Source organism: Somniosus microcephalus, chromosome 1 (genome assembly GCF_052327205.1).
Source record: "Somniosus microcephalus isolate GS21.2 chromosome 1, FLI_Smic_1.0, whole genome shotgun sequence".
NCBI classification, from domain to species: domain Eukaryota; kingdom Metazoa; phylum Chordata; class Chondrichthyes; order Squaliformes; family Somniosidae; genus Somniosus; species Somniosus microcephalus.
The window spans coordinates 412,690,425-412,762,513 of NC_140987.1; the positions used below are offsets into that span (position 1 = coordinate 412,690,425).

At 46.7% G+C, this 72,089-nt stretch overlaps 1 pseudogene; it reads left to right on the top strand.

Annotated features, from left to right (window-relative positions):
* The first annotated feature begins 15,383 nt into the window (after window positions 1-15,383).
* LOC147125206 (uncharacterized) lies at window positions 15,384-46,425 on the top strand (annotated as a pseudogene).
* Window positions 46,426-72,089: the final 25,664 nt, after the last annotated feature.

Below are 72,089 nucleotides of genomic sequence, written 5' to 3' on the forward strand. Positions count from 1 at the left end.
GCAGATCGTGCAGCGCCCGGGCGCTAGCCGCCTAGCGCTCGACATCTACTCCTCCTAAGGCGCTAACGGCTGGTGCAACCAACTGAATTTCTAGCCCAATGTTTCTAATCGCTGTGGACGCCCATTCGAAATGGCCAGAGGTCATTAAAATGTCCTCCACCACCACGGAGAAAACTATTGCAGTCCTAAGGACCATCTTCGCCAGGAATGGGTTGCCAGAACAGATCTGTTCCGACAATGGCCCACAGTTTGTGTCTGAGGATTTCCGGAGGTTCCTGAAGAATAATGGGGTGAAACATTACACATCTGCCCCATATCATCCAGCCACAAATGGATTGGCTGAGAGGTTTGTTCAGACCTTTAAAAAGGCCATAAAGGCAATATATAATGACAACATACCACTGCAACACAAGATGGATAACTTCCTGTTTGCTTACCGGAATGCGACACATGCAGTAACCAACCAAACTCCAGCCGTACTGTTTTTCAACCGGAGACTAAGATGTCGCTTGGATTTGCTCAAACCAAACATAAGACGAGATGTTGAGGATAAGCAGTTCCAGCACATAAATGAGAAGCCAACCAGGAGCTTCAAGATAGGGCAACCAGTCTTGGCCCACGACTACCGAACAGAAAAATGGCAGCCAGGCACGATATGCACACAGCAGGGACCACTAATGTACACAGTGGACGTTGGAGAGAGCATCGTGAGATGCCACGCTGACCAGATTCTAGAGTCACAGGAACAAGCGAAACCTGTACCACAAGCATGTGCACCTGGTAATGAGCCCGAAGTACAGATTGCGTCTACCTCAGAAGCAGGGGTATTGGAAGCTGACGAACCAACCAATGACAATGAGCCAGAATTGACTCCACCGCCAGAACAGGATACTCGAGAAAGGCGCTATCCAGTCCGGATCAGGAAGCCTCTTCAAAGACTGAACTTATAAATGACTAATTCAGTTGATGTATATATTACTGAGAAAATTGTAATTGTAATTAGTTATTATTTAGCTGTTAAATGGATGTTATGTACTGTTTATCTAAAAGGGGAGGAATTGTTGTGTATGTACCTTTAAGGGAATAACTGGTCTTAGGCTGCAGTACCGGCAGTGACCACCCCTGTATAAAAGGCCCTAGCAGACTTCTGTAGTTTCAGTTTCAAGCTGCCTCTTGTTCAGTAAAGTACCTGTTAAACTGTTCTCCCGAAGTCCGTGTATTATTGAGGCGCGGACTTTACAATTGAAGGACACCACATTAAGATACACGGATCTAACATTGACGACGATGCAGATTCGAACCTACCTGCAACTCTGCATCACCTCCCAGGGATTCGCTCCTGGAGAACAGTGGAAGGAGGTCGAGTCCAGAAGCACGGGCGTCGACCACGGGCAACCGCCCAGTCATCCAGCGGAGATTTGAGCATCGCAGGGGAGGCTGTCGAGAGCCAGGCTTGGCTTTCCAGTCACGGTGGTCCAGCGAAACAGGCTGGCAACAGGTACTGCGCAGACCCTTCCCGGACAGCGGCGGCTAGAGCCCGACCGAGCGGCACAGAAAAAGGCCGAGCAGCGTCGACGGGGGAGAGAGAGAGGGCAGAGCGCACAGGGCGCAGCCGATGTTCAGGACCAAGTGGTGTCAACGGGGAGAGAGATGAGAGAGAGCAGAGCGCAGCCGGTGTTCAAGGGCCGAGCAGCGTCAACGGGGGGGAGAGGCGAGAGAGAGCAGAGCGCAGCCGGTGTTCAAGGGCCGAGCAGCGTCAACGGGGGAGAAAGGCGCGCAGGAAAACGCGAGGCGCTGCCATTGCCACGAGAACCGCAGAGAGCGGCATTGGCAGCAGCGCAGGAGCAGCGCACGAAACCCACAGGGCATCGCCATTTCCCACGAGGACCGCCGAGAGCGGCGTTGGCAGCAGCGCGGGAGACGCCATTTTAAGCCGCAGCGGGGAAGAAAGGAAAGCGCGGGAGACGCCTTTTTAAGCCGCAGCGGGGAAGAAAGGAAAGCGCAGAGATGTCATTTTAAGCCAGTCTAACCACACCCAAAAATGCCGAAGAGTCGCAGTATCACAGCGTTCGACAATGAAGTTGAAGATTGGACGACATATGTCGAACGCATAGAAGTATACTGCAAGGCGAATGAAGTGCCAGATGACAAGAAAGCGCTGGTATTGTTGAATTCAATGGGTGCAAAAACGTATGGCTTACTACGAAACCTAGTAACCTCAGAGAAGCCAGTGGAAAAGGATTTTGAAAACATAGTGTCAATCCTACAGGACCACTTAAACACCACACCGCTGCTGATAGCAGAAAGATTTAAGTTTCACAAAAGGAACCAGCATAAAGATGAAAGTAATGCTGAGTATTTAATGGAACTGCGCAAGCTATCAAAACACTGCCAGTTTGGAACGGGACTAGCAGATACTTTAAGGGACAAGTTTGTGTGTGGGCTTCAAAGTGAAGGAACCCAGAAATGGCTTCTATCAGAAAAGGATCTTACGCTGGACAAGGCTTTCAGCATTGCAGTATCACACGAAGCAGCCGCACGGGGCACTGCAGAGATACAACGGAGACCGCAAGAATATGGCACAAATGAAATGTCATACGGAACAGTGAAGTGCTATCGCTGCGGCAGAACAACACACGACCATAATGATTGCTGGTTCAAGGACAAAGTGTGCAGACAGTGTGGAAAAGTAGGACACACAGCAAGAGTCTGCAGGTCGGGAAAGAAAACCAGCAGCAAGAAATCTCCACAGGAGAAGTACAAGAAGGTACATAAGGTGACGGAGAGTGGTTCAGATGAACAGAAAAGTGATACAGACTCCGGAAGCAAGGAGCTGGGTTGTCTGAAACTACATAATGTGATCAAAACGGAGGATCACCAAACTATCTGGGTCACGCTCAAGATAGCAGGAGTCCAAGTGAAAATGGAATTGGACACAGGATCAGCCCTAACAGTCATAAACCGAAGGGACTACAAGCGGCTATTCTCACATATACCCTTGAGAGATACAAAGATTGTCTTGAAGACGTACACGGGGCAAAAAGTCTACCCCAAAGGAAAAATAAGGGTGAATGTTATATATAATGGCAAGGAAACACCAAAAATGGACCTATATGTATTGCCAGATGGAGGACCACCACTACTGGGACGTGAATGTATCCGGAAGATACAGCTAGATTGGCATTCCATACAAGCACTGACTGTAGATGCCAAAAAGGATGACGACGTCACTGATATGTCTGACATTTGGTGATAGGTACTCGATTGCCTTGGCCTGAGCACATGCAGTTTGATAGTGCTGTGATCATTGTATTGTGTATAGGTATTCGATTGCTTGTGCCTGGAAGTGTGTGTGTGGGAGCCATGATTAAAGCAGCATGAACTGAACTCACTGACGGTCTCTGGATTATCTTTGCAAACACAATATTTGGCGACAAGGATAGCTGAAATCTCTCTTCCACCACCTCCTCCCTTCCTTGCACTACCAGGTGAGCCCCCGATCCCATGGGTTCGCTGGTTACAGTCCTTTGAAACCTATCTCATTGCTCTTGGACTAGAAACTGTGAGTACGGCTCAGAAAAAGGCACTGTTATCCCATTGCTTGGGAGCGGAGGGCCAGCGTGTTCTTGGGACATTATGCACAGCAGACTCAATCCAAACATATGATGAGGCTGTGGCTCTGTTAAGCACACACTTCTCTGCCCCACAAAGTGCCCTCCTGCGGCGATTCATTTTTAGACAGCGTCACCAACTCGTCGGCGAGTCAGTGCATCAATACGTGGCTAATTTGAGGGGGTTAGCTAGCTCATGCAAGTTCAGTGCATTACAAGATGAGATGGTGCGTGATCAACTAATAGAGCACACAAACAACGTGAGAGTGCATGAAAGACTGTTACTCGAGTCCGACGATCTGTCGTTGTCACAGGCAGTCAACATTGCCTTTCAAGTGGAGTCTGCAGCCGAATGTGCAGCGAAACTAGCACACACACCCAGTGACAGCGCCCTCGGCCCTGACAGCTCTGACACGGTAATGCTCGGGCGACGGCAGCAACGTGCGCTACCGCAGCAACAGTGTGGAAACTGCGGATCTCGTTCACATGCTACCAGAGCGCAGAATTGCCCCGCGCGCGGCCAATCCTGTCACAATTGTGGAAAACAAAATCACTTTGCCAATGTCTGCCGCTCTGCCCCGGTTGCTACAAATGAACACTCTCAGTCCTCAAACACTATAGTTCACAACGTGAGCGCTGGGCCAGTAGTGGCACAATTAACCTGAATGATGTGTGCATCCCGCTGTTGTTGGATACCGGTGCCAGCGTCTCACTGCTGAATGTGGACACGTTCAAACGCTTTTTCAGCTCCCTGCCACTCTCTGCGCCCTCCACTACCCTTTGCGGGTATGGTAATTCGAAAATTGGACTAGTAGGCTCAGTCAACCTCACTGTACGCTATGGAATAAAAGTTTTGCCAGATTTTTGTTTTCATGTTGCACGCCAAGGAGCTAACCTGATGGGACTGGATCTTTTCACTGACCTGGGTTTTTCTCTCTTGGACACCGGCGGGTCTGCGATTCTGCACGTCACCTCACCGTGGCGCCAAACATGGCCAGCACTCTTCGAGGGTCTGGGCTGCCTGACTGCCTTCACCCACCAGTCCATGGTTGACTCCACCGTTACCCCTGTCATTCAGCCACTGCGCCGCATCCCGCTTCCTCTCCGTGACGGGGTCACAGCTGAACTAAAGCAGCTACTGGAAGCCGGCATCATCGAACCAGTTGATGCCTCCCCATGGGTCTCCAACCTGGTGGTCGCAACGAAAAAGTCAGGTGGTCTATGCGTCTGTGTCGATCTTCGAGCAGTGAATAAGGCCGTAATCCCTGACAAGTATCCACTGCCCACGTCAGAGGAACTCACAGCGCAGTTCTATGGTTCCATCCTGTTCTCGAAACTGGACCTTCGACAGGGCTATCTACAGGTTCCCCTCCACCCCAGCAGCAGGGACCTCACTGCTTTTGTGACACATGCTGGCGTCTTTCGGTACACCAGGATGCCATTTGGACTTAGCTCTGCACCCAGCTGCTTCCAAAAGGTGATGGCCTCTGTGCTCGCGGGCATCCCTGGGGTGGCCATCTACCTGGATGACATCGTCGTGCATGGGCCCTCGACCTCCACTCATGACGAACGCCTTCACAGAGTTTTCACAGCTCTAGCAAAACACAAGCTCACATTGAATGGCGAAAAGTGTGTCTTTGCTGTCTCAGAGATCGAATTTGTGGGGTTTCGGTTGTCGGCTGACGGTATATCCCCACTCCAGTCAAACGTGGATGCCATTCACAGCATCCCAGAACCCAGCTCTGCAGCACAGGTTGCCTCCTTCCTTGGCATGACTGGGTACTACCTGAAGTTTTTGCGCCAGTACTCAGCCACTACAGCCCCACTGCGCCAGCTCCTGCGAAAGGATGAGCCCTGGGTGTGGTCACAAGCCTGTACGGAAGCTGTTCGCCTCCTCAAATTGCAGCTCACGTCGCCTCCAATGTTGGCTCACTTTGACGTCGCCAGCCCCACCCTCGTCACCTGCGACGCGTCCGCTGCAGCTGTGGGGGCAGTGTTATCGCAGATACAGAATGGAGTGGAGAAACCAATCGCCTTTGCCTCCCGAGCCCTTAGCCCCACCGAACAGAAGTACTCAGTAGGCGAGCGTGAGGTGCTGGCATGCATCTGGGCATGTGAGCGGTGGCACCTGTACACGTATGGCCGTGCCTTCACCCTGCGAACCGATCACCAGGCTCTCACTGCCCTGCTGTCGACATCCGGCACGGGCCACAGACCACTGCGTCTACACCGCTGGTCTGACCGCCTCCGCCAATACAATTTCAGTCTCCAGTTCACACCAGGACGTGACAATGTTGTTGCAGATCTGCTTTCCCGCACTGTCTCTGCCCCAGCCCCACTCGTCGGGTCTGAACAAGTGGAACAGGATATCGTCCAGATGCTGCACATGCCTCTCCAAACCACAGTCTCTCTCCAGGAGCTCAAAGAGGCCTCTGAACGGGATCCGGCCCTCTCCCAGCTGTGCACCTTCATCAGAGATGGCTGGCCTCGCAAGGTGCCTGAGGAACTGTCTGCCTACTCCAGAGTTAAAGAGGAGCTCTCCTGCTGGAATGACTCCTGTGTTGCACGTGGGCTCTGCACTGTGGTCCCAAGTGCCCTTCGTGCGCGTGTTTTATCCATGGCGCATGAGGGCCACTTGGGCATAGTGAAGCTCAAACAACGATACCGAGACCTAGTGTGGTGGCCGGGTATCGACAGGGAATTCGAGGCCCTGGTCAAGGACTGTGCAGCCTGCCTTGTAAGTGGCAAGACTGGCCACCAAGCTCCCCCACCCCTGCAACCCCTTGCCTGGCCCTCTCAGCCCTAGGAGCACCTGCAGCTGGACGTCTGCGGGGAGATCCATGGTGTACCCCACCATCAACGGTTCCTAGTGGTGACATATGACCTGCACTCAAAATGGCCAGAGGTCACTGCCGTGGGCTCCGTCACCTCTCGGGTCATCATTGATATCCTTGAGTCCCTCTTCTCCCGCTGGGGGCATCCAAAGGCCATCACCACAGACAATGGCCCCCAAATGGTCTCTTCGGAACTCTCCTCTTACCTTGAGAGCAAGGGCATCCGTCACATTCGCACAGCGTACTACCACCCCGAGTCAAATGGGGGGGTGGAGCGTTTTAACCAGACACTGAAAAATGGCCTCAGAGCACACCTATCCCAGGGGTGTGCGTTTGACAAGGCCCTCCTCCAGACACTGCTGCACTACAGAGCCTCCCAGCATCCCTCATGCTAGGCCGTGAGCTCATGCTGCCGCTTGGCAGGCTCCGCCCCTCGCTAGCTCAGAGCCCTGCTCCACCGACTCAAGCCACAGTCGCTAGACAGCAGGAGAAGATGAAACTCCGCTTCGACCAGTCGAAGAGGGCCAAGGCGCCCAACATCTCAGTCTCCGATTGGGTCAGAGTCCGCAGGCCTCACCGCAACAATAAGATGGCGTCATTCTGGTCCTCCCCTCTCCAAATCAGCCGCCAACTTGGACCAGCCACTTTCTGCCTTACTGACGGCTCTCGGTGGCATGCCAGCCACCTTCGGAAGGTGCCAGCACCCCCTGATGCGGGATTATACGGACCTAACCCCCAAGCCTTACCCCCAGAGTGGCGGGATGCACATGTGGCTCAGCCAGCCAACCCTCAAGCAGATGTTGCGCCTCAGCCTGCTCCTCACCAGTCCCCACTTCGGCCTGCTCTTCACCAGTCCACACCTCAGCCTGTTCGTACACGTTCTCGCCCTGGCCACCTACAGGACTTTGTCACTACATTTCATGTTTGAAATTCTGTGAGGGGGGAGGAAATGTTATGTCTGACATTTGGTGATAGGTACTCGATTGCCTTGGCCTGAGCACATGCAGTTTGATCGTGCTGTGATCATTGTATTGTGTATAGGTATTCGATTGCTTGTGCCTGGAAGTGTGTGTGTGGGAGCCATGATTAAAGCAGCATGAACTGAACTCACTGACGGTCTCTGGATTATCTTTGCAAACACAATAGTCACACCTGGACGACTGTCAAAAATGCTAACTGACGCACAAGAAGTGTTCCAGCAGGGACTCAGAACACTAAAAGGCATAACAGCGACAATCAAAATAGAGGAAAATGCAAGCCCAAAGTTTTTTAAGGCCAGACCGGTACCTTATGCGATCCGCCCAGCCGTCGAAGCAGAGCTGGAAGGTTTGGAACGTTCAGGAGTACTGTCCAAAGTGGACTGGAGCGAGTGGGCTACACCCATCATTCCTGTAATGAAGAGGTCGTTGAGTAATACGCCTGGGGAACCAAAGAAGGTTCGCATCTGTGGGGACTTTAAGGTGACAGTGAACCCAGTCCTTCACACTGTACAATATCCGCTTCCGCGGATTGAAGATATTTTTGCTTCGCTATCTGGAGGGAAACGCTTCACTAAGATTGATCTGGCCCAGGCGTACCTGCAAATGGAGGTAGAAGAAGCCTCGAAACAGTACCTCACGATCAACACTCATAAAGGTCTCTACCAATACAACCGGCTGGTGCTCGGGGTAGCATCAGCTCCGGCTATTTAGCAAAGGGCAATGGAACAAGTCCTGCAAGGGATTCCAGGGGTCCAGTGTTATTTGGACGACATCCTGGTCACGGGCGAAAATGACAGTGATCACCTCGCCAACCTGGAGCAGGTGCTCACTAGATTGAAGGAATATGGGCTCCGAGCTAATCGCCACAAATGCGAGTTTTTCCAGAAGCAGATCTCGTATTGTGGCCACGTTATTGATAAAGAGGGGTTACATAAGTCCCCTGAAAAGATTGAGGCAGTAGTCAAGGCTTCAGCACCGGAAAATGTGTCACAACTGAGGTCGTTCCTCGGGCTGGTGAACTACTACCATAAGTTCTTGCCGAATTTGTTTACCGTACTACACCCACTGAACACCCTACTGCAAACGGGGGTACCATGGAAGTGGAGTGACGAATGTAAACGAGCTTTCCAGAAGAGCAAAGCATTGATCACATGAAAAGAGGTGTTGGCTCATTTCAACCCAGCACTACCAATTCGGTTGGCGTGTGATGCATCACCCTATGGCATTGGAGCGGTGCTGTCGCACAAATTCCCGGACGGCTCGGAGAGGCCAGTAGCCTTTGCGTCTCAGTCACTAACCTCAGCCGAGCGTAACTACGCCCAGATTGACAGGGAGGCCCTCAGCCTAGTGTGGGGAGTGAAAAAGTTCAATCATTATCTGCACGGGCAGAAGTTCACCTTGCTGACTGACCACCAACCACTTGTCTCCATCTTTAATCCAAAGAAGGGCGTTCCGGTGATGACTGCGCAACGGCTACAAAGATGGTCCCCTTTTCTAGGGGCGCACCAATATGAAATCGAGTATAAGGGCACGAAACAGCATGGAAACGCTGATGGGCTATCACGCCTGCCACTGCCTACTGCGGAGGAAGCACCAGCAGTGGATCCTGTCAAAATATTTCATTCGACTATAATTGAATGCTTGCCGGTAACTAACGCTGGTATAGAGAAGGAGACCCGAAATGACCCGACGCTGTCTCGGGTATATGATTTGACGGTGAAGGGATGGCCAGCACATGGCGACTCACTGTTGCCAGCATTCTCATCCAGAAGAGAACAGCTGTCAGTATGCCAGGGGACCTTGATGTGTGGATCCCGAGTGGTAATTCCACCCAAGTTAAGGGAGAGAGTGCTCAATGAGCTTCACGAATGTCATCTGGGAGGGCTGAAAATGAAAAGCCTTGCTAGGGCTTATGTGTGGTGGCCGGGGATCGATCAGCAAATCGAGGACCTGACAAAGAGCTGCTCAGGATGCCAGAAGGTCCAAAATGCACCACCACATGCCCCTCTACACCCATGGGAATGGCCCTCATCTCCATGGCAACGGGTGCATATTGATTTTGCTGGTCCATTCATGGACTCAATGTTTTTAATAGCCGTGGATGCGCACTCGAAATGGCCTGAGGTGATCAAAATGTCCTCCATCACCACGGAGAAAACTATTGCAGTCCTACGGACCATTTTTGGCAGGAACGGCTTGCCAGAGCAGATTTGCTCTGATAACGGACCACAGTTTGTGTCTGAAGAGTTTTGAAGATTTATGAAAAGGAATGGTGTAAGGCATTACACATCCGCCCCGTTTCATCCAGCCACAAATGGATTGGCTCAGAGGTTCGTACAAACCTTTAAAAAAGCAGTAAAGGCCATGTGCGATGATGACATTCCACTGCAGCATAAGGTGGACAATTTCCTGTTAGCCTACAGAAATGCGACACATGCAGTCACCAACCAGGCCCCGGCCATGATGTTCTTTAACCGAAGGTTGAGATCTCGTCTGGATTTGCTCAGACCAAATGTACGAAGAGGTGTTGAGAGTAAGCAATTCCAGCACATCAATGAGAAGCCGCCAAGGAGCTTCAATGTAGAGCAACCAGTCTTGGCCCGCGACTACCGAACAGAGAAATGGCAACCAGGAATGATATGCACACGGCAGGGGCCACTAATGTACACAGTGGATGTTGGGGAGAACATTGTGAGACGCCATGCTGACCAGATCCTAGAGTCACAGGAACGAGTCAACCCCATGTCTCGGCCATACGTACCTGGTGAGGAACTCGACGTACAGGTCGCATCTACCTCAGAAACAGTAGCATCGGAAGCTGATGAACCAACCGATGACAGGGGGCCAGAATCACCTCCGCACCAAGAGCAAGACACTCGGGAAAGGCACTATCCAGAAAGGATCAGGAAGCCTCCCCAAAGACTGAATTTATAAATAGACTATTTTCAGCTAATGTTGCATGTTAAAAGTGTTAATTGTAATTAGTTTGATATTTAATTGTTAAATGAGTGTTATGGTACTGTTAATCTAAAAGGGGAGGAATTGTAATGTATGTACCTTTAAGGGGAGAACTACTTTTTACAGCTCCTGTATACTGTAGTACCGGCAGTGACCACACCGGTATATAAACCCTGAGTAGTGATCTGTATCGTTAGTTCTAGAGTAACCCTCATTCAGTAAACACCTGTTGATCGTTCCCTGCAGTCTTTTGTCTGATTATTGAAGGACACATTAAGATACACGGATCTAACAATTACCACCTACTGCCTTCCCTCAGTTGAGGAATCAGTACTCCTCCATGTTGAACACCACTTGGAAGAAACACTGAGAGTAGCAAAGGCAGAGAATGTACTCTGGGTGGGTGACTTCAATGTTCATCACCAAGAGTGGCTCGGTAGCACCACGACTGACCGAGCTGGCCGAGCCTTGAAGGACATAGCTGCCAGTCTGGGCCTGCAGCAGATGGTGAGAGAACCAACATGAGGGAAAAACCTACTTGACCTCGTCCTCGCCAATCTACCTGTCACAGATGCATCTGTCCATGACAGTATTGGTAGCAGCGATCACCGCACAGTCATTGTGGAGATGACATCTTGTCTTCACACTGAGGACACACTCCAATTATCTCTGTAACTTGACCTTCGGTGTACGAGTATCTGAGCTGGTGCAAGGAATGCATGAGTCCTGTGATGGTGTACCCTCAGAAGTTCTCTCCCTCTCCCTTGTGTTCTGTGCTCTCTTCTCCTGCAACGGGTGAAAGAACAGACCTATGAGTGATTGTAATGGCATGTGTTCACCTGATGGATGCAATGCATTTACTGAGAAACAAAGAAACATAGAAGGTAGGCGCAGGAGTAGGCCATTCAGCCACTCGAGCCTGCTCCGCCATTCAATGAGATCATGGCTGATCATCCAAACTCAGTACCCTGCCCTGCCTTCTCCCCATATCCCTTGATCCCTTTAGCCTTAAGAAATATATCTAACTCCTTCTTGAATATATTTAATGAATTGGCCTCAACTGCCTTCTATGGTAGAGAATTCCACATGTTCACCACTCTCTGGGTGAAGAAATACCTCCTCATTTCTGTCCTAAATGGCTTACCCCTTATCGTTAGACTGTGGCCCCTGGTTCTGGACTCCCCCGCCATTGGGAACATCCTTCTTGCATCTAGTCTGTCTAGTCCTGTTAGAATTTTATAAGTTTGAATGAGATCCCCTCTCATTCTTCTAAACTCCAGTGAGTTTAAGCCCAATCGACCCAATCTCTCCTCATACGTCATTCCTGCCATCCCATGTATCAGTCTGGTGAATCTTCGCTGCACTCCCTCTATGGCAAGAACATCCTTCCTCAGATAAGGCGACCAAAACTGCACACAATACTCAAGGTGTGGTCTCACCAAGGCTCTGTACAACTGCAGCAAGACATCCTTGTTCCTATACTCGAATTATCTCGCTACAAAGGCCAACATACCATTTGCCTTCTTAACCACCTGCATACTTACCTTCAGCGACTGGTGCACAAGGACACCCAGGTCTCGTTGTACTTCCCCTTCTCCCAATCTATTGCCATTCAGATAATAATCTGCCTTCCTTTTTTTGCTACCAAAGCGGATAACCTCGCATTTATCTACATTATACTGCATCTGCCATACATCTGCCCAATCACCCAACCTGTCCAAATCATACTGGAATTTCTCGGCATCCTCCTCACAGCACACACGCCCACCCAGCTTTGTGTCGTCTGCAAACTTGGAGATATTACATCTAGTTCCCTCGTCTAGATCATTAATATATATTGTGAATAGCTGGGGTCCTAGCACCGATCCCTGCGGTACCCCACTAGTCACTGCCTGCCACTCAAAAAAAGACCCGATTATTCCAACTCTTTGCTTCCTGTCTGCCAACCAGTTCTCTATCCAAGTCAATACCTTGCCCCCAATCCCATGTGCTTTAGGTTTACACGCTAATCTCTTATGCGGGACCTTATCGAAAGCCTTCTGAAAGTCCAAATACACCACATCCACTGGTTCTCCCTTATCTATTTTACCAGTTACATCCTCAAAAAATTCCAGTAGATTAGTCAAGCACGATTTACCTTTTGTAAATCCATGTTGACTTTGTCTGATCCTGTCGCTGTTTTCCAAGTGCTCTGCTATTACATCTTTTATAATGGACTCTAGCATTTTCCCCACTACCAATTTCAGGCTTACCGGTCTATAATTCCCCGTTTTCTCTCTACCACCTTTTTTGAACAGTGGGGTAACATTAGCTACCCTCCAATCCATAGGAACTGAGGGTGACTATCAGGGAGAGGCATCAAATTGCATAACAATTAGGGTGAGCGGCAGTGGTGGATGGATAGATGGCGATGTGAGGAAGTTCTTAGAAAGAGAAGGAATGGTGCTCTTGCAAGGTAAGTGGGTTTGAGGAATTATATGATGGAGTAGGCTTGACAAGGTAGAGTGTGGGGGTTGGTGGTGATGTGCACAAAAGGATGTAAGTGAATGTGCACCTGTGCTCACCTTTCCCGACCTGGTTAGTTCATTAAAGTGCTGCTTGCTCTGAATCCAGGAGCATGCCACAATGCTCCTGCTGCTGACCTCCTCGACCATCTTCAGCCATGTCTTCTTTGTGGCAGCAGCAGGTTTCTTCTATAAGATCCCAGAGGGACCCTGGTTCCAAATGATTTGAGGTTGACCTTATTGGGCACAGTGATTTAACTTTATTCAGCACAAGCAAAACTTAATACATTACAGTATCAGAGCAGCAGCTTACAGAGAATAATTGAAACTTATATTACCCTGTTATCCTCTGGGTAGAAGCCGCAACTGTGAGTAGGCTGCACCCTGTGTCTCCTGCGTCTCTCTCTCTCTCTCTCTGTCTCCCAGGTGTCTCTTTGATTTGTCCTGAAATCTCTTAATCTCTTACTCCTGAGATCTTCCAGTCCTGAAATCTTCTACACTTTGTGGCTGTTAAGACCCCCCTTCTTATACCCTTTACTCTCATTCAAAACCTACGGAGTCCTCCTTAACCAATCACTGGCTGACACCCAAACTCAAAATCCAATCGTAAAGATGTCGGCCTAGAAATTCATTAAGGCGCTGCCAGCTTTGCGCCCAGTTAACGCCTAAAGAGTGATTTTGCACCAGAAATGAGTTTGCGCAGATATTCAGCGCAGCGGTATTGGCGGCGGTAGCCGTTAGCGCTGCGCTGGCACCGATGACGTCATCGGTGTGCGCAGTGCCCCTGTTCCGCCCCGAAACTGGCCCGATCCCCATATTTAGTTGCGGCCGCCTCCTCCAAAGCGGCCGCAAACAGCGACCAGAAAACGGGGCCGTCCTGCTGCCTTAGTGGGGCGCTTTAAAGCGGAAGGTGCGGCCAGCCGCTTTTTCGGCGGCTGCCTGCCCGCACCTCCTTCCCCGGCCTCCTCCACCACCCCCCCCCCCGCGGCATTGCCGGCTGCTTTCCGCGAGCCCGGCACTTCTCCGTGGTGCCGGGCTCATTTGCCGGCACTATCCAGCGGCGATCTCCCCGTTGCAGGCAGCTCCCCCTTAAGAGAAGGAGGAGGCCTGCAGTACCGCAGCCTGCCGCTCCGCAGCGGCTGGCGCAGCGGCGCCAAGAGCGCTGATATTCAGTGTCAGCGCCCCAAGCGGAGGCGGGCACACCCTGGTATAGCGCCCGGTTCCGAATTGGGGCGCTAACAATGAATATCTGACGATCGCTATAGGCTTCCCGCCCAGCGCTAACTTTTGGGCGCTAGCCAGCTGGCGGGGCCATAGTGAATTTCTAGGCCCTCATGTTCATAACTCTTGTTTTATGCGGGTTTTTGGTCTGATAGCACTCATACATCATCTGTTTTTGACCATCGAGTCTCATATCTGGGGTAGATGCAAAAGGAATATGTCTCCATAGGTTGAGATACGGTCCCTGCTGTTGCCCTTTGTTTTTATAATTCACTGCGGATGTTATGATATTCCAGCACAATTCTAACTGCACCTGACCTTGGTTCCCAGGCAAACTGCAGTCTATTCAACCATGGCAATCTCTTCCTCACCCCAGGTTGTCTGGTTACAGCTTACTCACAGACTTTTAATCATAAGAAAAAGAGTTACATGTTATATATAATTCAGGTTATACTTGCATGCAGTTGATAATTGCAAACTTCTACATTTAATCCTTACACAATCAGGATCTATTACTGAGGATTTTAAGATATTAATGGTTATAAGATATTAAAATAAGTATTCAAAAAAATAACTAACATGTAGCTCATAATAATCTTATCTCTTATCTCAGTCTCTGGAATTCCATTAATTCTCTCAGTTTTTCTCACAGACTGACTGTCGCTCTGCTAGGAGGCCTTGTTGGAGTCTGCATTTTTTATATTTGTTCAAGTAGACCCAATGCCTCTTTCTTCCATTCTAAAATCTAACCAGATCTACCCAAGGCATATTACACTAGTTTAAAAGCATGATTATTCAAGAATCGGCGTGCATTGACTAACAGTTACATAATACAAATTTAATCCTACAACTAACAATGCTTATTTCATTTCATCCATATTAGCCAGTGGGAATCTGAAATGGAGATTTCTTAGGATTCTTACACTTCCTCCCGTTGCTGGGGAACGGTATTTCTGTCTGTTTCCTCACTGCATCTAGCAATGCACCGTTAAATCGAGGCGCAGCCCTTGACCATCCTGAATTCATGCGGAGACTTCACATTCTCTCAGTTCAAACTCCTAACTCCGCCAAATTCCATCATTGAATTTGCCCTTTAAATTTCTCGAGTTGAGATCGCGCCCGCTGTCGGGCATTCGATGCCAAACCCAGAAGTTATATTATAATTAGGTGGCTGCGTTAAAATGCCACAGGCAGACGCACTGAAAATGTTTCCGGGTTTTGCACACCCAATATTGCACCTGCTCAGCCGCCCCCAGCCACCCCCACCGCCGCCAAATGCGCCTCCGAGTTATTATCGGAGCCTATAAGCCCAGTAAACCTATGATGAGATTCAATAGTTCTCAGCCGGGCTGGTAAGTTTTGGCATTCTACCTCTGGGAGAATACAGACAAATTGGATTAGACATAGACTGGTTTATTCATAGTAATTTTTTTCCTATCCCAAATGCACTGTGGGAAAATAAAAAAATTATATTTCATTGTGAAGACAAAAAATCCAATAATACAACTGTTTTTCTCCATAACAAAATAACAGATTGTTCACGAGAGATTATAACTATCCGGGATGTCTGAACAGTCTGGGGCTCTTTTCTTTAGAAAATAGAAATCCGAGAGGTGTTCTAATAGAGGCCATTAAATTATCAAGGGGTTTGCTAGGGTATAAGTAGGGAAAATGTTTCTGCTTGTGGGGAATCCAAAACTAGGGATCATAAATGTAAGATAGTCACTAATAAATCCAGTAAGGAATTCAGGAGAAACTTCTTTGTCCAGAGAACCATTAGAATGTGGAGCTTGCTACCACATGGAGTAGTTGAGGTGAATAGCATAGATGCATTTAAGGTGAAGCTAGCTAAGTACATGAGGGGAAAAGGAATAGAAGGATATGTTAATAGGGTTCGATGAAATAGGATGGGAGGAGACTCATGTGGAGCATAAACACTGACCTGTTTCTGTGTTGTAAAGTCTATGGCCGGAATTTTGAAGGCACTGAGAGGACGGGATCGAAGCCAGGTCAGCTGTGAAATTTGAAATGATTGACATCGGGTCGGGAACCCACCATCAACCCGCCTCCACGCTAGTCTCGCAGGTGTCGGGTCTGTCAGCACTGAACAGACCCAACACCAAGCGGCGGGGAGGCAATTTAGAAACTTAGCTGGATTGTTAAGAGGCAATTAAGTATTATTTTAAGCTTATCTTTAGATTTTTAGTGGTCGCCAACAGCTTCCCCGCTGCTCGGGGATCACGTCAGGTAAGGAGGTCGGGTGTTGTGTCAACATGGGATGATTTATTAACTTGACAGCTGCAAATGGTCTATAAAGCTCCCATTTCATAGGTCTTCACTTTCCAAGGTTAGAAGCTGTTGCTTACTGCATTTGGAAGACAGATTGAGCTTCATGCAGCTAGCAAGTGTTTGGAGCAAACTCTCTATCCAGTGTCTCTTCATTGGATCAACCTCTCTCACAATTGACAGATTGCTTCTGTCATCTCAACCTCACCTGCCATCTATTCCATCTGCATCAGTGCCCTTGAAAAAATCTCTCCTTGGTTCTCAGAATCCCACCATGATCAGCCCTAACACCAGCAGCACCAGGCACACCAGCAGCACCAACATCCACACCAACCTTCTCCGCAATCACCTGATGCTACACAGGACACAGGGCACCAGCACCCGACCACATTGTTGCCCCGGACGCCATGGCCAGATTTACTTCACTTCACGCTGCACACCCTGGCTGCCACATGATGTGCCAGGTTGGCACCACCCTACACCAACACCATAAAGCATCCCTACAATGCCCAAGCCATTCCGTTCACACTCATCACCATTGCGGGGAGTACCGTTATATCTCACCATTCATTGCAACTCACTAAGCCACTTCCAAAGGTGCACATAAATCTGTCCAAGAATGCAAAGTGTTGAAAATAAAGGTTTCAATGTTTGACAGCACATTAACAGGAACTTCATGTGAACATTGGCTGAAACACCCAAGTGCCTACCCTTGTGTGTTGTTAGTTTGTATGCTTGCACTAGGATGAGGGTGAGTGTGAGGGGTGGCTCGTGAGATGGGGAAGTGGGTGGAGGTGCAAGGTAAGTTGGTGTGAGTAAGGATGTGCAGGAGTAGGGTAGGGAAGGCAGAGTGATGGGGATGTGATGAGTGGCACAGGAGGATGAGGTGGAGTGTGGCTTTGCAGTAACGTTTCATGATCTACTGAGATCATTGAAAGGTTTGCGCCACTGCAGCCTGTTCCTCCTGACGACATCCCTGCTTTTGCCCTCCTGTGCAATGTGCAACCAGGTTGCATTGGTCTCCTGGGGAGATCTCTCCCACCCTTGGAAGGGAAGAGAACCTCCCTGCATGCTGTGACTCCCTCCATAAACATATGGAGGGAGTCATGGGAGAGCTTGGATGCAGCTGTGCACCTTTGTGCAGTGCTTGTCAGTGTTTGCAGCACCTCAATGCTGTAGAACATTGACAGCACAACTGTCAAAATCAATTTAGACATGGTCCCTTTAAGGAAACCGGCTGATGACGCGTCTTCAAATGACGTCATCAGACCCGCTTCTTTTTAATTGGCCGGGAACCTTGCTGGGCGGGCTTAACAAGCTCAATCATCGTAAAGTCACTTCAATAGAGCAGGATGGAGCAGGCAGCAGGATCGGCCCCCGCTACCGACCCCAGCCGCCTAGGACCCACCTCGGTAGGCGAAATCTTAGCCTATGTAATTCTATGTAACATTTCTTTTTGTGAATGAAACCATTGAAAGTGATTGCACCTATTTGTTACCAATTTTCCCCCTTTTTTCCACTACTCCCCTGAAGGAGTTGATTCATTGCTGGGCTATAATTCTATGGCTGCTCTGGTACGACAACCAAGTGAGTATTTTTAATTTGTGAATGTAGATATTGAGTGTTGGTAGCTTCTCTATCCCCTGGGAAAAAAAGAGGGGGCTTTTAGAGCTGAGCCTGATGCTGTTGTCAACCTACACCCCCACACATTTATGCAAGATTACTTCCTAGGCTAACAAACTCCCAAGAATTTACCTTTGGCAGATCTATCCTTTCAGCTATCCTGAAACCCCATTACAGAGGTGCCCCACCTCCTAGCTGGTACTACTTTGATATGCTGTCTCCATAGCTCAACCCACCTATTGGCCTTATCACTATATCCCTCAATCCCTTCTTTCTGTAGAAATGCAGCGTACTGGTGCTGATCTCCCCTCCCCATCGCCCCAACATCAGTCAATTGCTGCACTTTTTCCAATCATCCAAGATAACCTCCCCTGAAGTCGGCTGTTTCTTCAGGCTTAGCTATTGGCCTGGGTGAGTGCCAGATATGGCTTCTGCCTCGGTTTGATTCTTGGTCCAAATAGCGGTTGGAAGTTGTGCAATGCTGCAGTGTGCAGTAGTGTAAAGTGCAAGCCCACTTTTGTACCGGTGGCTGCTATTACAAACAGCAGCAGAATTCCTCCCATCCACAGAATGCGGCCTTGAAAGATGCTACCTGCTCCTTCCAATCATTATGTACTGCCTAGCAATGCCCAACACCAAATTTGCATGGGTGTGATTCATTCCAACAAAATCCACAGAAAATGAGATGGGAAGCATTATTACGTTAGTCTGGTGCAACTTTCCACAGGAATGAGATGCTCCCACCAGGCAGGAACTTCCTTCATCTCCACTTGTCTGTTTGACCACAGGTAATGCAAGGCTTCTACAAATGGGGCACAAACCTGAAGACATAAGTCTCCACTGCTATTTCCTGTCATTAACATACCAGGAATTGGCACCCACAGGTGTTAGGGACAGGAAAATTGGCCCCATTGCCTTTTGACTGCCATTTATATTGTCTGCTTCGATGACCTTCCCTGGTAACTTATTCCATACTAATCTTTGGATGAAAGACATCTGTCTGATTTCCCCCTTTTAATCCCGACTTCCTAATTTTTAACTTACTTCTGCTGGCTATTTGAACCCTTCACCATAGTAAAATTGAACATTATACTAATTAAACTCTTCATAAATAAGGCGGTTGAACAGTTCACGTTTGACTCACTTGCCAGGAATCTCCTTGGAACTTGTCCCACTCCGCCACCATAACTTTGGTTGATGTTCAGCCGAAACCCCGTACGCGCTCATAAACAGGGATTCCGCCGAACTTCCGTTGAAGCTGTGGCAGTGGAGTGGGAGAAGTCCCAAGGAAATTCCTTCTGATTATTTTCTGCCATTTTTGATAATTAGAAGTGACTCTTTACCTCTCACTCTACCAGCAGTTGTGACTGCTTTTAATGATTTTCCTGGATTGCTATGTTGCTGCAGGGAGCTTCACAGGGCTTCACTCTGGCAGTATGGGACATCTGAAACAATCTTATAATCTAAGGGTTGGTACATTCTGAGAGGTCACAGAAGTCACCAGTCATAATGACAATATCCAGAAGGGCACTGATGTACAGCAGTAGCAAAGGTGGAAGTGGTTTATGGATTTTCAGGTTTTCTTTAAAACTTCCTCAGTTGGCTGTTGGAACAGAACAGAGTCTCAATTGTAGATCTGAGCAAATGTTTGTTGGACAAACACATGGCTTTATATTTGTCTTTATTAAGGTGCTGTCTTTATGATGAATGTGCAGTACCTTGTCTGGATCTCCCAGCTGACAATAAATCATTTTAGCATTGATTTTCTGAGTGTTTCTTTCTCGCCGTGTCCTCCTGTCAGGAGTAAAATTCCTTGACTCTGGAGGTGAATTTTATTCTCTATATTGCTGCATTCTGTTTGTTTGATTATAAATGTAACTTGTGCATTCTGTGGAATATAAACTTGTTTTCCACCTTCTGTTTCCAGCAATCCTAAGATGCCAAAAAGCAATGACTTGGGTGTATTACCTATGGTTTGGTGTTTATGCTTTAACTCAGTACCATTTAATGAGACTTACAAACAACAACAAATAATGATTCAGGTGGAACCTAACTGACAGAGTATCATTCCAATATCAGTTGGGAGATGTTAGTGGTAAAGACATTGATGTACATGCCTAAGCATCTAAAACAGAAGGTGCATGGTGTTAGTCCCTCAGGGTGTGTCAAGACCTTCAGCCTCCTAGTTGAGTTTTACTTTATCTTTTGCTTATTAAAGATGGGGAAGACAGGCTGGAAAATTAAACATATATTTCTACTTGACAGTCAGTCACAGCACTATAAGTGCCTAGGTTAGGTTAAGGGGGTTAAGTATAATTTTAGGAACATAGGAACATACAAGACTGGAAGGAACCATAGTGGTCATTGTGGCCAATCGAAAAATTGAAAAATACCACACACTATTCTAGCTCTCATATCCTTCATCTGCTTTTACTGCCAAATATCAATCAAGCTCCTTCTTGAATTTGCCAACACTATGCCCTGATTTCCTCCTCATGTAGTTCTATATATTCACCATCTTCTGTTAGTCCATTACAGTCTAATTCAAATCTTGCAGTACCAATGGCTACTTCCAAATCTTCAGATTTATATTCATAGTCCTAAAAGATGGAGCTTTCAATGCTGAGTCTTGCCTTAACTGTCTGACAGCAACATTTTTTTTGTATACAAACCCAAAGTGAATGGATATAAACGTTGGCAAGAATAAATAGCATAAATTAATACTAGCTTTCTAGCTTCTAGTACAAAACATTCAGAATTTTACATCAGACAGGTAACCTTACTGTGAAGCCTTCTCTTTTGTTTTAGACTTTAACAATAAACATTAGATTATTCCGTTGACAATGATGAAAATACCTACAGAAAAAAATACAGTTTATGTTTCTCAGAAGAATTTTACACCCTACAGCAATTATTTTTCATGTCAAAATTAATAAGCATAATTATGCAAATTGTACAGTATTTACATATTACACATTTTTGATTCTATTTCTTACAAATTAATTTACACTGTAGTATTAATTGACTGACTGACATATATAAAGAAAGTGTACAGAAGTCTTTTGGAGATAAAATTGAACATGAATTACAAGAACGGAATAACTCTCAAAAGCAGACCGAGGAAGAATTTCCCAATCCGAACAGAACTATTAATATGTGAAACAGTAATTAATTGCTGATAAAGCCAATTTAAATTTGTAATCACCACATAGATGGGGCAAACCATAAGTCTACGTGATAAAAACACTTATTTTAATTCAAAGTCCAGCAGAGAAATAATAAAAGATACCACTAATGTGTACCAACTTGTTAAACAGTGATTCAGAGATTTAGGGAGAAGAGGCAACGTACAGTCAATGACTTTCTAACATGGGCTAGTATGCATCGTTAAGATTGTGATAGCACACTGACATTGTAGAGGTGCAGTAAGTGCATTGCTGCTCTATCACAATGTGCTCTGGTGTGGTAGAATGCAGATTCAAATTTGCAGTTCCTCGTAGACAGGGGCCTTGATCTTGGCTGGGCCCTTAGGGAAGTTGCTGAGAGTAGGAGAGGCCCTATTTGCTGTGCTGACAGAGAGAAGCGTTAAAAAGGATGTAGGAAGCAAGGTATTGGAACTGAAAATAGCAGGTTTGTGGAAAATGGATTAAACATGCCATGATGGGAAAGAGTACATTCTGTGAACAGAATTTCTGTGTCCAAGTCACTGGTCTGATGTTTAATGTTAAGCTGACATAAAAAAAAGTGTGGAGCAGGTACAGTAGCTGTAGACATTAATAAACTCATTGTATTGGGAAGATTAGCTTGGAGAGATGAGCACAACTTCTGGTATGTACCATATTGAAAGGAAGAACTTGCATTTATATAGCACCTTATCATCCTCAGGATGTCCCAAAGCACTTTACAATGAATGGCTTATTTTTGAAGTATAGTTACTATTGTTTTGTAGATAAACATAGCAGCCAATTTGTGCACAGCAGTGCCCCACATAAAACAAATGTTATGAATGACCAGATAATCTAATTTGGTGGTGATAGATGAGAGAAGCATGTTGGCGAGGACATCGGGAATAGTCCCTGCTTTTCTTTCAAGGGGCAGGTGTGTGCAATTGCATGAATTATGTCGTATGATATAATTCCTGCATTTGTGTCCTTAACAATGCGAGGTGCAAGAGATGGCTTTATATCCCTGATATCCAGCTTGCTAAGGGCATTGGTGGCATTTTAAAAGTAAAAGGCCATGGTTTCTCTACTGCAATTGATTACAGAGTGATCAAACTCAGCAGAGAAACTGATCTATTAAACAAACTAGACAATTTTGTTTTCAGGCCGCCACTTTTGTGCTGCAGCAAGGTGCCGCAGTAAGTTTGCTCTGGCCCACCTGAGGTGGGTGCATCAATTGTGTCATAAATGGGGCAGGTGCCTTCGATCAGTATGCAGATTCCCCCGAGAGCTGTCAAACACTGACATTTCTTCTTTCAAGAAGTCTTGACAGATGGCACATCAGATGTTGATGAGCTCTGTCAGTGACTTCCCCCTAATTGGCCTGCTGAGCCCGCAGGGCGAACTTAACAAGGTCAATCGGGAAAATCCCGCTGGTTGCCTAGAACATGATGGAGGCGGGACTTAGACCCGACAAGCAGCAGTCCCTCCTCCAGCACGTCTCCATTCACAAAATCCAGCTCATAGAGTCATAGGACGCGATCTTGCCAGTCCTGGGGAGGCAGGTACGGAGGCGGGACTTCCGGGAAAATGGCAGAATTTGGGGACAGGTGCCGAACCCGCCCCCAACCCACCTCTGTGCCATCTTGCCAGGAGTTGGGTAGCCAACCCACGCCGGGTCCCGTCTCCTTGGAGGTGGGAAGAGATTACAGCCACTTAACTGCCTGTTAATAGATAGTTAACAGGCAGATAAGAAGATTATCCCCATTTTGCCCACACAAGTGCGGGCTTCCTGAAGGCTCCAAACCCCACCAGGGTCACCGAGGCGAGTAGTGGGTTTGCGGGGGTCGGAGGAGTCCTAAAGTGTGCTTTGGAGGTGAGTGATGGGTGCAAGTGTGGAGAGGTGAGTATCTGAGATAAGTACAAAGTGTTTTTAAAAGAGTACTTACCTTTGTTTCTTCCTGCAGGCTTCAATCGGTGGGTATGCGGAGAGTCTCGCACCTCTGCGGTAGAGATGACAGATGACCGTTGCATTCTCCAATGCAACAACCATCTAATTTCTACAAAAGAAAGAGGTTTGATGAGGTCTTGAATTCAAGAACTCATCAAACTACAGAAAATGTTAGTGTTTGACAGCTTCACAGAGCTGTCAAACGATGACAATTCATCTGTGAAAACTTTTTGACAGATGAAACATCATACATTGACATTCTCTGTAACCAGCTTTCCCTTAACTGGCCTGCTAAGCCCGCTGGGTGGGTTTAACAAGGTCAATCAAGGGAAAATAGCATGGAGTCGGGACTGAAACCCGACAAGTGGGAGTCCCGTCTCCAAAAGCTCCCCATTGGCAAAATCCAGCCCATAGAGTCACGACGGCACAGAAGGAGGCCATTCAGCCCATCGAGTCCATGCCGGCTCTCCGTAGAGCAATCCAGTCAGTCCCATTCCTCTGCTCTATCCCTGTAGCCCTGCAGGTTTATTTCCCTCAAATGTCTATCCAGTTTCCCCTTGAAAACATGAGTGTCTCCACTTCCATCACTTCCATCGGCAGCGAGTTCCAGGTCCTCACCACTCGCTGCATAAAAAAGTTTTTCTTCACATCCCCCCGTATCTCTTGCCCAAAACCTTAAATCCATGTCCCCTAATTCTTGTACCATCAACTAGTGGGAGCAGCCTTTCCCCGTCTAGCCTATCTTGTACAGTCATAATCTTGTACACCTCTATCAAATCACCCCTCAACCTCCTTTGCTCTAATGAAAACAAATTCAGTTTCTCCAACCTGTCCTTGCAGCCACGATCCCCCATAAGAACATAAGAAATAGGAGCAGGAGTAGGCCAATCGGCCCCTCGAGCCTGCTCCACCATTCAATAAGATCATGGCTGATCTGATCCTAACCTCAAATCTACTTCCACTCTCCATCCCACCCGAACCCATGTGATCTCCCGGGAGAGGCGAAAAACCAGATAAAAAACCCAATGGTCAATTTGGGAGAAAAAATCTGGGAAATTCCTCTCCGACCTATCTAGGCGATCGAAACTCATCCAGGAGGTCACTCTGTCCCTGTATTCCCTACAGTACTTACCTTCTGTAAAAGGTGATCACCCCAGCCAGGAACAGGCCCAATTTACTCTTGAAGGACTCCTAGCTGGCAGCCTGTTCCCGAGGTCTCCACTAATCCCTGTGAATAGAACCATCTCCTGAAATCTAACACAGAATTAGAACACAAGAAGTAGGAGCAGGACCAGGCTACACGGCCCCTGGGCCCGCTCTGCCACCCACAGGGCCATGACCGATCCGAACCTAGACTCATGTCCAATTTCCTGCCCGCTCCCCGTAACCCCTAATTCCCTTTACTTCTAGGAAACTGTCTATTTCTGTTTTAAATTTATTTAATGATGTAGCTTCCACAGCTTTCTGGGGCAGCAAATTCCACAGACCTACTACCCTCTGAGTGAAGAAGTTTCTCCTCATCTCAGTTTTGAAAGAGCAGCCCCTTATTCTAGATCATGCCCCCTAGTTCTAGTTTCACCCATCATTGGGAACATCCTCACCGCATCCACCCGATCAAACCCCTTCACAATCTTATATGTTTCAATAAGATTGTCTCTCATTCTTCTGAACTCCAATGAGTAGAGTCCCAATCTACTCAACCTCTCCTCATATGTCCACCCCCTCATCCCCGGGATTAACCGAATGAACCTTCTTTGTACTGCCTCGAGAGCAAGTATGTCTTTTCTTAAGTATGGACACCAAAACTGTATGCAGTATTCCAGGTGCGGTCTCACCAATACCTTGTATAACCGCAGCAATACCTCCCTGTTTTTATATTCTATCCCCCTAGCAATAAAAGCCAACATTCCATTGGCCTTCCTGATCACCTGCTGCACCTGCATACTAACTTTTTGAGTTTCGTGCACCAGGACCCCCAGATCCCTTTGTACTGCAGTACTTTCCAGTTTCTTGCCATTAAGATAATAACTTGCTCTATGATTTTTCCTGCCAAAGTGCATAACCTCACACTTTCCAGTATTGTATTCCATCTGCCAAATCTCTGCCCACTTACTTAGCCTGTCTATGTCCCTTTGCAGGTTTTTTATGTCCTCCTCACTCACTACTTTCCCTCCCATCTTAGTATCATCTGCAAACTTTGATATATTACACTCGGTCCCCATCTCCAAATTGTTAATATAGATTGTAAAGAGTTGGGGACCCCTGCGGAACACCGCTAGTTACTGATTGCCAGTCTGAGAATGAACCATTTATCCCAACTCTCTGCTTTCTGTTAGATAACCAATCCTCCACCCATGCCAGAATATTACCCTCAATCCCGTGATTTTTTATCTTGAGCAATAATCTTTTGTGTGGCACCTTGTCAAATGCCTTTTGGAAGTCTAAATACACTACGTCCACTGGTTCCCCTTTATCCACTCTGCATGTTACGTCCTCAAAGAACTCAAGCAAATTTGTCAAACATGACTTCCCCTTCATAAAACCATGCTGGCTTTGTCCTATTAAATTATGTTTATCCAAATGTCCTGTTACTGTCTCTTTAATAATGGACTCCAAAATTTTACCAACCACAGATGTAAGGCTAACTGGTCTATAATTTCCAGCCTTCTGCCTACTCCCCTTTTTAAATAAGGGTGTTACATTAGCAGTTTTCCAATCTACCGGGACCTTTGCTGAGTCCAGGGAGTTTTGGAAACTTATTAACAATGCATCCACAATCCCTACCGTCACTTCCCTCAAGACCCTAGGATGTAAGCCATCAGGTCCAGGTGATTTATCCGCCTTGAGTCCCATTATTTTACCATCCCTGAAACCATTCTCTTAAATCTCCTCTGCACCCTCTCAAGTGCCTTTACATCCTTCCTAAAGTGTGGTGACCAGAACTGGACACAATACGGGGGTAATATACGAGCATGGATTGAGAATTGGTTAACAGACAGAAAACAAAGAGTAGAGATAAACGGACCTTTTTCAAGATGGCAGGCTGTGACTAGTGGGGAACCGCAAGGATCGGTGCTTGGGCCCCAGCTATTCGCAATCTATATCAATGATTTGTATGAGGGATCTAAAAGTAACATTTCCAAATTTGCTGATGATACAAAGCTAGGTGGCAGTGTCAGTTGTGAAGAGGATGTGAAGAGGCTTCAGGTGGATCTCGACAGGCCCAGTGAGTGGGCAAGAACATGGCAGATGGAATATAATGTGGATAAATGTGAAGTTATCCACTTTGGTAGAAAAAACAGAAAGGCAGAGTATTTCCTAAATGGTGAAAGATTGGTGAATGTTGATAGTGGGGGATTCGGCGATCTTAATGACATTGAATGTCAAGGGGAGGTGGTTAGACTCTCGCTTGTTGGAGATAGTCATTTCCTTGCACTTCTGTGGCGCGAATGTTACTTGCCCCTTATCAGCCCAAGCTTGAAAGTCGTCCAGGTCTTGTTGCATGCGGGCATGGACTGTTTCATTATCTGAGGAGTTGTGAATGGTGCTGAACACTGTGCAGTCATCAGCGAAATCCCCATTTCTGACCTGGTTCCATTTTACCCTGGCTAGATCCTTTTGCAACCCATTGAAGTTAGCCCTATTCCAGTTTAGAAGTTCCACTCTAGATTGTTCCTTGCTCCTCTCCATTGCAAATCTAAACCTTATGATACGATGATCACTCATACCCAAATGTTCTCCCACAGACACTTGGTCGACCTGGCCTACCTCATTCCCCAGCGCCAGATCCAGCAATGCCTCCTTTCTAGTTGGGCAAAGAACATACTGGTCAAGGAAATTCTCCTGAACACATTTCAGAAATTACGTCCCCCTCCTTTCCCTTTACCCTAGCATTATCCCAATCGGTATTTGGTTAATTAAAGTCCCCCAATATCACCACTCTATAGCTCTTGCATATCTCTGCAATTTCCCTGCAGATTTGCTCCTCTACCTCCCTCTAACTATTTGGAGGCCTGTAGAATACCCCCAATAGTGTGATCATACCCTTTTTTGCTCCTCAACTCTAACCAAATGTATTCTGTCCTTGTCCCCTCAAGAACATCCTCCCTTTCCAAAACTACAATGTCTTCCTTAATCAGCACTGCCACCCCACTTCCCTTTTTCCCTTCCCTATCTTTTCTGAACACATTGTACCCTTGAATATTAAGTGCCCAGTCCTCACCGTTTTTAAGCCACATTTCCGTTATTGCCACAACACCATATTGCCACATGGCTAATTGTGCTTGTAGCTCACCAACCTTATTCACCACACTTTGTGCGTTTACGTACATGCATTCTAAACTCATTGTTGAATTTTTCATAGTCTCTCTTAGCCTGCTCCTATCTAAAATGGACTACTTCCGCCTTTAGTGCTACTTTCTTCTCTAGTACTAGCCAACACAATCACTCTTTTATGCATCTTATTCCTCTTTTATACTCCTATATGCTGGTGCCCATCCCCCTGCCAAGCTAGTTTAAACCCTCCCCAACAGCACTAACAAACCTCCCCACGAGAATATTGGTCCTGGCTCTGTTGAGGTGTAACCCGTCTGGCGTATTACATTTTGGCGATGAGGATGGGATTCCAAAGCTATTTTTGGGGATCATGGAAGGACACAGTGTTCAACCTTCGAGAGGAAAAGTTTAAGGTGAATTTGTGACACTTAAACTGAATTTTTTGCGATTTTTTACTGTTAATGCTGATGCAGAATCATCTGTGCTTTGCTTTCGCGTGTATGTATACACAGCAACAGCGGCGTTGATTCTCACAGGTACACAGGTAGCATGCTGAGTCACTGTTCAACGGGATCGGGACAATCATGGCCGCACCTACGAGATTCATCGGAAACCTCGGCATGTATGACTGAGCTCGCGAACCATTCAGTTCTTACATTGAGCGGATGGAGATGTTTTTTAAGGCCAATAACATTATTGAGATTGAAGGTGCAGATGAGAATGTTAAAGCTCAAAGTAAAATCATGTGTGAACATAAAAATAGCAATTTTTCTAATGGAGATCGGGCCAGATGTCTATGGAACGTTGACAAACCTACTTGTGCCAGGGAAAGCAAAGGGTGCGTCGTTTGAAGACATTGTTGAGAAATTTGATGATCATTTCGACCCAAGGCCGTTAGAAATAGCAGAGAGCTGTAAGTTTGGCACCAGAAACCAAAAACAAAGTGAAACCATCAGAGCATGTAGCTCTTAAAAAGCTGTCTTTGTATTGTAACTTCGGCACATTTTTGGGTCGTGCGTTGCGAGATAAGTTGGTATGTGGATTGGTGGATGAGCGCACATAGTCCAAATTACTGAACACTCCGAACCTAACATTTGACATAGCATGCAAAATTGCCCTATCTATGGATATGGCATCTAAGAAAGTTAGGGAGCTCCATCCAACTCAAGTGACTAGTGCAGCTGAGGTCTACAGTCACAAAGCCACCACCAAACCTAAAGCTGTGAGACCAAGTCAAAAGCATGTCAGTGAGAGCAGTTCAGTGAATTGTTATCGCTGCAATGGAAATCATTCACCACAGACCTGCCAATACAGAAATGCGAAGTGTTTTCACTGCCAGAAGCAAGGCCATATTTCAATAGCTTGCGGAGCTAGATCAAAAACAGGAAGTAAAAACCATTCTAGTGGCAATGCAAAGCAGCGACAACCAAAGGGAACAATTCACAATATTGAAGTGAACATACCTGATGTTGAAGACCTAGGCATCTACAGTATCTATGCCACTAGCGCAATGCAAGCAGTTGTGAGAAAGACTTCCGTACAAAACTTTTGATCAGTGACCAATAAGTGTATCGACTTACAAAGAGTACCGTAGAGTTAAAAACCTACTCCGGAGAAATCCTAGAGACATGTGGACAAATGAAATGTACAGTTCAACACAATGACCAGTCTGTAAAGCTGCCTATTATTGTAGCGAGCTACAACAACAGGCCAACCCTCATGGGCAAATACTGGTTGAGAAAGTTGAAACTAGACTAGAAAAACATCTTCAGTGTAGATGCTTCGAAGAAGGGACACGACACAATTCTGAACAAGTATAAAAGCATGTTCACAGACAGTTATGAGGGCATCACTGGGTATGACGTGCATATCCTCATCAAGTCCACTGCGAAGCCTGTCTATTGTAAGGCAAGGCTGGTCCCCTATGCATTGAAAAGTCAGCTGGAGGAAGAGCTAGAGAAAATGGGCGAGAACGGAGTGCTAGTAAAAACTGACAAAAGTGAATGGGTTACCCCGATTGTGGTAGCGCCCAAAGTAGACAAAACTGTACGCTTGTGCAGTAACTACATAATTACTATCAACCAAGCAGTTGACGATGAGCAGTACCTGTTATCTACATCACAAGATTTGTATGCAGCACTCTCTGGGTCAAAAGTTTTCTCCAAGATTGACCTGTCGCACACTTATGCTCAGCTGAATGTTGACAAAGAGAGTCAGCAGTATCTCACTATCAACACACATAAGGGACTGTACTCGTACACCAAGCTGCCGTATGGTGCAAAGTGTTTCCCCAAAATCTTCCAGGCTACGATGGATAAGATTTTGCAAGGAATTCCCAATTGCTTTTGCAATCAAGATGATGTGCTGATCACAACAAGCAGTGAGGAAGAAAATCTAGATGTGTTAGACTTAGTGCTTCAAAGGTTGAATGCCCACAATGCCAAATTGAAAAGGAGCAAATGTGCTTTTGTGCAGCCCGAGGTTGTGTACCTTGGTCTGAAAGTTGATGCAAATGGCTTGCAACCAGTTAAGGAAAAGGTTGATGCTGTCATCAATGCTCCAAAGCCACAGAACGTGTCTGAGCTAAGATTTTTCCTTCTATTGGTCCAGTACTACGCATGTTTCTTACCTGAGTTAGCGACCATGTTAGCTCCATTGCACGAGCTCCTCAAGAAGGCTGTCCAGTGGAAGTGGACAAAAGCGCAACAGGAAGCTTCCGACTCTCATAAGAGAAGTCTCTCTAGCGATGCTCGATATAGTAATCTGGGATGTTATGATTAAGGTTATCCACCAGGTGGTGCTGTAGCCAATGCTGCTGCTAAGGTCAGAGGTTTGCTTCCTGTTAAGGTCAGAGGTTTGCTTCCTGTCAAGGTCAGCAAAGGTGGAATGCCAGGATGCAGGCATGATGTTTTTTACTCTGTTTGTTTAATAAAATACTCGTACTAGTTCCAAAATATCGCCTCTTCGAGTTCTTGTTCCACTACATGGATTTATCACATTTGGTGATGAGGTAAAAAGGACCCTGGATAAAGAAGAGAAGTCTGCCAGGACTTTTAAACAACAAAATCACGAGCTGAAGTTAGCTACCAGTTGGAAGAGAGCATGGCTGCCACGGTAGGAACGGTTTCCGCTTTTGATAGTCAAGCACAAACCTGGGAGGAATACTGTGAAGTGTTGGGTTATTTTTTCGAAGCAAATGAAATAAATGATGCCGGAAAAAGGAAAGCCATTCTGCTTAGTTCAGTGGGAAGCCAGACCTACAGTTTGATGAGGAATCTGCTCAGTCCTGAAAAGCCTGGAGACAAATCATTTGTTGAATTAGTGGCTTTGCTAAAAGAACATTTCAACCCTAAGCCTAGTGAGATTGTACAGCGGTTCAAGTTTAATTCAAGGAACAGGAAAGAGGAAGAGAGCGTAATGGACTATGTAGCAGTGTTGCGTAAATTAGCACAAGATTGCAATTATGGGAACAACCTGAAGGAAATGCTGCGAGATAGGCTAGTTTGCGGAATTATGGATGACCGAATGCAGCGCAGATTATTATCCGAGACTGGGCTTACTTATGAAAAAGCATTGGAACTTGCTCAAGCCATAGAGACAGCGAACCGAGATGTAAAAGAAATACAGGGTTCAGACAGGGCTAATGCTATGCAAGCTGCAGGTCAGGTTGTTGTGCACAAGTTGAACATGCGTCAGAAACCACAATGTGAGCATGTGAAGGCATGTTATAGATGCAAGGGCGATCACCTGGCGAGTGAATGCCGGTTTCTGGAGGAAAAGTGCTACAAGTGTGGGAAACAAGGATACATAAAATGAGCTTGCAGGGCGAAATCACCTGTGGAGGAATCCAAACCAAAAGGGGGAGGACAGCAAAACCAAGGGAGGGAAGTGAAAAAACATGGAGCACACCACATCAGCGGGGAAGCTGAGGAAGAAGAGGACATGTTCATAATGTATAGCATGTTAGAGAACATTCCAAAAGTGGCTCCTATCACATTGCAACTGACAGTAAATGACTCTAAGGTGAACTTTGAAGTGGATACAGGGTGCGGCGTGACCATAATGAACAAGGCAGAATACTCAAAATTGTGGAACCGTGCAAAAGTTCCAGTGTTAAAGCCTTGCTCCCTGCATCTTAAAACATATACAGGTGAACGAGTAGCGACATTAGGTACAGCTAATGTAACTGTGCAACACAGGGACACAGTGGAACAGCTACCTGTTGTTATAGTATCGGGTACCAGACCAAACCTGTTAGGTCGGGGCTGGATAAAAGAACTTAAATTAGACTGGGGAGCAGTAAATCAAATAGATGCGGGCAAACAGTTGACTTTGTAAGAAGTGTTGAGTGAACATGAGAGTGTGTTCAAGGAGGAAGTTGGCACATTTAATGGCCCCCCAGCTAAGATTTATGTAGACAAGGGGGCACCGCCAAGGTTTTTTAAACAACGACCTGTGCCTTATGCCATGAAGCCAAAGGTAGAGGCTGAGCTTGACCGTCTATTGAGAGAGAGAACATACTGGAGCCAGTGAAATGTTCGGAATGGGCAGCTCCCATAGTACCTGTTTTGAAACCGGACAATTCGGTAAGACTCTGTGGAGATTATAAATTGACAGTCAATCGGGTGTCCAAACTAGAGCAGTATTCGATTCCCAAAACAGAGGATATCTTTGCAAACCTGGCTGGAGGAAATAAATTCACAAAGTTGGATATGAGTCATGCCTACTTGCAGATTACACTGGATGATGAATCAAAGAAATATGTCACCATAAATACACACAAGGGCTTGTTTACATATAACCGCTTACCGTTTGGTGTCTCACCTAGTCCAGCTATTTTCCAGAGGACAATCGAAGGTGTACTGCAAGGGATTCCACATGTTTCCATCTATCTGGATGACATTCTGGTGACAGGAAGAACCGACCAGGAGCATCTGAGCACTCTGAGAGAGGTACTACAGAGATTGGAGAGGGCAGAGTTCCGGCTCAAGAGGAGTAAGTGCACTTTCCTGGGGAATGAGGCAGTATTCCTGGGACACAGAGTGGATGCCACCGGGCTCCATCCACGCAACAAGAAGGTACAAGCACTGCAGGACGCCCCTGCTCCTACAAATGTGTCTGAGTTAAAAGCTTACCTGGGACTGCTGAACTATTATAACAGGTTTTTACCAAACTTGTCAACTGTGTTAGCACCTCTTCACAAACTACTGCGTAAGGAAACACAGTGGCAGTGGGGAGAGGAGCAGGGGGTTTCATTTGAACAGTCCAAGAAACTGATGCTGTCATCGGATGTGCTGGTTCACTACAATGCAGAGAAAGACATCATTCTCTCTTGTGATGCTTCACCTTATGGAGTGGGGGCAGTTCTTTCACACTGCATGGAAGATGGAACTGAAAGACCAATAGGGTTTATGTCCCGAACTCTAACACCAGCGGAAAAAAACTATTCCCAGTTAGACAAAGAGGGGTTACAGAGGTTCCACAAGTACATATATGGCAGGAAGTTCACCATATGCACCAATCATAAACCTCTTCTCTCTCTTTTCAATGAAATGAAAGCAGTTCCACAGATGGTGTCACCCCGGATCCAGAGGTGGGCAGTGACGTTGAGGGCATATGAGTATATCATCGTCTACAAGGCGGGCAAGTACCATGGGAACGCAGATGCCTTGAGCCGTCTTCCACTGCCAGGCACACCTATCCATGCAGCTCCAGAGGACAGAGTTTTGATGTTGGAGGACACTGACACGGCACTTATGACTGCAGAGCAAGTAAGAACATGGACAGTTAAAGATCCAGTACTGTCTAGAGTTTGAGAATATGTGGTGAGGGGATGGCCACAGCATCCGGAAGGGGCTGACTTCACACCCTACAGTGTCAGGAAAACAGAGCTGAGTGTGCAGGATGGTTGCGTGTTGTGGGGAGCACGAGTGATTATTCCACAGCCAGCATGACAGTCTATCCTAGAGCAACTACATCAGTGTCATCCTGGGGTCTCGCGTATGAAAGCATTGGCTAGGAGTTACTTGTGGTGGCCAAAGCTAGATGAGGAGATAGAAAATCTAGTCAAGACATGCAGCACTTGTCAGGAACACCGGAAGGCACCAGCAGCGGCTCCTCTCCACCCCTGGGAGTGGCCGGATAAACCATGGAGAAGATTGCACTTAGATTATGCAGGTCCATTCATGGGGAAGATGTTCCTCATAATCATTGATGCACATTCCAAATGGATGGATGTTTATCCTGTAAATTCTGCTTCCGCCACTACTACAATAGACTGCCTGCGTCAGAGCTTCAGTAATCAAGGGCTACCGGAGATTGTGGTGAGTGACAATGCCACTTGTTTTGTGAGTACAGAGACAAAAGAGTTCTTGAGAAAAAATGGCATAGTGCAGGTGACCTCGGCTCCATATCATCCGTCCTCAAATGGACTTGCGGAGAGAGCCATACAAACATTTAAGGAGATGATGAAAAAAAGTGCAGAAGGGAGTTTAGCAGCCAAAGTGTCACGGGTTCTGTTCAGCTACAGAATAACTCCTCAATCCACCACAGGACTCTCTCCTGCTGAGATGTTATTAGGTCGTAGACTACGCTCCACTCTTGACCTTGTCCACCCAGACCTAAAAAGGAAAATGGAAAACAGACAAAACAAACAAAAAGAGAACCATGACAAAAGAACAAAGAGCCGAAGTTTTGGAGAAGGAGATGCGGTCCTTACCAGGAATTTCAGTTATGGACCAGAGTGGATTCCTGGCTTCATAGACTCAATGACAGGTCCAGTATCATACAAGGTCATGTTGGGAGATGGTAGGGTAGTACGCAGGCATGTAGATCATATACTTCCCAGACAAGGGGAAATTGAAATGAAGGTTCCAGATGCAATGACTGAAGACAGGGTTGTCCCCAGTTATCCAAGTGCATCTGTGGTGCCACCACCAGGGACAGAGACAATTCCACAGGAACCTATTCATCAAGAGGAAACCATCGTTGCAGAGTCAGATACTCTGAGCACTGCTCAGGAGCAGCTGGTGGCTTCACCACAAACAAGCAGGGACTTTACTGTTAGACATTAACAAAGGCCTCGCAAGCCACCAGAGAGATTGATACTGAACTGTTAGATTCATCAAGTATGGAACATGATGATGGAAACTCCTTATGTGACCCTCAGGAATGGTTGTCTGTTAAGAAATTCATACTGAAATCTTAAGGGGGGAGGGATATAGTAATCTGGGATGTTATGATTAAGGTTATCCACCAGGTGGTGCTGTAGCCAATGCTGCTGCTAAGGTCAGAGGTTTGCTTCCTGTTAAGGTCAGAGGTTTGCTTCCTGTCAAGGTCAGCAAAGGCGGAATGCCAGGATGCAGGCATGATGTTTGTTACTCTGTTTGTTTAATAAAATACTCGTACTAGTTCCAAGATATCGCCTCTTCGAGTTCTTGTTCCACTACATGGATTTATCACACTCTACTTGTGCACTACGACACAGAATGTGAGCTTAAGTTAATGTGTGATGCTTCTAGCTATAGTGTGGGAGCTGTCATAAGCCATGTAATGTACGACAGCGAAGAGAAACCAATCACGTTCCCATCGCGAATCCTCACAAAGAGCGAAAGAAATTGAAAAGGACAGAACTACTCCGCACATTACAACTGGACATATCCCAGCAGAACTCTTGATGAAGAGGAGATTGAGAACACGATTGAGTCTTGTTCAAACAAATTTGGCCTCAAGAGTTGAACGGAAACAGTTGAGTCAGAAACGTTATTATGACAGCAATCGGAAAGAACGCAGTTTCAGACAAAATGAGTGTGTTTGTGTCCTCAGTCCCCCTGGCAAGTCAAGTTCACACAAGTGGGATATAGGAACTGTAGTACAGGTTGGTGGAACCAAGAGATATTTGGTTGAGATTGGTGACAACATCCAAAGTGTTCATGTAGATCAAATGATCTCTACTAGAGATGAACCAAGGCGTGATCTTGAACCACTTGATCATGAACACATACATGAGTTTGACTCCGTTCAGACTTCAGAAACTGAAGTGCCAGGTGCAAACAAATCTGAGATAGAAACGCTTCAGAACCAGAACAAAACAGCCCGAAAATTGGTTCAACACCAAAACCCTTTGTAAGGAGATCAGGAAGGCTCAGCAAACCTGTTATTAAACTGGATTTGTTGTTCATTTGTAACATTTGTAGTTGATTTAAAAGGAAAAAAGACAGGAGTTTTTGTTATGTGGTACATGTAATGCTGGGAAAGGTGGAACTATAGTTGTGTTGTATTTGAGATGGGAGTATGTACATTTTTTTATGAGGGGAAAGCAGTGTAATGTATTATCACATGGTTTGTCACATGGTTTAGTATAAGCATGCTCAATTTGCTCTGGCCTAGTAAAGCAAGCTCATGAACTAGCAACTGGTGTCTCTGTCCTTAATCTGTTCTACCCACATATATTACAATAGGTACCCAATCTTCTAAGTTTACACAATTAGTGAGTAGTGTGAGAAAATGCTCTCTACCACTGGCATGTGTGGAATAGCAAGGAGTTGCTGGTTGGAACTCATGTCAGAGGTAGTTCAGAGCCAGTGCACAATTAACAATAGATGCCATCTATGAAACACTGAACCCACAGCAAAGGACACTGATGGCACTTATGCAAGTCCAACATGAAGAAGTTCACAACACATAAGGGCGAAATATGACAGCACACCACTTTAAGTACATACACCACCAGCACTTCATAATAAAATTAGTTCACTTTTGCAGTCTGTCATTCTTCCATTGTACAAGAAATGAGAAGGGTTATTTTAACCGTACTCGCTTGGTGAAAATTGGACTGGTGGACAGGCAGTTAAAATCGTCCGTGAGGTCCCGCTCTCTTCCAGTAAGTTCCGATTTTAACCTGCACTTCTGAGCAGGCGGGAAGAACACCCACTGGAAACCGGGTGAAATCAACTTACTGCTCGTTTCCCGCCATGCGGCTATTTTAACGCAGCAGTTTTCTTGGGCAGCTGAAGCACCCCCCTGACTCAGGTGGGAGCCTCACAAATGTATACAAGTCGGGGTCCTATCACTTAGTTAGGATGTTGATGTTATTTTGACTGCTTAAACTGCCTGCCATTCATGCTCCACTCTATAAAACCTGGTGGCCACCCAGCAGAGGCCTTGTAATTTAAGTGTAGAACTTATCTTTGTGAGGTCCAGAGGACCAGGAGTGCTCTCCTCCAGGTCTTACAAAGAAAGTTAGAGCCACTACTGCCCCGGGTTTTCCCCCTTTCCACCCCCAAAACCCTCCCGAATCTTACCCCGCAACTTACCTGACTGCCGGTGGGTGGTCTCCGGGCCGTCCAATCTGCTTAGGCCCAAAACTAGCAAGCTGTCTCTGGACATCCATTTTAGGCAGCTGGCTGGTGGCTGGTGGCTGGTCCTGTGTAACGAGACAGGATTAATTAAAAATGTCCTAGTAAAGGATCCCCTTGGAATGAGTGACCATAACATGGTTGAATTCCATATTCAGTTAGAGGGTGAGGAGGCTGTATCTCAAACAAGCGTGCTAAGCTTGAATAAAGGAGACTGTGAAGGTATGAGAGCGGAATTGAGTAAAGTGGATTGGGAAAATAGATTAAAGGATAAGACGATACATGATCAGTGGTGTACATTTAAGGAGTTATTTTACAAGTTCCAAAAAAAGTATATTCCACTGAGAAAAAAAGGGTGTAAAAGAAAAGACAGCCATCCGTGGCTAAGTAAAGAAATTAAGGATAGTATTCGACTAAAAACAAGGGCATATAAGGTAGCCAAATCTAGTGGGAGGATAGAGGATTGGGAAAACTTTAAAAGACAGCAAAAAATAACAAAAAGATTGATTAAGAAAGGGAAGATAGATTATGAAAGTAAATTAGCAAAAAATATAAAGACAGATAGTAAGAGTTTTTATAGTTATATAAAAAGAAAAAGGGTGGCTAAAGTAAATGTTGGTCCCTTAGAGGATGAGACCGGGAAATTAATGGTGGGAAATATGGAGATGGCAAAAACACTGAATGAATATTTTGTATCAGTCTTTACAGTAGAGGACACCAAGAATATCCCAACACTGGACAAGCAGGGGGCTATAGGGGGGGAGGAGCTAAATACGATTAAAATCACTAAGGAAGTAGTACTTGGTAAAATAATGGGACTCAAGGCGGATAAATCACCTGGACCTGATGGCTTACATCCCAGGGTTTTGAGGGAAGTGACGGTAGGGATTGTGGATGCATTGGTAATAATCTTCCAAAACTCCCTGGACTCAGCAAAGGTCCCGGTAGACTGGAAAACTGCTAATGTAACACCCTTATTTAAAAAGGGCAGTAGACAGAAGGCTGGAAACTATAGACCGGTTAGCCTAACATCTGTGGTAGGTAAAATATTGGAGTCCATTGTTAAGGAGACAGTAACAGGACATTTGGATAATCATAATTTAATAAGACAAAGTCAGCATGGTTTTATGAAAGGGAAGTCATGTTTGACAAATTTGCTGGAGTTCTTTGAGGAAGTAACATATAGGGTGGATAAAGGTGAACCAGTGGACGTAGTGTATTTAGACTTCCAAAAGGCATTTGACAAGGTGCCACACAAAAGATTATTGCTTAAGATAAAAAATCACGGGATTGGGGGTAATATTCTGGCATGGATAGAGGATTGGCTATCTAACAGAAGGCAGAGAGTTGGGATAAATGGTTCATATTCAGACTGGTAATCAGTAACCAGTGGTGTTCCGCAGGGGTCAGTGCTGGGTCCCCAACTCTTTACAATCTATATTAACGATTTGGAGGAGGGGACCGAGTGTAACACATCAAAGTTTGCAGATGATACTAAGATGGGAGGGAAAGTAGTGAGTGAGGAGGACATAAAAAACCTGCAAGGGGACATAGACAGGCTAAGTAAGTGGGCAGAGATTTGGCAGATGGAATACAATACTGGAAAGTGTGAGGTTATGCACTTTGGCAGGAAAAACCATAGAGCAAGTTATTATCTTAATGGCAAGAAACTTGAAAGTACTGAAGTACAAAGGGATCTGGGGGTCCTGGTGCACGAAACTCAAAAGGTTAGTATGCAGGTGCAGCAAGTGATTAAGAAGGCCAATGGAATGTTGGCTTTCATTGCTAGAGGGATAGAATATAAAAATAGGGAGGTATTGCTTCAGTTGTACAAGGTATTGGTGAGACTGCACCTGGAATACTGCGTACAGTTTTGGTGTCCATGCTTAAGAAAGGACATACTTGCTCTCGAGTCAGTACAAAGAAGGTTCACTCGATTAATCCCGGGGATGAGGGGATGGACATATGAGGAGAGGTTGAGTAGATTGGGACTCTACTCATTGGAGTTCAGAAGAATGAGAGGCGATCTTATTGAAACATATAAGATTATGAAGGGGTTGGACCGGGTGGATGCAGGGAGAATGTTCCAGATGATGGGTGAAACTAGAACTAGGGGGCATAGTCTTAGAATAAGGGGCTGCTCTTTCAAAACTGAGATGAGGAGGAACTACTTCACTCAGAGGGTGGTAGGTCCATGGAATATGCTGCCCCAAAAAGCTGTCGAAGCTACATCATTACATAAATTTAAAACAGAAATAGACAGTTTCCTAGTAGAAAAGGGAATTAAGGGTTACGGGGAGCGGGCAGGAATTTGGACATGAGTCTAGGTTCGGATAGGTCATGGCCCTGTGGGTAGCGGAGCGGGCCCAGGGGCCGTGTAGCCTGATCCTGCTCCTGTTTTCGTGTGTCTAATGCTGTTAGATTCAGGAGATAGTCCTGTCATAGTGGATTGGCGGTTAGGATCAGATCAGCCATGATCTTATTGAATGGCGGAGCAGGCTCGAGGGGCCAATTGGCCTACTCCTGCTCCTATTTCTTATGTTCTTATGTTCTTATGTTAATGGGGCATGGCCATTAAAATGGACTAGGCCTCCCTCTGCAGCTCCCGGGTGGGCGACTCGCGTGTCCCACCAGATTCCCACCCCGGAGTTAAAACAGCTCCTGAAGTCATAGAGGCATTCTTTAAACTAATAGAAAGGCCCTATTCAAGCATTTTCTGTCATTTGTATTCAATTTGGAACAGAAATAAAGTTAGAGTTAATATTACTGTATACTGTTAGGCCTGGGGTTCCCGCTAGATTATGCTGGTTTCTTCAGCACAATTCGCTCGAAATCAGCCAAACCAGTGCTAAAGGTCGCGGAATTTCAAGTACAAATTACATCCAGCGCAAATTGAGTTTCCGCGATCTTTTACGCGAGTTTATAAAACATCGCGCTGAAGCCGCCCCTACCGACAAAACTGGCTATGCCCCAGATCGAATGAATCACCATGGCATGTTTCTGCTAATTGCGCCCGGTTGCAGTCCTTCGAGGAGGCTCTGAAAATTAAGCTTTTTTTTTAAGCGCATGACACTAATAGGCACCTTTTAAAAGCTTTTAAATATATATATATTTTAAAATTTACTTAGAAACTTACACCAATGAAACTAGCAAATGGTTCTGTATAGTTTTTAAAGTCATTTGCAGTTATTTAAAATCGGGTTACTCTCATGTGGTGGACTAGACACTCTGATTAAAAATGCTTATTTTTTGTGATAAACCCATTTTCAGCAGTATCCATAAAACTGCACTCTTAAATACATCAAGGAATATTTTTTAATGCAAAGAAAATAAAAAAATTACGTTCTAAAATGCTGCCTGATTGTGCTGGTTCATGACAGATTTTACGTTCGGCGATATGCAAATAGGTTTGTGCAGAAACTTGAGCAAAATAATCGCTTCTGAAAACTAGCGCAATTTTGAGTGCAATTTGCCCTCGGATTGCCGATTGCGCCCAAAGCAGGAACGTCACCCCAGGATATTTAAGTAGCTCTATGACTCTATGGGGTCGATTTTCCCGAAGCTGTCGGGAAGAAGGCGGGACTACAACTTTCGGGTTTTAGTCCCACCTCCATCGACGTCCGGCCAATCCCCGCGATTTTAACTTGATTGACCTTGTTGAGCCCGCCCAGCAGGCTCAGCAGGCCAATTAAGGGCCACCCGGCAACAGGTGACATCACAGACTGCAATTTCATCTGTCAAGAGTTCTTGACAGATGAAATATCAGCGTTTCACAGCTGTTTGAAGCTGCCAAACACTGACAGTCTGACTTCTAACCTGAGTCCTTCTGCACAGACTCAGTTAGAACTCTCAGCAGCACTCAAAGTTGAAGGCTGTCACTTTTCACAGATCGCAGCCATTCAGCTTTAAGTGCCGGCTGAGTGATGGACTCCTGATGGCTACAGGAAGAAAGGCTGTTAAGGTAAGTACAGGTAAGTAAAAGTTCTTTACACACTTTAGACACACCAAACACACTTACCTTTGCACTCATGCACCCATCACACACCTGAACACCGACATCGCGACCCCTCCAACTTCTTCAATCCGACGGCCCGCCTGCTCTAACCTGGCGTGGTTTGGAGCCATCGGGAATCCCACACGACACCCCTCAAAATAGGGATTAGGCTAAAAACTGCCTGTTAACTACCTGTTAACAGGCAGTTAATTGGCACTAATCCCTTCCCGCCTGGGGTCGGCGGGTTCCAGTGTGGGGCGGGTACCCGCCGCCTTTGAAACTTGCGTGGAGCGGGGTTTTGGGCTGGATGCTGTCGGGACCCCCGAATTCGGGATTTCCCCCCCCCCCCCACACGCCTGAAACCCCGCCTGACAGCTCCAGGAAAATCGACCCCAATGACTCTGGCTGTATTACTGTAAGACTAGTGTTTACTTCAGCAATACAGGGTGAGTTGAAAACATATAAAAATGGCTAATCCAGACAGACTGCCATTTCCCTGGATCTGCCAATAACCTAAGGATTAAAAACGACCAAATTTTCATGAGGCTAAAATAACTGGCCTAAATTTGGCTCATAACTGGACTTGGACTCACACTCTCTTCTTCTTTGGCAGTCCCTCGGAACTGAGGATGACTTGATTCCACATTAAAAATGAGTTCGCAGGTGACTGACGAGTCCAATGCGGGCCCTACAGACTCTGTCACAGGTGGGGCAGACAGTGGTTGAAGGGGCGGGTGGGTTGGGTGCTTGGGTTGACGTGCACTCCTTCTGCTGTTTGCGCTTGGCTTCCGCTTGCTCCCGGCGAAGAGACTCGAGGTGTTCGGCGCCTTCCCGGATGCTTCTCCTCCACTTTGTGCGGTCTTGGACCAGGGATTCCCAGTTGTCGGTGGGGATGTTGCACTTTTTCAAGGAGGCTTTGAGGGTGTCCTTGAAGCCTTTCCCCTGCCCACCTGGGGCTCTCTTGCCGTGCCGGAGCTCCGAGTAGAATGCTTGTTTTGGGAGTCTCGTATCAGGCACGCGGACGATGTGGCCCATCCATCGGAGCTGATCGAGTATGGTCAAAGCTTCGATGCTGGGGATGTTGGCCTGAGCAAGAACACGGACGTTGGTGCGCCTATCCTGCCAATGGATTTGCATACTGAGCTGCAGGTGTGCTGCAGATGTTAGTCTCAGACCAGTACCTATAAAGTATGATGCTCAGTTGGCAGACCCAAGTCACACTGCCAACAGTGCCTTTCACTGAACTCAGTGACGATCGACCTCTGTGCTTGTCTGCTTGGATGCACGTATAGAACTCCACTCCTCAGGAGGCTAATCTTAATGTTATGCAGGTAGGAACTTTGCTCCTCTGAGAACATTAAAAAGACACAAAAGTTAATCTATAAAGTTTCCAGAAGTTCAAAAATACTGCCAAAAAGATGGCTTTGCATCAGGCTGGAGTTGCAATACATTTGATGCAAAGCCTAATCTACTGTGCTTGGGAGTTAGATCACTGACCTGACTCCCAATTTATGCTGCCATTTTCACGTCAATATGCACCTGAAATCACGTTACATTAACATAAAGCATTAATATAACTGCAACCTTGCTTTATGAATAACAGAAGTGAAATCACTAAGGTATCAGGAATGGTCAGACAAGACTAATTATTTTCAATCTTAAAGCCTGATTTGTACTTCAGTAATGGTGCTGATGATTTCAACATGAAAAAAGCACAGCATATAAAAAACATAGAAATCTGCAAATTATAATGACCATTGCAAATGAATGTCTGAAGGTCACTTATGCAGTCTAAAGCCTTCGTTATGCTTAACAACCATGCAAAATGGTAATGCCCTTCTCTGTATTGACTGGCTAGATGCTTTTAAAATACAGTACTGCTAATTAGCTGTTCAAAATTAGCTTCATTTTCTTCCTGTCAAAGTTTTATACATACAAATTTTGTGACTATGTTACCTGACAAAGTCTTTGAATAAAAAGAAAAATATTGGGCTCCTCGATGGCTGAACGAGGTTATCCAATGAGTTGCTGAGACATAAAGACCAGGAAGTTCACCGATTTTTGACCCCTGGTCTGTGACAAGTTACTGAGATCTGTGATTCCCACCCTGGACACTAAGAATGCTACATTGTACCTCATTACACCTAGATTAGTGTAGGAAAAAAATGGTCAGGGTTCTTCTTCCTGATCCCTATCCAATAACTCCTGCTGGAACTGTGTGTATGAAAAGATGGATTCATGCCCAGCTGATTATTGATTCGTATATTTGCTTATTTGCACCTGACATTAGAGATAAGCTGCATGCAAAACAAGCTGTTAAAAGGACACAGCCTTTATTGGTTAGGTTTTTTAGTTGCTTTTCATGATATGTTTTAGCTATGTATTTTTGGTTGAATTTTGACTAGCTTCTTTGGGAGCTTTTTCTTGAATTTTTCTTTGGCTTTTGGAGCAGAATATGGCGAAAATGTTTATGTTACAAGAAAAACAGCAGAATTATTGGCCCCGATAATACCTCTGAGGCGTGTTTGGAGCGGGGTGTGGGGGGAGGTGCGATATCGAGTGCGAAACCCGGAAGGAGCCTCGGTGCATCAGAATGTGCAATTTCAACAGGGCCACCTCATTATAATATTACTTCATGGCTTGGCCTCTCCAGTGCACGACAGAGGGCGTGGTGCTGATCCACATGGCGCAATCTCAACTCGAGCATTTAAGGATGGAATTTGGCGGAGTTAGGAGCTGTAGCAAACTGAAGGAGAAGTGTTGTGATGGATTCAGGACAGACATGGGCTGGACCAAGATTCAACATGCATTGCTTGATGTACTGCAGGGTGCAGTGAAGAGTAGGAGTTAGATATTCTTCCCCAGCAATGGGAGGAAGAAATCTGCTGCTGCAACAAAGAGGGCCTGGCTGGAGGTGACCGAGGACGTCAGCAGCAGAAGTATTGTGCCACGCTCCTAGATTTAGTGCAGGAAGCACTTTAATGATCTAACCCAGCCAGGAAAGGTGAGTGCAGTTGCACATTCACCTACATCCTGCTGTGCACATCATCCTCCCTCTCACTTTGCCTTGTGAAGCCTACTCCATCACATAATTCCTCAAACCCACTTAACTTGTAAGCACACCCATCATTCTCTTTCTATGCACTTCCTCACATTCCCATCTATCCATCCACCACTGCAACTCTCCCTGATCTTTGTGCAATTTGATGTCTCTCCCTGATAGTCACCTTCACCAACTGCACTGCATCCATCAGGTGAACACGTGCCATTACAATCACTCATAGGTCTATTCTTTCCCCTGTTGCAGGAGAGGAGAGCACAGAATGCTAGTGAGAGGACCAGAGGTGGCCATCCATAGATTGTGCAGTTGACAGTTGCCGAGGAGGAGGCAACAAAGGTTAATGATTGACGTAATAAAACTCACTACGCACTTGGTTTGAGTATAAAGCAAGGCTTTAATCAACTTGTTTCAGAACATGGAGGTCTAGTTGTACTTCACTAGTTCCTGTCTTACAAAATGTCCCTGGGCAAGCTGGACCCACGCCCGAGTATTTATACTCCTTGGACGGTGCCACCAGCTGGCCGTCCAGTGTTATTTCATGAGTCGTTTCTTCATGATGATGAGATTTATAACAATGACATTTCGGCATCCCTGGCCATCGGAAATGGAGAGACTGGGACCTCACAGCTACCTGGTGGCAGAATTCAATATCAGCCACCCTCATGTCATACATCACTCAGTCATGTTGACTTGATTTTAGCAGCGAGTAAAATATAATCATCTTCATAATACTAAGTTGCAACATTCTTATCTTGCCAGTACTAATTCATATCTTTTCTCTCTGCCAGGGCCTTCAGATGTGCAATAGGAGTTGATCAACCTCGCGGACGACGATTCCTCAGGGGAACTGATTCCTTCTGAGGGTGCACCATCAAAGGATTCATGCTTACCATGCACCAGCACAGATACTCGCACTTTGGTGCATCCAGTTAGACAGTTCGTTGGTTTTTCACCTGTTGACTCACACTTCACAAGTGAACACGAGTAGACAGTGGTGGCAGGGACAGCTGTGGAGACTTCGGCCGGGATCTTACCCGAGGAGATGCGTTGGGAGCAGGACTGCTGGTTTCGGGGGTCTAGTCCCGCCCCCAGCGACGTCTGACGAACAGATGCTATTTTCTCTTGATTGGCCTTGTTAAGCCCATCCTGCGGGCTTGCCAGCCAAGTAAGTGAAAGCCGGTGTCAGATGACGTCAGTGCATGACGCTTCAGCTGCCGGTTTTGTTAAAGTGACAGGCACCTTAATTTTTTGACAGATGAATTGTCAGTGTTTGACAGCATTGAGGTGCTGTCAAACGCTGACAATCACTGTCCAAAGGTGAGCCCTTGCACCCAGGTTTACCGATGACTCTCTCCTTAGGAGGAAAATAGATGGCAGCTGCATGTGAGATTGCAGAAGCCATCTGTCAATTCTGCCGATCAGATGAGGCTTCACAGAAACATCAAACTTGTCACCCGCAGATACATAAAACATAATAAAAATATTTCTCACTACATTCTCTCACCTGTCATACTTACCTGTGCACCATTGCACCCATCACACTACCTCTGCAGCTGACACACAGCTCGTCTCACTGATCATGGCGGGGTTTCCTGCCGTCGGGAAGGCTGCATCAGCAGGCTGAAAATGGGGAAAAGCCTCTTAACTGCCTGTTAACTACCTGTTAACAGGCAGTAAATTGGCTTTAATACCCTCCCCGTCACTAGGAGACAGGTCCCTACGCGAGTTGGGGACCCGCCTCCCGGGAAGATGGTTTGGAGGCAGGTTGGGAGTGGGGTTGGGACCCGCTCCCAATCTTTCCCATTTTCCCAGCAGTCCCACCTCCAAACCCGCCTCCTCAGGGCTGGGAAAATCCAACCCTCCGTGTCAGAGGGCACAGCCCTCTCCAAGCTCTGCTCAGCTGGACACAGATATTGCACCAGGGGCCCATCGATAATAAGGATAATCATTGAGGGACAGAAGAAAATCTGCAATGTACTGGCAGGCCTTCCAAGCACACTTTGCACAATTGCAGAGAGAATGGAGGCATCCAGCTCAAGCATGAGTAGGTTGATGTCACAGGGCATTGCGAGGATGTCTTCCTCCATGGTTAGATTGGCCAGCTCCGTGGAACATCAATCACGGCAATCAAATGAGTCCACGCAGGCCTTGACGACGGCCATGCAGACTGTGGATGCCAACCTGTCTGGCGCCTTAAATAGGATGTCAGACACCTCAGCCTTGGCCTTACAGAATGCCACTGATCTGCTCCAAGCTGCCCCCCTGCAGAGTCGTAGGAGTGAAGTGCGGCTGGCCCATGAGAGGCATAATGGTGAAAGGGGACATGGAAGTGGGAACTCCACTCAAAGCACCCCCACTTTTCACTCGTTGCCCGCCCATCAGCCAGCACCCTAAATGCTGCCTCCTCTCTCATAGGCCGACTCTGCCGCTGCACAGGTGCAGCTGGAGCAGTCTTTGGCAGGGCCCTCACAGGCTCCAACACCCAGAGGTCATCGGCCAGCATCTCAACAGTCAGAGCAGGGACCTGAGCAGCCTGCCTCTACCTCTGCTGAAGCCACAGAGGTTGCATCACATAGGAGCGGTAGGAAAAGGAAGGAAAAAGCTTTCTAGTTCAACAAGGGTATGCACATGGTTGTTAATTCAAATGTTAGGTTATTAAGGTTCTGTTGTTTACTAGAATCACATAAAATTTATTACTTAGCACCACTTTATCTGTGTTGCCCATTCTTGGTTGCATGGTGGTAACTCGCTTTTTCAGCTGCTTGTTGATGAATGCGAACACATGAATTGTCGGGGACCAATGAGGGGGGGGGGCATGTGCAATTGGTGGATGGTTGGATACAGGACTGCTTTGTGTAAGTGTGATTGTGGTGGGGGTGTGGGGGGGTTGGGTGGCGAGAGTGGCTATTGGATGTAATAGTTCCATTGGTCCAGTTACTAACTGAACCTCACAGTTATAAGGAAGCCCCTGGCATCCAATGTGAGCAGCTGGTGCTGTATTGTGGGTGCCAACTTCATCCTCCGCCTGCTTGTTGTCCTCCTCTTCCTTGTCTTCATTAGAATCGGCCACAGACGATGTGTGGCAAACTCTAATCCTCATTGCCTCGCAATGTTGCGCAGAACGCAACACACCATGATCATTCTCGAGACCCTCACTGGTGAGTACTGAATGGCCCCTCCAGATCTGTCCAGGCACCTGAAGCGCATCTTGAGCATGCCAAAGGCTTGCTCAATGACACATCTGGTAGTCATATGGCTTTCATTGTACCGCTCTTGGCCTCCATTGGTGGGCTTCCTCAAAGGTGTCATCCGCCAAGTGTGAAGGGGAAACCTTTGTCTCCTAGCAGCCACCAAGTGTTCTTGCAGTTTCAAAGAGATTAGGGAGGTTAGATTGTCACAGGATGAAAGCATCATGGCAGCTCCCAGGGAATCTGGCACACACCTGCATAACTCTTTTTTGTGGTTGCACACCAGTTGCACATCAATTAAATGAAATGCCTTATGGTTGATGAATTCTCCTGGTTGATCTGGAGGTGCTGGGATTGCCACATGCGGGCAATCAATGGTGCCCTGTACATAAGAACATAAGAAATAAGAGGAGTAGGCCATACAGCCCCTCGAGCCTGCTCCGCCATTCAATAAGATCATGGCTGATCATCGACCTCAACTCCACTTTCCTGCCCAATTCCCATATCCCTTGATTCCCATAGAGTCCAAAAGTCTATCTATCTCAGCCCTGAATATACTCAAAGACTCAGCATTCACAGCCCTCTGGAGCAGAGAATTCCAAAGCTTCACAACCCTCTGAGTGAAGAAATTCCTCCTCATCTCAGTCTTAAATGGCCTACCCCTTAACCTGAGACTATGCCCCTTAGTTCTAGACATGCCATTTGCCTTCCTTATTGTTTGCTGTACCTGCATGCTAGCTTTCTGTGTTTCTTGCACGAGGGCACCCAAATCTCTGAACACCAACATTTGAAAGTTTCTCACCATTTAAAAAATATTCTGTTTTTCTATTCATCCAACCAAAGTGAATAACCTCACAATCCCCTACATTATACTCCATCTGCCACCTTACTGCCCACTCACAGTCTATCTATATCCCTTTGCAGGCTCTTTGGGCTGGATTTTCATTGAGGAGGCGTGTAGGAGGCGGGACTACAACTTTCGGGGTTGTAGTTCTGCCTCCACTGAATTGTGGCCAACCCACGCGATTTTCACTTGATTGACCTTGTTGAGCCCACCCAGCGGGCTCAGCAGGCCAATTAAGGGCCACCTGGCAACAGGTGACGTCACAGATTGACATTTCATCTGTCAAAAGCTTTTGACAGATGAAATATCAGCGTTTGACTGATAATCTGTACTCCAAGTTAATTCCTTCCTCTCAGGCTGATTTAGAGATCTCTCCAGAACAGAAAGCTGAACGCTGCAACTTTTGACAGCTCGCGGCCATTCTGCTTTCTGTGCCAGTGAGATGAGGGACTCCCGAGACTTGAAGGAAGGAAGGCTGTAAAGGTAAGTAAATGTAAGTAAAACTTCTTTAAACACTTTACACACACCAAACACACTTACCTCTTCACTCATGCACCCATCACTCACCTGAACACCAGACATCTCGAACCCTCCAAGTCCTTCAGCCCGACGGCCCACCTCGCTAACTTGGCGTGGTTTGGAGCCATCGGGAATCCCACACTTCAGGGATAAAAATAGGGATTAGGCTAAAAACTGCCTGTTAACTACCTGTTAACAGGCAGTTAATTGGCACTAATCCCCTTCCCGCCTCAGGGAGGTGGGTCCCAGCCAGGTCGGGTATCCGCCTCCTTTGAAACTGGCATGGAGGCGGGTTGGGGGCGGGATGGGTTCGTGCCCCCCGATTTTGAGATTTTAACCCCCCACATGCCTCCAATCCCGCCTCCACGGCCCAATGAAAATCCTGCCCTTTGTGTTCTCCTCATAGCTTACTGTCGCACCTAGCTTTGTATCATCAGCACATTATACATTACACTCGGTCCCTTCATCTAGCTCATTAATATAGATTGACGACTTTCAAGAAGACCAGGAAACCCATGCAGGTGATGTTAAATGTAAATGCCGGGGCACAAGCAGCCAAACACGCTCGAGTTAAACCTGGACGTCGCTGTGTTGGAGCGGGCTTCCGATCCCGCTTCCATTTTCAGATAATTTAACCACCCTCCTGAAGCTAAACCCACACGTTCTTTACTATTAAAATTCTCCCCCCCCCATTGTTTCCAATATCTTTGCAAACAAAGGCCCCAAAACTCCACTCGGTGAGATGTGCCGGATTTGTGCCAAAATATTTGCAGTTGCACCCGTCGATACTTTGCAGAACTGAACCTGCCAAAATTTCCTGGGTCAGCTTATTTGCCTATCCATTAGAGGATCTCTAGCACAAATCACATGCAAAATTGGAGTAATGTGCTGAGGGTTTTTGGAAGATAGAGTGAATGTTTAAAAAGCCTAGTCAGGCTGAAGATTGCAGCAGGAGGCTGTGGCAGCAGATAAGTTGGCAAATGTTTTGGATCACTCACTTCACTGTTAGCTAGCTGCACTGGATGACTATTTATGAAGAGCTAAGAAAGGATTGAATTTTGAAGGATGAAAGTGTCATGAAAAGTTCCAGTACAAATTTTTTCTCACAGAGGGCCATGAGTCTTTGGAACTCTCTTCCTCAGAGGGCGGTAGAAGCAGAGCCTTTGAATATTTTTAAGGCAGAGGTAGATAGATTCTTGATAAGCAAGGGGGTAAAAGGTTGTCGGAGGTAGGCAGGAATGTGGAGTAATCAGATCAGCCATGATCTTATTGAATGGCGGAGCAGGCTCGAGGGGCCGAGTGGCCTACTCCTGCTCCTAATGCGTATGTTCGTAAGTTCGTATCTCATGTTGACTTGCAGGATCCTTTGCACATTGCCACACATGATCTGTACATTCAGGGAGTGGAAGCTCTTCCTATTGAGGAAGTTGAGGAGTTGACAGTAGGAGCTCACAAAGCAACATAGGTAGCATCATTTGTACCCTGGACCTTGGAAAAGCCAGCAACCCCATAAAATCTTATCATGCTGTTCCCTTGCTGCGAATTCAAAGTTGATGAATTCTCCAGCTCTTCTGTAAAGTGCATCAGTCACCTGACAAATACATGCCCTTACTTCATCCTGGCTGGCATTACAGAGATCCCATGTGGCTGCCTAAAATAAGCCAGTGCCATAAAAGTTGAGTGCAGTCATCACATCAGACAGAGCAGTGCAGGCAGATGACTGTGGCTGCAGGTCCTTATGCAATAGATGGCAGAAATTCCCTGTTCCCTTTTTGATGAAGTGCATTTTTCTCATACACATCTTCTCATAGGACCTGTGTTGCCTGCTTATTCTTTGGGATAGATAACCTCTAGTGGGCGACCTCCTCCTTAATTGCTGCCTCAATCTCCTTATCTCCACCCTCTCCTACATCTCCTTCTACATGATCATGATATACAAGGGAATGCCCTTAGGGAATTCCATACCTGTCCCTGAAAAGCCCTCACTGTGGGTAGAATGGACACATCTCCCGGTGGTCTCACATTTCCACAGGCACTCGGGGAAAGCTCAAGGCTTTGTAGGCTGAATACCAGAAACATTGTTCCAAAGAGGTCATTCTTTGCTGTATTAAATGCTACTCAAACTTTCAGCAATCTTCAGATTGGTTGACCAAACAGAACCCAGATGGTGATGGTAAAGACCCAGATGTTGAGAACCGAGGTTGGCGCTACTTTAGGCTTTAATACTTTAGACTAATGTTTCCATCTCGTGTCTAATGCGTTTATGTTGCGTCTAGTGTTCAAACTGCTGTACTGTGGCTTGTCAGCAAGTAAAATCAATAACATTTGTTCTGCTTGACGGTCTGCTTAACAAAGTCCACCGCTGCATGGAGCCACATGGATCTGCTTTTAGTGATTAACTGAATATAATGATCAACAGAGGGCTTCCAAATTGATGGTTCTAACCAAATTCTGCTGTGCATTTTAGCTCTTGTGCCTTAATGCTAATATTAGTGTTTTAGGTGACAGCAATACAAATGCTTTGTATAGAATTTCTTTCAAAAGCAGTCTTTTGTACATTTTCACGTACAAGCTAAGCATAATAAAAGTAAACACAGGTTATGACAGAACTATTATTTCCTGCTGGATAAAGTAAAAAATCTATTTTGTCCAAGGCCAATACAACTCTGAAACTCTCCAACTTCTCAAGGTCCTTCAGGTATTGCGGAAAAGGACAGGAAGTAGATGATGAAGCTGTCTTGATGTGTTAAGCTGTCACAATGGATACATCCTCACAGCACCTCATTCATCAACAGCTATAATGTTGAAAGGGTATTCTTCAGGCTGAAAGCCGTGACCTCGAATTAATAGTGGCTTAGTTGGTGATAAATGCCGTCTTCTCTTGGGCTTCAATATAGACATTAACCAGCCAGTAACCTCTACTATATTGGGGCACTTAGATGTTTAGTGTTGTGTGATTCATAAATCAGATGAGCTCACCAGCACTGCTGCAGTGTCTTAGCCCCGCGTTGCATCAGCATGAATCTGACAGCAGTGACCCTTTTCCTTGCAAAAGGACCTTGCAAGCCTATATACAATATAGTTGAATATTTTCAGCCATTACAAAACGGCGGGACAATTACTTGATTAATCAACCTTTGATTTAAAAGGATTATGGCTGATTTAACATTATCAGAGCATTTTGCTGTACATTCCTTCTGTCATTGATCGGACAGTTTGGGAATGTAATTGGAAAAATGGGAGCAATGTTGTGGAAGGTCAAAGAAATGGATGTGGCAGGAACTAAATGAATTTCATCAATTTTTTGCCCTTAAAAGTCTGAAATTTATCTTAAACTAGCTGCTCAATTTATTTTTAATACCTTATCGTGTAAAGCCTATGTGCAAATCAATACATATTTTCTGTGGGACAGAAATAAACGCTGGGCTGAAAAAAGCTTATACAAAATAATAGTAAACAGTGATTAGGTTTCTAAACCTAAAGCTTATATACAACTATATCCTAAGCTTCAAATCATAATACCTTATATAATAACATATAAAACAGCCTTCTTACTTTCCAGCCAAAAGCGCAGGAGAAAAGGTGCTCACCCATACATAAGGTGGATTACCAACTACTGCAGCTCCCCAGAGAATGGGAAATTTGATTTCAGTGCATACTATGTACAGAGTGGTGGGAGAGTGGGAAACAAGAGACAAAAGGAAGGGGAGAGAGGCAAGCGTGAGTTTGTGGCCCAGGGAGAAGTGAGCAGTGCTAGCGAGTCCAGAATAAAAACAAGAGTGAGACCCGGCCAACGGGTACATGCACCTCTCTCGTGCAAGCTATAGTATCATCCACTACTATGGGTCATGTATACAATGATGTGTCAGCTTTAGCCCCCAACAGCGACCTAAATTTCCAATCTTATACATAAATATAGAAAGTAATTTCTTACATTTAAATACTCCAGTGAAAATATCCTGCTGAATTACAGATTGGAAATGCTACTTTCCGTATGCATGATACTTATCTCATATTGCAGCAGATCCATTATTTGATTAGGAGATGCAAGGAATTTTTGCTGTTTTTCTCCCCTCCTCCCTGAAGGTGCTGACTCTTTCTCAGATATGATTTATAGAGTTCAGTAAGTCTCTCTAAAGTGACCATTCTTCTTGTGTAAACCTAGATAGTATAGCAGGCTATTTAACCCTGAATGGCATCACAGTCAAGCTAAAACCTGTTCTCATCTGACATCGGCACGTGTGCATTTTCCAGTAGGGGTCAGTGGACAGCAAGCAGGATCAGGAACTTTGGTTGATTTTTCCCCCTCTGAGGCTCATGGTGGCTGAAGCCCATTGTAGTGCTCCAACTGATCCCAGGATTTAACCTTGGGGACATTCTGGTCTGTATGGTTTAGTATTACTCCAAATAGTGGCTTTACCCACTAGGGACAACCGTTGTGCAAGGGCTTTAAGAAAACAAAAAAAACTGTATTTGGATATAATTAAGCAAGTAGCATGACCCTTTTCGGATGAGTAGTGATCAGAATCTTTGGCCGGAATTTTCCGGGGGGTCAGCAGGCAGGATTGGTGGCGGGTCGGGTGGGAAATTTGATATTTTTGACAATGGGTCGGGAACCCACTGTCAACTCGCTCCCACTGAGCAGACCCAACAGGCAGCGGCGGGCGACCCAATTCAGGTAATTAGTGGCTTGTTTAGAACCACTTAAGAATGATTTTCAGCTTACCATTTGCATTTGACAGCTTGCCCATGGGGTCCATGCTGGTCGTGGATCACGTCTGTCAAGCTGAGGTGGGAGTTCAGTGGTCATTAAATCAGCTGATGAGTTGACAGTTTCAAATGTAAAGTAAAAGCTCCCACCTTACAGAGATATCCTCCCTCAGCCACAAGCTGTTCCTCACTGCATTTTCACAACAGATTCAACATGCTGCCAGTCTTTATACAAGTCTCCATCCAGCCTGACCTTATTCCCTCGCCATTGACAGATCACTTCTGTCATCTCTACTTCACCTGCCATCTATTCTATCAGCATGGGTGCACTTTATACTCTCTCACCTTGGTCTTCAGAATCCCAACACCAGCAGCACCAGGCACACTAGCAGCACCAACAACAGCACCAACCTTCTCCGCAATCAACTGATGCTTCACTGGACAGAGGGCATTTGCAAAAAACACTAATAAATTTGTTAAACACAATTTCCCTTTCATAAAACCATGTTGACTCTGCCTAATAATATTATGATTTTCTAAGTGCCCTGTTACCACTTCCTTGATAATGGATTCCAGCATTTTCCCAATGACTGATATCAGGTTAACTGGCCTGTAGTTCCTCTTTTTCTCTCCCCCTCCTTTCTTGACTGGTGGGGTTACATTTGCTACTTTCCAATCCACTGAGATCATTCTAGAATCTAGGGAATTTTGGAAGATCACAACCAATGCATCCAGTATCTCTGCAGCCACCTCTTTTAGAACCCTAGGATGTAGGCCATCAGGTCCAGGGGATTTGTCGGCTTTTAGTCCCATTAGTTTCTCCAGTACTTTTTCCTCTATCGATAGTAATTACTTTAAGTTCCTCACTCTTATTAAGCCCCTTGGTTCTCTACTATTTTTGGTATGCTTTTTATGTCTTCTACTGTGATAACAGATACAAAATATTGTAGGGTTCTCAAAATTCCCACATTCCCCAAAAGTTATGGATAAAAGGGACCTTGTATGGACAAGTTATTAAAAAGGGTACCCAAAATAGCTTCTGCAATCTCGTGACCAAAAGTACAGGATTTTAAAAGCAAGGCCCTGCAAAAAGGCAGACACTTTTCAAAACCTGAAACAAAACCTAAAATGCATGAATCTGTGAAAAGACTTTGCGAAGCCAGACAGCTAGGTAAACACAGAATATGCATTCATTCACCTTGGAACAGATCAAGTCAGAATGGGCCTAATCGAGGCCATTAAGTTTCTGCATACATAATCAGTAACAGCTCACAGTAGCCATCAAGCCAGGATGAGGACAATTAAATTTCATAAATAACAAATGGCCAGGACATCGAAGCCATTAAACCAGGAGACAACCACCCCAGAAGTCGTTAAAGTAAATGGCTGTAATCATTTTAGACAAGCCCGCCAAAAGTTAGACAAAGGACTGACCTAATTTGGCCGCAGATAAGGGATGAAGAACCGGGTATAATTGTAGGCCCATCGGTAGTGATTGCTCTCTTATCTCTTGGCCCTTGCCTCCTGCCTCTCGTTCTCGCTTTGTGCCTCGTGGCGGGCTCTCTTCTCACTCCCCGCACCGCTCAACATCAAGGACGCCCATTACTACACCGAGGGCCAAACGTGGGAGGAGAACGAGACCCGAATCGTAAACACACAGGACACACGGAGCCACGAACAGACAAGACGAGACGAAGATAACGGTAAACCGGTAAAGGCAGAGAAGGGCAGCAGAAAGACGCATTGGGGGACAAACGCCTAGTTATAAGCTGGCGTTTGATGCATGGACAGTGAAATCAAGACAAACGGCCTAGTTATAAGCTGGTGTTTGTTGAATAAACTGGCGTTCGAAGCATGGGTAGGAAAATCAGTCTGACAGTATAAACCGCCAACCGAGCCCCAACCGTTATAAAACCCGTCAGCGACTAAACCGCCCGGAAGAAGAAGAAGACCCATCGCGACTCGACGAAGACGCAACTCGATGAAGACGTTAACTGAGGAAAAGGAGGATGCTTCGCATAAACAACTCCATCGCCACGCCCTGTGACCACGTGGCGATGAAGTACCCCAAAGGACAGCAAGAGTGGACCCCAAAACTCACAACCATTAAAAGTCAACAGGTTTCGAATTGGTGAGCATAGGTCCCTGGCCCCTCATAGCTTAATCTAGTTAGGTATAGGGGTGGGATAAGGATAAGGGGATTTTAATGTGTTTGTTCCCTCGATGTGCCGTGTATTCCCCATTCCCAAATAAGTGTATTATTTTTATATGCCTGTAATCATCTTAGTAATTCTCAGTATTGTAATCTTGTTTTGCCTGTAATAAAAATTACGGTTTTCTTGCACCGAACCACTTGTCTACACCTTTGTCTGTATCGCCGCCTGTACCTAAGTCCGGTGTCTAGAACCCAGGGGGTATGGGAGCGATTCGAACTGCTCAGAGACAGTCAGGGGCCGAGCTGACTGGGCACATGCCAAAAACCCCCTACAATATTTGTTTAAAGTCTCTGCCATTTCCTTATTCCCCATTATAATTTCACCTGTCTCAGCCTCTAAGGGACCAATGCCTACTTTTGCTACTCTCTTCCTTTTTTACATACTTATAGAAGGTCTTACAATCTGTTTTTATATTTCTTGCTAGTCTACTTTCATTCTATTTTCTCCCTTTTTATCAATTTTTTGGTCATCCTTTCCTGTTTTCTAAAGCTCTCCCAATCCTCAGGCTCACTACTATTCTTTGCAACATTATAAGCCTCTTCTTTTAATCTAAGACTGTCCTTACCTTCTTTAGTTAGCCACAGATGGATCACTTGTCCCATGGAGTTTTTATTTCTCAATCTTACTGTATCTAATAAAACTGCCAGCAATCTCTACAGAGCTGTTAAAGGCTGCTAGCAGGTACAATAATTGGCAAGCATCTGCTTTGAAACTTGACTATTTTTTTGGTAGGTTAATTGTAATAAATAATTTGTGCTTTGACATTGCTCAGAGCCTGGGGTTTTGATTTTCCTGCTGCTGTCGTTTTTTCTGTTCTTCAATTAAACTCAAGTTAACTTTCCTGCAAAAGTGATGCCAACGTTTCTGTTGTATACATAATATTTGAAGAGCCAAATATATAAATGAATCATCTGTGTTTCTGTATCTTGCCAATAGTAATATGTGCGCATTCACACTTCGATCAAAAGAGAGGGCAGCACTCAGGCTAATAGTAGGCTAATTACAAACTGAGCCATGGTTTAGACCTTAGTTTTGTAGGTAAGGGAAAATAAAAAAATAGCACAAGGCCTGAATCAAAGAGTTCAGTAAAACCATTTACTTATAGTGAAAATGACTGCTTGATAATCTTTAGAGGCCCAAAGAAACCTCCTTCCCCTCAAAACGTGGCCTAGAATCAACTCTTGATTGTGTTACAGTCCTAACAGGGCTATTAATGTTATAAGTAGTGAATGAAACTGATGCATATCCCCAGCGATGTCTTTCAGAAGGATCATGGATTAGATGGTGGCACTTACCTTATAGGGCCAATTTTGCGATTCCAGCTAAGAAACCACTGGGCCCACATTGCTCAGGCTGCTTTACAGGCTAGAACAGTGGGGAGCTGGATATTGTGAGCTTAGCTTATAACTGTAATTCAAATAGACTTCCCTTAGCAGAGAGGTCAATAACCGGGGGCACAGATGCTGCAAATTTGTATGATTCTATGAGACTCCCTGCACAAATGTGCCTTGCAGAGCGAATTTGGCTATATGGGCAGAGGGCAGGAAACTGTGTGAGCATGCAGCCCATAACAAAATTAAAGGGACACAGCCAGTTAAAGGAAAGTTTCTACTTATGGGGATAAAATATATCGGAGCCTACCTAAATATACTTTTAGCAAGTTTTCAACCTTTGCAAAAGCTATACAAGTGACAACTAAGAATGAAACAGAGGCATAAAATGGAGTCAGTGAACAAGTGGCAGAGTGGCACTGCTTCCCTGCCCCCAAGGTCGGAAAATTGGACATGTTTCTATACACGTGGTGGGTGCAAGGAGGGTTATCATGTTTGGAACTGTTTGGCACCCTCTTCACATCATAGCATTGCACCATGGTGTGTGGGAATGACAGTCAGGCTCAACACTGTCTACAATACCTGCAGGAATTGGGAGCCTTATGTGGGAAGAGATGGTACACTTTAAGGAATCTGGTAAGGCTACCCAACAGTAACATGTACCAGGAAGATAGCCGAAGATTTCATGCTGATAATTGTTACTTGTCAATGTGTTCCACATTTGCTGCTCAACAATTTCAAGCCCTCCCACAACCTTACAGCTCTATCACTGCATCTCCTGCCCATACCTCAGCAGGGCAGACATTCAAGTTGCTATGACCAATTGAAAGCTGTGTGACATTCACATCTTCCAAGGCTTTACACATCAAATCATTGTAACTGTGATGAAATATTTCCATTCATCACTGCCTGTGACTGAGATCGGTTTCAGTGTCATTTCCCTTCCCCCAGACCTCATTGTATTGTGTACTGGAATGTGCTGTATTGTATACTGGAATGTGCTGGAATGTGCTGTGTGTAGGGCTCCGCCCATACCTGGCCCCGTTTGTAAGCTAGCTTCAGTCTAGCCCCAGTCTCCAGAAGGACGACATCTCTCTCGCTTACGTGTTTCGTTCTAAGTTAATAAAAGCCTTGTTTTGTTCTGCTACCTTCGAGTCTCGGAATTATTGAGGCACATCAATTTTATTAACTTATTTTTCAACACTATGGATCAACTCCTGAAACCCGAACGTTTGGATTTGGATCAACATGCTCCGGACGCATCAGCACGCTTCGGACACTGGTTTGAGTGTATGGAATTCTTCCTGGACAATTCCGCAGCCGTCAAAGACGCTACGGACGCTGCAAGGATGAGACTCGGAATTCTGCGGAATTGGGTAAGCCACCGGGTTTACCCCCTCATCCAAGACGCCGAGACATACCTGGCCGCCTGCGACATCTTAAAGGCGCATTACCAGCAGCCTACGAATGAGGTGTATGCTAGGCACCTGCTCGCCACCCGCGCACAGCGACCTGGGGAATCGGTGGAGGAGTTCCTAAGCACCCTGAAAATGCTTGGCAAAGACTGCAAGTGCCGAGATGTAAAAGCCGCAGTGTACACTGACGAGCTTGTTCGCGATGCCTTCATCACAGGCCTCAGCTCCACTTACATCCGGCAAAGACTGCTGGAAAAAACGGGGTTGGACCTGAAACAGGCTGCGGACACCGCGCGATCCCTGGATGTGGCCCAGAGAAACTCGGACGCCTACTCTTCAGCCCGCGCCGTCCACGCCGCCACGTGTGCACCGAGGGCGCCGCCATCTTGGAAGGCATCTTCCCCGCCCGACAGCCCGACACCGGCTGGGCCCCGCTCTCCCCCCAGAAGCCCTACGACAGCCGCAACGCGTCAGGGACCCAACTGCTACTTCTGCGGGCAGCCAAAGCACACCAGAAACCTGTGCCCGGCGAAAGGCACCACCTGCTTTAAGTGCGGTAAGAAGGGGCACTTCGGGAAGGTGTGCAGAGGGAACCCCGCCGGAAAACCAACCGCCGGAAAACCCGCCACCGCTGCGTGTGCGCCGTGGGAGCGGCCATCTTGGATGCCATCTTGCCTGACCTCGTGGGGTCCGCCATCTTGTGAGCAGACAGCGTGGACGCCATCTTGTATCGATCAGGGCCCTACAGTGGCATCGGTCACAGTGGACCAGACCAGGCCGCACCCGCTATCCAGATCAATGGTGGACATCGAGGTAAACGGGTGCTGGGTTAAATGCTTAATTGACAGTGGAAGCACGGAGAGCTTTATCCACCCAGAACTGGCACAACAACTCTCCCTAAAGGTGGTCCCTACTCAGGGTACCATCTCTATGGCTGACAAAACCCAGACATCGACCATTCTGGGTTACTGCACGGTACAATTGTGCATTAACGGAACTGTATATGATAATTTTAAAGTATTAATCATGAAGAACCTATGTGCGAGCGTGATCTTGGACCTGGATTTCCAGTGCAACCACCAAAGCATCACGCTCAAGTACGGTGGGTCCCAGCTGCCCCTCACAGTGTGCGGTCTGGCTACCCTGAAGGTAAAGCCGCCTTCGCTATTCGCGAACCTTACCCCTAACTGCCGGCCAATAGCGACCAAAAGCAGGAGGTACAGCTGGGAGGACAGGCGGTTTATCGCGACCGAGGTAGACAGGCTCCTGAAAGAGCGCATTATTGAACGCAGCAACAGCCCGTGGCGCGCCCAAGTGGTAGTGGTAAGGGGTAGCGAGAAGAAACGGATGGTGATCGACTATAGTCAAACGATCAACAGGTACACCCTACTAGACGCCTACCCGCTACCCCGCATATCAGAAATGGTGAACCAAATCGCCCAATACCGGGTGTTCTCCACCATCGACCTCAAGTCAGCGTACCACCAGCTCCCTATCAGACCAGAGGACCGCCCGTACACCGCCTTCGAGGCGAACGGACGCCTCTACCAATTCCTCAGAGTCCCCTTTGGGGTGACGAATGGGGTCTCGGTCTTCCAGAGGGAGATGGACCGCATGGTCGATGACCACCACTTGCAGGCAACCTTCCCCTACCTCGACAACGTCACCATCTGTGGTCACAACCAGCAGGATCACGACTCGAACCTCGAGAGGTTCCTGAAAACCGCACAAAAACTCAACCTCACCTACAACGAGGACAAGTGCGTTTTCAACACCACGCGCCTCTGCATACTAGGCAGCGTGGTGGAGAATGGGGAAATCGGACCAGACCCCGACCGATTGCGCCCCCTACGGGAGCTGCCCCTGCCCAACACTCCCAAAGCCCTGAAAAGGTGCCTGGGGTTATTTTCTTATTATTCCCAATGGGTCCCCAACTACTCCGACAAAGCCCGCCCCCTCTTGAAAGCATCCTCTTTCCCGCTCTCTGCTGAGGCCCACGCCGCCTTCAAAAGCATTAAGCAGGATATTGAGCGGGCCACGCTACAGGCAGTGGACGAGAACACTCCATTTCAAGTGGAAAGTGATGCGTCTGACTTCGCCTTGGCGGCCACCCTCAACCAGGCGGGGCGGCCCGTAGCTTTCTTCTCGAGGACCCTCCAAGGGCCCGAGATCAGACACTCCTCCGTGGAAAAGGAGGCCCAAGCCATCGTGGAGGCAGTGCGCCACTGGCGCCACTACCTAGCCGGCAAACGCTTCACCCTACTTACCGACCAGCGGTCGGTAGCGTTTATGTTCAATAATAAACAGAGGGGGAAGATTAAAAATGATAAGATTCTTAGGTGGCGGATCGAGCTCTCCACCTTCGAGAACGACATCATTTACCGGCCAGGGACCCTTAACGAATCCCCTGATGCCCTCTCACGAGGGATGTGTGCCAGCGCCACCGGGGATCGGCTACAGACCCTCCACAACGACCTCTGCCACCCAGGGGTCACGCGGCTGTTCCACTTCATAAAGTCCCGTAACTTACCCTACTCGATTGAGGAAGTTCGGTCCCTGACCAGGAACTGCCGCACTTGCGCTGAGTGCAAGCCTCGGTTCTACCGCCCAGATAGAGCCCACTTAATCAAAGCTACACGGCCCTTTGAGCGGCTCAGCTTGGATTTCAAGGGCCCCCTCCCGTCCGTCGACCGCAATGTTTACTTCCTGAACATTGTGGGCGAATACTCCCGGTTCCCATTCGCCTTCCCCTGCCCAGACATGACCAGCGCCACGGTCATTAAATGCCTCAACAGCCTGTTCTGCCTGTTCGGTATGCCGAGCTACATCCATACGGATAGGGGGGCGTCCTTCATGAGTGAAGAGCTACGCCAGTACATGCTGTCCAGGGGGATCGCCACGAGCCGTACCACCAGCTACAACCCCCGGGGTAACGGCCAAGTGGAGCGAGAGAACGGGACAGTATGGAAAGCAGTCACTCTAGCTCTAAGGACCAAGGGCCTCCCTATCTCCCGCTGGCAGGAAGTCCTCTCGGATGTGCTCCATTCGATATGGTCGCTATTGTGTATGGCCACTAATACCACACCTCATGAACGAATGTTTGTCTTTCCCCAGAAATCCACCTCAGGCATATCCATGCCATCATGGCTCTCCACCCCAGGTCCGGTACTCGTGCGAAGGCATGTGAGGGGCCACAAGATGGACCCTCTCGTGGAGCCAGTACACCTACTCCACGCCAACCCCCAATATGCATATGTCCGGCACGCCGACGGAAGGGAGGACACCGTGTCCATAAAAGACGTCGCCCCAGCCGGCATCGACAACAACCACGGCAATAGCGGCAACGACGATCACAGCAACTCTTACCCACCCACTACTCTTTCATCACCCCCGGAAGAACACCGACCAACGGCACCCCCACCAACTACCCCTTCAACAACCCTGGCGGCACCCCCGGCAGAGACCCAGGAGGCTACCGGGGACACCCAGCCGACACCCGCGGCACCGCAACAGCCACGTCGGTCGCAGAGGACTATCAAACCCCCGAACAGACTAAATCTATAGAAGGGGTGAATGTGATGAAATATTTCCATTCATCACTGCCTGTGACTGAGATCGGTTTCAGTGTCATTTCCCTTCCCCCAGACCTCATTGTATTGTGTACTGGAATGTGCTGTATTGTATACTGGAATGTGCTGGAATGTGCTGTGTGTAGGGCTCCGCCCATACCTGGCCCCGTTTGTAAGCTAGCTTCAGTCTAGCCCCAGTCTCCAGAAGGACGACATCTCTCTCGCTTACGTGTTTCGTTCTAAGTTAATAAAAGCCTTGTTTTGTTCTGCTAACTTCGAGTCTCGGAATTATTGAGGCACATCAGTAACACCACCTAGCTACATGATGTATAATCACTTACTTGCATATCTGACATGCAAGGTCACTCACTGACCTACAGGCTGGCCTAACTGTTGGGCTGATTACTGTTACCATGCATGTGCTCTTTCAACTTACAGCATCTCAAAATTATTTTTCTGTTTGTATCACAAAATGGCACAAAATTCAAGGCAGCAGGCCCTAAATGGAAAAAGGCTCATAAATGACAGGTCCCTGCCTCTCTTGAAGGAGGCCACCCTAGAAATACTGATATATCAGAGTATGGAGGGAGCAGGGCAAGGTGAAGCAGCATGTCTCCCCCCAAGCTCAGGCTTAATCCTATTCTACTCTAATGTCTTGTCCCTCTTTTCATTTACACTCAGACAGCTATACTTACAACTACACAAACGTCGCACACAGCGGCCGTGGTTTTACTTACCTCGGCGGGTCCATGGCGGGCGATGTCGGTGGTGGGTCGCGGCCCTGCTGCTGGCTCCATCCCGCTCTGTGAAATGACTTTCCATTGATAGGGCCTGTTAAGCCCACCCAGCGCATTTCCCGGGCCAATTAGAGGAAGTGGGTCTGGTGACGTCATTTCATGATGCATCATCAGCTGGTTTCCTTAAAGGGACCATGTCCATATTTATTTTGACATTTGTGCTGTCAGTGTTCTACAGCATTGAAATGCTGCAAACACTGACAATGACTGCCCCGATGCATAGGGCTGCACCCAGGTTCTCCCATGACTCCCTCTATATGCTTATGGAGGGAGTCACAGCACACAGGGAAGTCCTCTTCCCTTCTGATGGGCAGAAGACACCTCCCCAGGAGACCTAAACAGCCTGGTTGCACAGGAGGCACAAACAGGGATGTGGTCAGGATGACCTGGGTGCAGTAGCGCAAACCTTTCAATGATCTCAGTAGATCATGAGACGTTAGTACAAAGCCACACTCAACCTCCTCCTGCTGTGCCTCTCATCACATCCCCATCACTCTGCCTTCCCTACCCTACTCCTGCACATCTTTACTCACACCAACATACCTTGCACCTCCACCCATCTCTCTCTCTTTATCTACATTATCACATCCCCATCTCACTAGCCACCCCTCACACTCACCCTCATCCTAGTGCAATCATATCAACTAACACACAAGCATAACCACTTGGGTGTTTTATCCAATGTTCATGTAAAGTTTCTGTTAATGTGCAGTCAAACATTGAAACCTTTATTTTCAACACTTTGCATTCTTGTACAGATTTGTATGCAGCTTTGGAAGTGGCTTAGTGAGTTGCAGTGAATGGTGAGACATAACGCTACCTCCCACCCCCCCTGCAATGGTGGTGAGTGTGAAAGGAATGGCTTGGGCATTGTAGGGATGCTTTATGGTGTTGGTGTGGGGTAGTGCCAACCTGGCACATATGTGGCAGCCATATGGGTGTACAACATCAAGTGAAGTAAATCTGGCCATGGTGAGGCAGGAATGTGCTCGGGTGCTGATGCCCTGTTTCCTATGCAGTATCAGGTGATTGTGGAGAAGGTTGGTGTGGTTGTTGGTACTGCTGGTGTACCTGGTTCTGCTGGTGTTGGGGCTGATCATGGTCAGATTCTGAGGACTAAGGTGAAACAGTGTAAATGATACCCATGCCTGAATAGATGGAATAGATGGCAGGTGAAGATGAGATGACAGAAGTGATCTGTCAATGGTGAGAGAGGTTGTTCCAATGCGGTTCCAAGCTGTCAAGTAATCAGCTCATTCAATGGCCATATAACTCCCTCCTCAGCTTAACCCCGAGTAGCTTGGACCCCGTGGGTGAGCAGTTAAAGAGAAAAGGAAAGGTTAAATGGATTATTAATGATCTGTCAACAAGGCAATAATCAGCTTAATTGGAACCCTTGCCACTGCGTGTCAGGTCTGCTCAGCGCTGATTGACCCGACATTGGGAAAGGCGCGTGGTGGCGGTTTGACAGCGAGGTTCCGACCCACTGTCAGAAAAAACACTTTCCCACCTGACCCGCCACCGATCCCGCCCGCTGACCCCTGAAAAAGTCTGGCCAGCACATTGTAATGCAAGTTCTGTTGGAAGGTCCATCAGGTACCCAGGATTCTAACGTTTGCCCTTTTTCAGTCATTATAGGCCTGGAATAGTAACATATCAGCATTGCCAATAGCCCACAGTTAGGCAGAGATAAATAGCATCCTGTGTCCCTGTCAATAAAGTTTGCAAGCTGCAACATGGCTACTCCAAAGCTTTTGTCATTTGCTTGGTGCATGTGTAGACATTTGGCTGACTGATTTGGTATGTGTTGTTGTTGGTGGCTTGGAAAGATCTTGTGGCAAAAAATTTAATGCAGTGATCTAACTGCAGGCAATGTTTACCTTGAACTAGCCCCCAAAGTTACTCAAAAAATCTCATCAAAAATCTACCTTGCATAGCTGATCACTATTGAAGCAAACTTATTTTGATATTTGACTTTCAAAGGAGTACCAAGTAAATGCATTGGTTGTAGGACAGGGAATGGTCTCAAGTAGCTTCTGTTTGCTGTTTTATCTTTCATCCAAGCAATCCAACTTTATCCTCGCTCAGACTGAGCAAGTCATGTGCTGTGAAGTTGCCACAACCCACTTAAGCAGGAATTAATTGGGTATTGGCTTACAGTCTGGTTTAAAGAAATGTGAATGGCACTACTAGCGAGAAACCTAAAATATTTCTGTTGATAGAAAAAATCAGGCAGCCAAAAGGGAATAGAAGCTTAAATTTGTGTTAAATCCTAATATATAAAAACTCTGTCATGTCAGAATTAATGATTTGAGATTAATTTTAGATTGCACAATTCCCAGACTGGTTCAAAAAATTAGTGCAACACCGTCAAATCTGTTCTCCACATGAGGCCAAACCCCATTGGCCTTCCTGAGTCAAATATCACTTGTCAGTGGATAAGGAGGAGATGCTGAATAGCCAGTTGAAATACAGGCCCCGATTTTCGGCTTGTGTGGGAAATGGTCGGGTTTCCCCGAATGTGGGGTTTCTGACACACATAAAAAAGTGTCAGCCAGCTCCACGCAATTTTCCCTCAAGTGGCCAATTAATTCCCAGCATGTGGGAAGCCTTGCTAATTGTCCAATTCGAGTCAGAAATCCCCACAGTATGATGTTATCATTCGTAGTGCTTTCAAGGTCCATAGCAAGCATTGCATCCTCTGAAGGCTTCCAAACGAACCATACAGGATGACAGAGGAGCCTGCAGCAGCTGTGGCCAGTGCCAGACCCCGAGCTGCCTCCAAATTCGACAAGGCTTCACTGCAGGCATTATTGGATGGGGTTAGGGCCACAGGGAGGTCCTCTGCCCTAGGTCAGGGAGGAAGAGGCCTCCCACTGAGACCAATGCTGCATGGATGCAGCTGTCAGCAGATGCCAACTCGCTGTGAGTCACCAGAAGAACCTTGGCATTACATCTCTAACTCCTTCCTTTACTCCCCCACAGTACCATCCAGAGCCCCCGTCCTCACTGTGGAGGAGGAAGAGGCTGTGCAGCCAGACTCCTCAGAGGAAGCTCCAACCTCTGAGGGTGCAGCTTCAGCAGAAGTAAGCGCATCCAGCACCAGCACAGACACTCACACCTCGGGGGGACCTTCTGGACATAGAGTAGTGTTGTCACCTGGTGTTTCACAGCTCACAAGTGAGCCTCAGCAGATTCTGGAGACAGGGACAGCAGTGGAGAGTCCTCGTCGGAGGGCGCAGGACTCTGCCAGCTCAGCTCAGCTGCGCTGCATGTCGACCCACTGCCTCTGGGTCCATCCGCAAGAGAAGAGGTGATGGATCTCCATGCACAGATGCAGGAATCTCTGGCAGGTTTTGTCTCCAGGGTCGCTGCGAGTGTGTAGCGAATGGAGGAGTCCATAGCGACCATGAGCAGAGCCTTTGTGGACTCATTGGCGCATAAACGCATCACCATGGAAAGGTTTGCAACCTCCATGGAGGAGATAACTCGCCAGGGTACAGAAAACATGGTGAGTGCTCATAAGAGAATGACATCTCTTGAGGAGCGTTGGCCATCTGTTGAACAGAGAAACCAGATCTTCACGGAAGTCCTTCTGAGTAGGACTGCCAGTGCAGGAACGGGTCCCCATGGCCCCCTAAAGCGCAGCAAGGTGCTCTCAAGCCACTTCCAAGCGCTGGCCCCTTCTGGCCTGTGCAGCTTCAGGTGAGTGAGCAGCAGCCTGGTGCTCCTGGTGCTCATCCTGCTGTTCCTGGTTCTGCGGCTGCCGCCTCTGCTGCTGGAGATCCTCTAATGGCAAGAAGGGAAGGAAAAAAAGACGTCCCATTCTTCTCGTAGATGCCTCCGCTGAGGAAGCGCTGAGTGAGGGTGGCGAGAGGGGCTTCCCAGGAGATCTCATTGGAGAAGTGTGTGAGGCTCCAACCTTCCACAGCTGTGCCTAAGCCTTGAAGAAGTAGCCCCAAACCTGCAACAACAAGGTCCTTCAACATACAAGTGCTGTCCCTTTAAATCGCAGCTTTGCCTGACCTGCAGCTGACAGCAAGCAAGCCGGCAAGCTTCACGCCAGGTCTCAGCAGCGGGGTTCCCCGCAGGCGGGTTTGATGTGGGGAAAGCCCCAAAGTTGCAACGGCCCCGGAATAACTACCTCAACAAGCTGATAATTGGTCATTAGTGCGCCGACGACCAGTCCCGCCAGCGGCGGCCGGGACTGAAGCGGGTCACGGGGAAACAGCGGTCCGAAAGTCGGACGGGACGGGGAATCAGGCGGGGGGGCCCAACCCGCTTTTTCGCCGATTTTCGGCCCCCGGCCGCATGAAAAGCCGCCCAACGGCGGCCAGAAAATTGACCCCACAGGATCCAAAACCAAAAGTTGAATCCAATTGCAGAAGTGTAATCAGTTAAATCAAGGACAACACACGAAAGTTAAATATTCCTCAAATACTTAATCCTGGAGGAGTGAGACTTGGCTCAATGGTAGCATTCCCAGCTCTGAACTTGGGCTAACGACATGTCCTTAATCCTGGAAAACCTCCGAACGAAAACGGCATTTCAGCACCAAGACATTAAGAGGCAATTTTCCTGGGTTTAGATCCCAAATGATATATGAATGCTGTTCCTGGCCACACAAAAATCTTCCCACCCACTTCCGGCTGCTCAGTGTCGCCTTTTCCCCCTTTAGGTTTTAACTTCCGGCTAGGCTCTGTAGAGGAGCCACCGGATTTCCTTCTCTGCCTAATTGGCAGTTTGTGGATTCCATTCAAGTGAGGCTCAATCATGAAAATGGTTCAGGCCTCTCGCTAGGCCCATCAGATGGGCAGTGAGATTGCTCCAGCCACCACCTGCTCCATAGAGACTTTATATGAAATGTATCTTGGCATGAGGAAATGAGAAAAAAATATAACTAATGCTTGTTTTGTGAAAATAACTTTCAATATTATAAAACTTGTCAGAAAGTTATGTGGAAAACCACAGAAGGGACTCAGACCATTAAAATAACTCGCTAGTCCTTAACAAGCTTCCTTTCCCAAATGTTTCTGTTAATCTTTTATTTATTTTGATTTTTTTAAAAGAATTCCTCCTCCATTTGGGACTCTGTGCCATGTGACATTCCTTCTTACAAGGGTGTAAAAGTGTAGTGCTCTTTAAATAATATAAAGCTTCACTGCTGTGCCTCTCTGTAACTAACCACTAGAAGCTGCACAAGAGCTGCCTGAAGTGACTCGGCTGCATGTGTTACCCCCTTTATGTGGAGAAGCAACTAATTTCTATTTGACACTTTCTCCTGTTGGTGCAGCTAAAACGTAACATTCAAAACCAGCTTTTCACTTTTAAAAGCTTTTCTTTTCTCCTGTCCTTATATTTTCTGTGGGAAGTGTAAATGTACAACCACATTCAGTCTTGGCTTGGCTGCAGCCTGTAAACCCGACTGTCATCAGTGCTGTGATTGACTTATATGGATATGTTTGGAGGAGGATGAAACAACTATGATAGTTATTCTGCCCTTAGTATGATTAATTGCCTCACGATTATAAGCAATTTCCCTCTGATATCCCAGCCATGAATTGACAAAGTTGACTGTCAATCTCAAAAGGCGATGACAGGCCTGGGACTCAAACGGATTGCAGTTTGTTATAGGAGACTTTAAGGGTGTACTCAATCGCTTATTCTTATCTCATTTAAAAATAATATTTTTTCTCCTCCTCAAGGTGCTGGGATATGGTTCCATGGGCACTGGCAGCCCTCTGGTATCTTGCTTACATGACAAGTGTGAGTGCTGACAAGCAATTTAATCATGGAAGGCAATACAGCCATGGTCAGTCCAATGCTCATCCAGTGCCCATACATGCCCAGGGGCACTGAAGCTCATTGTGGTGCCCTAGTTGTTGCTCCAGCTGAGATCAGGACCAGGAACAGGTCTTCTAGTGTGTATGGCTTGGTGCTACACATGTAATGCCTATACCCACCAGATCATCGATGTGGTTATAAGATTTGTCCAAGTGCAATTACAAAATATTTTAACTGAATAGCTGTTTGGTACCAATTTTATACAGTTTGAATGTTGAATTTGGGATGATGCAGCTCCAAGACTGATGCACTCCCTAAAGATGAAGAAAATTACATTGGTGGCATTTCAAGTACACCATAACTGACCTTCCACTTCCGGAGTAACAATACCAAAAATGTTAAGCAGAGCTGATAATGGGAGAAGAGATATATGGTTTGCTGACATTATTCAGAGTATGCTGCAAAGAATGTTTAGCATCAGTACAGCAAAAATAAAACCCAGTAGTACAATGGCCAGAGATAAACAATATCTTCACGGTTCCCTGGTACATAGAAGATAAAAAGAAAAAGAAACCCACAGAAAATGCTGTAAAGACACAGCAGGCATGGCAGTATTAGAGAGAAAAGACAGGTTAGTGCCTTCATCAAACTGGTAAAATATGTGGTGTGTATATGTAATATAAATGCTTATATTTTTACTGATAGAAATATTAGGAAAGCCCCCAAATTAGTAGCCTTTTGGTTTGAAATTATGCTGAGTGATATTAGTAACAATGTGGCAAAGCCACCAAAGAGACTCTCACAGTAACTTGTACAATTGTCTTTAATCATTATTGTTACCTTTTAATGTTTGCCCTGTTTAAACAGCGCGGGATCGATAAAATTGCGATCTGACGCGATGACGTCATCACGTGGGTCACGTGACATTCCCAACGGCGGGAAACGTGATGATGTCATGACGTCAGGGTTGGAGGGCGTTTCCAGTTAGTCCTCGTGGAGTGAGCTAGTGTACAGACCTGTTTGGAGTTTCTCCTGCGTTTCTTGTTTTGTAATACTTTCAGTGCATTAAACTAAGTTTGTTAACTACCAGTTTAGTTCACAGTGTTTTTGTTAGGAGTGCATAGACTCCTACATTGGTGACCCCGAATCCTCGCGATCGTTTTTCGCGGTGGACACGGAACGCAGGCCAGTGATGGATGCCAACGCTGTGGCCTTGAAGCTCCCCCAATTCTGGGAACAACAGGCGGCCTCCTGGTTTGTGCAGGCCGAGGCACAGTTTGAACTCCGCAACATCGTGCAGGACCAGACCCGATATTTATACGTGGTCTCCGCCCTCGATAGCTCGATGGCGTCGAGGATCATCAGCCTTCTGGAGAACCCCCCGAATGCTGACAAGTATGTAGCCATCAAGACTCGGCTGCTGCAGGTATTTGGCCTTACCAAGGCGGAGCGTGCTCGCCACTTACTGACACTACCAGGGTTAGGTGGCTCCAAACCCTTGGAACTAATGAGCCACATGCTGATGCTCCTGGGGTCCGAACCCCCATGTTTCCTGTTCCGCGAGCAGTTCCTTACGCAGCTGCCCGAACACGTCCAGGCAGCCCTCGCCAGATCGGACACCGGGATCTGCATCGCGCTCGCCGAAGAGGCGGATAAAATTTATGTGGTCCGGCAACAATACTGCGCCATCGCGCAACGCCCCGCCCCGAGGGGCCCGACCCCAGCCCCGGCACCTCCGACGGCCGGTTACTGTTACTACCACACTCGTTTCAGCCCGAAGACCCGCTGCTGCTGACTACCGTGTAGTTTCGTGCCCAGACCGTCGAACAGACCGCCGCGAGTCAAGAACACCGGATCCGGTGCATCCCCCGCGGCCACGATGGCGATCAGCGACTCCGGGAATCTCATGTATTTAACCGACTCCATCTCGGGCCGTCGTTTTCTGTGTGACACGGGGGCACAGTGCAGCATACTTCCTGCCTCGGTCCTCGACCTTCGGTCCGGTGGACGGGGTCCCCCCCTCCAAGCTGCCAATGGGGGCATGATCCGCACTTGCGGGAAACGACGGGTGCAAGTCTGTTTCGGTGGCCAGCGCTTTACCTGGGATTTCGTCACCGCTCAAATTTCGCAGGCCCTCTTGGGCGCCGACTTTTTAGGCGGCAACGGCCTGTTGGTGGATGTGAAAAATCGACGCCTCGTTCACGCCACCACGCTCGACGGTATTTCAGGTGTGCACAGCACGGCTGCACCGCACTCGGTCTCCTGCGCGCGGCCACCTCCCGACGACTTCTCCCGCTTTCTCGGGGACTTCCCCGAGCTGACAAAGCCCACCTTTTCAGCTTCGACCACCAAGCATCGGGTGGAGCATCATATTTCGACAACCGGCTCTCCCGTCTATGCCAGGGCGCAGCGTTTGGAGCCCAGCAAGCTCGCGGCGGCGAAGGCAAGCAACCTTAGATCTGGTCCTGTGTAACGAGACGGGATTAATTAAAAATGTCCTAGTAAAGGATCCCCTTGGAATGAGTGACCATAACATGGTTGAATTCCATATTCAATTAGAGGGTGAGAAGGTTGGATCTCAAACAAGCGTGCTAAGCTTGAATAAAGGAGACTATGAAGGTATGAGAGCGGAATTGAGTAGAGTGGATTGGGAAAATAGATTAAAGGGTAAGACGATCAGTGGTGTACATTTAAGGAGTTATTTTACAACTTCCAAATAAAATATATTCCACTGAGAAGAAAAGGGTGTAAAAGAAAAGACAGCCATCCGTGGCTAAGTAAAGAAATTAAGGATAGTATTCGACTAAAAACAAGGGCATATAAGGTAGCCAAATCTAGTGGGAGGATAGAGGATTGGGAAAACTTTAAAAGACAGCAAAAAATAACAAAAAGATTGATTAAGAAAGGGAAGATAGATTATGAAAGTAAATTAGCAAAAAATATAAAAACAGATAGTAAGAGTTTTTACAGTTATATAAAAAGAAAAAGGGTGGCTAAAGTAAATGTTGGTCCCTTAGAGGATGAGACCGGGAAATTAATGGTGGGAAATATGGAGATGGCAAAAACACTGAATGAATATTTTACATCAGTCTTTACAGTAGAAGACGCTAAGAATATCCCAACACTGGACAAATAGGGGGCTAAAGGGGGGGAGGAGCTAAACACGATCAAAATCACTAAGGAATTGGTACTCGGTAAAATAATGGGACTCAAGGCGGATAAATCCCCTGGACCTGATGGCTTACATCCTAGGGTCTTGAGGGATGTGGCGGTAGGGCTTGTGGGTGCATTGGTAATAATTTTCCAAAACTCCCTGGACTTGGCAAAGGTCCCGGCAGACTGGAAAACTGCTAATGTAACACCCTTATTTAAAAAGGGCAGTAGACAGAAAGCTGGAAACTATAGACCGGTTAGCCTAACATCTGTGGTAGGTAAAATTTTGGAGTCCATTATTAAGGAGACAGTAACAGGACATTTGGATAATCATAATTTAATAGGACAAAGTCAGCATGGTTTTGTGAAGGGGAAGTCATGTTTGACAAATTTGCTGGAGTTCTTTGAGGAAGTAAAGTATAGGGTGGATAAAGGGGAACCAGTGGACGTAGTGTATTTAGACTTCCAAAAGGCATTTGACAAGGTGCCACACAAAAGATTATTGCTTAAGATAAAAAATCACAGGATTGGGGGTAATATTCTGGCATGGATAGAGGATTGGCCATCTAACAGAAGGTAGAGAGTTGGGATAAATGGTTCATTCTCAGACTGGCAATCAGTAACTAGTGGTGTTCCGCAGGGGTCAGTGCTGGGTCCCCAACTCTTTACAATCTATATTAACGATTTGGAGGAGGGGACCGAGTGTAACATATCAAAGTTTGCAGATGATACTAAGATGGGAGGGAAA